We start from the raw sequence: 72,089 nt of genomic DNA on the forward strand, positions 1-72,089 counted from the left end.
GGACGAGGTGACGATGCATGTGGGAAACGATTCCAAAGTCGATGTGTTCGCGGTCGGCACGCTACCTCTACATCTACCTTCGGGATTAATATTAGACCTAAATAATTGTTATTTGGTGCCAGCGTTGAGCATAAACATTATATCTGGATCTTGTTTAATGCGAGACGGTTATTCATTTAAATCAGAGAATAATGGTTGTTCCATTTATATGAGTAATATCTTTTATGGTCATGCACCCATGATGAGTGGTCTATTTTTACTAAATCTTGATAGTAGTGATACACATGTTCATAGTACTGAAGCCAAAAGATGCAAAGTTGATAATGATAGTGCAACTTATTTGTGGCACTGCCATTTAGGTCATATCAGTGTAAAGCGCATGAAGAAACTCCATACTGATGGACTTTTGGAACCACTTGATTATGAATCACTTGGTACTTGCGAACCGTGCCTCATGGGCAAGATGACCAAAACGCCGTTCTCTGGTTACTATGGAGAGAGCAACAGATTTGTTGGAAATCATACATACAGATGTATGTGGTCCGATGAATATTGAGGCTCGTGGCGGATATCGTTATTTTCTCACCTTCACAGATGACTTAAGCAGATATGGGTATATCTACTTAATGAAACATAAGTCTGAAATGTTTGAAAAGTTCAAAGAATTTCAGAGTGAAGTTGAAAATCATCGTAACAAGAAAATAAAGTTTCTACGATCTGATCATGGAGGAGAATATTTGAGTTACGAGTTTGGTGTACATTTGAAACAATGCGGAATAGTTTCGCAACTCACGCCACCCGGAACACCACAGCGTAATGGTGTGTCCGAACGTCGTAATCGTACTTTACTAGATATGGTGCGATCTATGATGTCTCTTACTAATTTACCGCTATCGTTTTGGGGTTATGCTTTGGAGACGGCCGCATTCACGTTAAATAGGGCACCATCAAAATCCGTTGAGATGACACCTTATGAACTATGGTTTGGCAAGAAACCAAAGTTGTCGTTTCTGAAAGTTTGGGGCTGCAATGCTTATGTGAAAAAGCTTCAACCTGATAAGCTCGAACCCAAATCGGAGAAATGTGTCTTCATAGGATATCCAAAGGAGACTATTGGATACACCTTCTATCACAGATCCAAAGGCAAGACTTTTGTTGCTAAGTTCGGAAACTTTCTAGAGGAGTTTCTCTCGAAAGAAGTGAGTGGGAGGAAAGTAGAACTTGACGAGGTAATTGTACCTGCTCCCTTATTGGAAAGTAGTGCATCACAGAAAACTGTTTCTGTGACACCTACACCAATTAGTGAGGAAGCTAATGATAATGATCATGAAACTTCAGGACAAGATACTACTGAACCTCGTAGATCAACCAGAGTGAGATCCGTGCCAGAGTGGTACGGTAATCCTGTTCTGGAAGTCATGCTGCTAGATTGTGATGAACCTACGAACTATGAAGAAGCGATGGTGAGCCCAGATTCCGCAAAATGGCTTGAAGCCATGAAATCTGAGATGGGATCCATGTATGAGAACAAAGTGTGGACTTTGGTTGACTTGCCCAATGATCAGCAAGCAATTGAGAATAAATGGATCTTCAATAAGAAGACTGACACCGACGGTAATGTTACTGTCTACAAAGCTTGACTTGTCGCAAAAGGGTTTCGACAAGTTCAAGGGATTGACTACGATGAGACCTTCTCACCCGTAGCGATGCTTAAGTCTGTCCGAATCATGTTAGCAATTGCCGCATTTTATGATTATGAAATTTGGCAGATGGATGTCAAAACTGCATTCCTGAATGGATTTCTGGAAGAAGAGTTGTATATGATGCAACCAGAAGGTTTTGTCGATCCAAAGGGAGCTAACAAAGTGTGCAAGCTCCAGCGATCCATTTATGGATTGGTGCAAGCCTCTCGGAGTTGGAATAAACGCTTTGATAGTGTGATCAAAGCATTTGGTTTTATACAGACTTTCGGAGAAGCCTGTATTTACAAGAAAGTGAGTGGGAGCTCTGTAGCATTTCTGATATTATATGTGGATGACATATTACTGATTGGAAATGATATAGAATTTCTGGATAGCATAAAGGGATACTTGAATAAGAGTTTTTCAATGAAAGACCTCGGTGCAGCTGCTTACATATTAGGCATTAAGATCTATAGAGATAGATCAAGACGCTTAATTGGACTTTCACAAAGCACATACCTTGACAAAGTTTTGAAGAAGTTCAAAATGGATCAAGCAAAGAAAGGGTTCTTTCCTGTGTTACAAGGTGTGAAGTTGAGTTAGACTCAATGCCCGACCACTGCAGAAGATAGAGAGAAAATGAAAGATGTTCCCTATGCTTCAGCCATAGGCTCTATCATGTATGCAATGCTGTGTACCAGACTTGATGTGTGCCTTGCTATAAGTCTAGCAGGGAGGTACCAAAGTAATCCAGGAGTGGATCACTGGACAGCGGTCAAGAACATCCTGAAGTACCTTAAAAGGACTAAGGATATGTTTCTCGTATATGGAGGTGACAAAGAGCTCATCGTAAACGGTTACGTTGATGCAATCTTTGACACTGATCCGGTCAATTCTAAATCGCAAACCGGATACGTGTTTACATTAAATGGTGGAGTTGTCTGTTGGTGCAGTTCTAAACAAAGCGTCGTGGCGGGATCTACATGTGAAGCGGAGTACATAGCTGCTTCGGAAGCAGCAAACGAAGGAGTCTGGATGAAGGAGTTCATATCCGATCTAGGTGTCATACCTAGTGCATCGGGTCCAATGAAAATCTTTTGTGACAATACTGGTGCAATTGCCTTGGCGAAGGAATCCAGATTTCACAAAAGAACCAAGCACATCAAAAGACGCTTCAATTCCATCCGGGATCTAGTCCAGGTGGGAGACATAGAGATTTGCAAGATACATACGGATCTGAATGTAGCAGACCCGTTGACTAAGCCTCTTCCACGAGCAAAACATAATCAGCACCAAGGCTCCATGGGTGTTAGAATCATTACAGTATAATCTAGATTATTGACTCTAGTGCAAGTGGGAGACTGAAGGAAATATGCCCTAGAGGCAATAATAAAGTTATTATTTATTTCCTTATATCATGATAAAAGTTTATTATTCATGCTAGAATTGTATTAACCGGAAACATAATACATGTGTGAATACATAGACAAACAGAGTGTCACTAGTATGCCTCTACTTGACTAGCTCGTTAATCAAAGATGGTTATGTTTCCTAACCATGGACAAAGAGTTGTCATTTGATTAACGGGATCACATCATTAGTTGAATGATTTGATTGACATGACCCATTCCATTAGCTTAGCACCCGATCATTTAGTATGTTGCTATTGCTTTCTTCATGACTTATACATGTTCCTATGACTATGAGATTATGCAACTCCCGTTTGCCGGAGGAGCACTTTGTGTGCTACCAAATGTCACAACGTAACTGGGTGATTATAAAGGTGCTCTACAGGTGTCTCCAAAGGTACATGTTGGGTTGGCGTATTTCGAGATTAGGATTTGTCACTCCGATTGTCGGAGAGGTATCTCTAGGCCCTCTCGGTAATGCACATCACTGAAGCCTTGCAAGCATTGCAACTAATGAGTTAGTTGCGGGATGATGTATTACGGAATGAGTAAAGAGACTTGCCGGTAACGAGATTGAACTAGGTATGGGATACCGACGATCGAATCTCGGGCAAGTAACATACCGGTGACGAAGGGAACAACGTATGTTGTTATGCAGTCTGACCGATAAAAGATCTTCGTAGAATATGTAGGAGCCAATATTAGCATCCAGGTTCCGCTATTGGTTATTGACCGGAGACGTGTCTCGGTCATGTCTACATTGTTCTCGAACCCGTAGGGTCCGCACGCTTAAGGTTACGATGACAGTTATATTATGAGTTTATACATTTTGATGTACCGAAGTTTGTTCGGAGTCCCGGATGTGATCACGGACATGATGAGGAGTCTCAAAATGGTCGAGACATAAAGATTGATATATTGGAAGCCTATGTTTGGATATCGGAAGTGTTCCGGGTGAAATTGGGATTTTACCGGAGTACCGGGAGGTTACCGGAACCCCCCGGGAGGTATATGGGCCTTAGTGGAAGAGAGGAGAGGTGGCCATAGATGGGCCGCGCGCCCCTCCCCCCTTGGTCCAAATAGGACAAGGAGAGGGGGCCGGCCCCCCTTCCTCCTCTCTCTCCTCTTTTCCCCCCTCCGCGAATCCTATTCCAACTAGGAAAGGGGGGAGTCCTACTCCCGGAGGGAGTAGGACTCCTCCTGGCGCACCTCCTCTTGGCCGGCTAGCCCCCCCCCTTGAGACTTTATATACGGAGGCAAGGGGCACCCCTAGAGACACAAGTTGATCCACGTGATCATATTCTTAGCCGTGTGCGGTGCCCCCTTCCACCATAGTCCTCGATAATATTGTAGCGGTGCTTAGGCGAAGCCCTGCGACGGTAGAGCATCAAGATCGTCACCACGCCATCGTGCTGACGGAACTCTTCCCCGACACTTTGCTGGATCGGAGTCCGGGGATCATCATCGAGTTGAACGTGTGCTAGAACTCGGAGGTGCCATAGTTTCGGTGCTTGATCGGTCGGGCCGTGGAGACGTACGACTACATCAACCAAGTTAACGTTTCCGTTGTCGATCTACAAGGGTACATAGATCACACTCTCCCCCTCTCGTTGCTATGCATCACCATGATCTTGCGTGTGTGTAGGAATTTTTTTTGAAATTACTACGAAACCCAACAGTTTGCTTATTTCCGGTGTTGTTTCTTCGGGTTGGTTCCGATAACGTCGCGTTTGTGAGGACCCGTTCGACTATGTCCGTGTGTCTTCTTCATGGACTCGTTCTTCCTTGCGGGATCTCAGGCAAGATGACCATATCCTCGAAATCATTTCTATCTTTGCTTGCTAGTTGCTCGCTCTTTTGCTATGCCTATGTTGTGATACCTACCACTTGCTTATCATGCCTCCCATATTATTGAACCAAGCCTAGAAAACCGTTGATTGGCTATGTTACCGCTTTGCTCAGCCCCTCTTATAGCATTGTTAGTTGCAGGTGAAGATTGAAGTTTGTTCCTTGTTGGAACATGGAGATGTTGTTCCTTGTTGGAACATGTTTTACTTGTTGGGATATCACAATATATCTTATTTAATTAATGCATCTATATACTTGGTAAAGGGTGGAAGGCTCGGCCTTATGCCTGGTGTTTTGTTCCACTCTTGCCGCCCTAGTTTCCGTCATATCGGTGTTATGTTCCCGGATTTTGCGTTCCTTACGCGGTTGGGTAATAATGGGAACCCCTTAACAGTTCGCCTTGAATAAAACTCTTCCAACAATGCCCAACATTAGTTTTACCATTCGCCACCTAGCCTTTTCTTTTCCCTTGGGGGTCGTGCGCCCAAGGGTCATCATTATTTTAACCCCCCCCGGGCCAGTGCTCCTCTGAGTGTTGGTCCAAACTAGAGCCCCTTGCAGCGCCACCTCAGGGAAACTCGAGGGTTAGTTTTAGTTGTATGGACTGCTCATCTGAGTTTGCCCTGAGAACGAGATATGTGCAGCTCCTATCGGGATTTGTCGGCACATTCGGGCGGTGTTGCTGGATTTGTTTTACCCTGTCGAAATGTCTTGTAACCGGGATTCCGAGTCTGATTGGGTCTTGCCGCTAGAAGGAATATCCTTCATTGACCTTGAGAGCTTGTGATGGGCTAAGTTGGGACACCCCTGCAGGGATTTGAACTTTCGAAAGCCGTGTCCGCGGTTATGGGTAGATGGGAATTTGTTAACGTCCGGTTGTAGAAAACCTGAAGTTGACCTTAATTAAAATGCATCAACCGCGTGTGTAACCGTGATGGTCTCTTTCCGGCGGAGTCCGGGAAGTGAACACGGTGTTGGAGTTATGCTTGACGTAGGTTGTTTAGGATCACTTCTTGATCATACTTTCTCGAACGTGCTTTGCCTTCTCTTCTCGCTCTCATTTGCGTATGTTAGCCACCATATATGCTAGTCGCTTGCTGCAGCTCCACCTCATACCTTTGCCTTACCTATAAGCTTAAATAGTCTTGATCGCGAGGGTGTGAGATTGCTGAGTCCCTGTGACTCACAGATACTTCCAAAACCAGCTTGCAGGTGCCGATGAGTCCGCGTAGATGACGCATCCAAGCTCAGGAGGAGCTCGATGAAGATCTTGTCCTTTGTGTTGTTTCGTTCTAGTTGTCAGTAGTGGAGCCCAGTTGGGGTCGATCGGGGACCTTGTCACATTTGGGGTTCTTCTTTTATTTTGGCTCCGTAGTCGGACCTTGATTGTATTTGGATGTTGTAATGCTTTATTCTTGTATTGTGTGAAGTGGCGATTGTAAGCCATCTATGTTTCTCTTTCCCTTATGTATTACATGGGTTGTGTGAAGATTACCTCACTTGCGACATTGCTTTCAATGCGGTTATGCCTCTAAGTCGTGCTTCGACACGTGGGAGATATAGCCGCATCGAGGGCGTTACACCTAGAGGGCTGGCCGGGGTGGCGATGGCGAGTTGTTTCGGGGCGGCGAGGCGTCTCTGGGGCAGGCGGTTCGGCCGATGGTGGCTGGCGGCTCAGGGGGGGTGCAGGTTGAAGATGAACTGCAGGCCCTCCCTAAACTACATGTCAAGTGCCTCTCTGCTACCATTGCGTTCAATTTCGACAGTAGCATTCAGATTCCATAGCAAATTTCAGTTTCGACAGTTAAGTTCAGAGTCAATAGTTTTTACCTCATCTGTTGTAGTCAGGTGGTTTTTGGTGATGTTAATTTTACATCCATTTTACAACATCTATTGGAGATGCTATTAGAATCCCACTTGAGATTGACGATGTCTGTCTTGTGCTGCTTCATCCTTGACGTCTTACGGCTCACCGGAGCTGCTCCAATGACAGAACGATCCATCACAACAGAGCAGTGCGCTGGACGCCGTCTACAGATTCCTCAGATCTTCCTCCACACCTCCGACAGCCACCTCTGCCTCAACTGCTTCAGCGACCAAACCAATGATGCTGAGGTCGACACGGCTACGGCAAAGAGGTTGTACACTAGTTGCATCACTTATTACTATACATTCACGTCGATCCATTAGGGCTATTTTGGTTCAACGGAAAAACGTCGATCCACTGGTTGTTACCATCACTCTAAATTTCTGCATGCTCTCCTTACATAATCTCACCATATTTTTTCATATGCATGTCAGATATTGTACACAGTCATGCTGAACATGTAGAGAAAAAGAGAAGAGTTTTGCATGGCAATACAATATCATGCAGACATCGCTCCATGGTGGGTTCAATGGCAAACCCTCCCCACCCCTCTCCAGATTGTAACCCAGAGGAAGATATCTGTTCTAAGGTGGATTCAGACGCAGCTGACCACTCCTATTTACCCCCAAGGTGTTTGCTCTACCTTGGCATGATGATGTTAGTCATATCATGCATATGTTGCCTTGCACGCCTTTTTTAACTATGATTGCTTTGCTCTTGTATCACTGTATTTACTCATACAAACTTATTTTTAAATTGAAGTATCCAATCAAAACTCCAATGGCACAGCAGGTATGTTCACCCATGTTTCTTTAACAGGTTTGCTCTTATCAATAGCTCTGTTGATTTCAATTTCAGTTGTGTATATAGTTGACTTTCATATCATGCACATTACTAGCATCACAACAGAGCCAATAGTGTTGTTGTACATGTAGACCTGTGGTACCCATCTGAAATCTTGTTGTGCCGTGTAGTTTCCCACGCTTTGTATTCTTTCACTGCTGCTTTGTCTTGAATTGATATGATTTGAACCGTGTCTCTATTTTGATTTGGCAAGACAATGCAGTGACCATAGGACATAGATATATGTTTGTTTGATGCTTTTATTATGTACTAGTACTTGGCAATAGAAGACTTGGTAGTTTAATGCTGTCCACCTTACTAATGAACTGGTTCACCGAAATGAGTTTCATATACTAGTACATGCTAAACTTGTTATGTGTATGCTTGTTTCTTCTTTTAGAATGCTGACAGAATATTGGGGAAGAGTGCCTTATTAAGCAATGGTAAAGGAAGTAATGCAGATGAGGTTCAGGATAGTGACACATCCTTGTTGGTCTCCAACAAAGCTGATAAAATAGCTAAGGAAGACTATCTTGAAGACAGCGAGACAACCCCAAAGTCCTGTCTTGGTTTAGTGTTCGAGTTACTGGCCACTACCGCTTGCACAAGCTATTCAAACTCACTGTCTGAATCAGTTCGGTTTCTTGAGTCTCAACTACAAGCTGAAAGACATCGATCAGTTGTGCTGCGACAAGAAGCGGAAGGACTGCGGAAGTCCCTGGAGCATTCAGATGCATACTTTCTGGTGCAACAGCAAGCGTTGGAGGATTTTAGCACCAAACAGGACAAAGCTAATCAGCTTGCTAAGCTTATTGCCAGCATGGTGGATACCCAGGATAACATTTCTTGAGATCTTATGAAGTTGTTTCAGTTATGCTCTTGTTTTGCTGCCGCGTTTATTTGCACCGGTGGCCAATTTTGACGGCCAGTGTATGTAATGTGCTGCTTTGTTCCCTATATTTGCACCGGTGGCGAACTTTGATGCCTAGTGGATGTAATATGTGTAATAGCGGTAATAGGCTAGCGTTAATTGCTTGCTTATTTATTTCCTTATTGTCTTGTTTAGTTGTTTGCTTGTAGTCACTGCTGTTCTTTTTCTGTTTTTTTTCTAGTGGCCACAATAGCCTATTTTTGGTAACTAGGCCAAAATAATCATGGCAACACACGGACTGTTGTAACCATGGGCCTCCTACAGGCTGTATGATCCATGGGCCTTCGTCCGGCCGTAGGATCCATCGGCCTTCTATACGGGCCTTAGGGTCCATGGGCCTTCTATGGGCCGTAGGGTCCATGGGCCTTCTATGGGCCGTATGATCCATGGGCCTTCTACGGGCCATACTATCCATGGGCCTCATATGGGCCGTAGGATCCATGGGCCTTCTACGGGGCGTATCATCATTTCGCCAATCATGGACCATATTATTCGTGGACCATAACGAGCCGTTAATAGGCCGTATTTTGATAACTCTATGAAAACAGCCCAACAGGTTTTTTGACATGAAAACGGCCCAACGTATTAACGGTCCGCAAACGGGCCGACTGTAACGACGGGCTGAATTTGTCCCAGAAGCAGAAAATGACAGTAACGGGCCGTATGTAACCGAATGCTGCAAATGAGCCCAAGAATCAATGGGCCCTGAGAAGGCCGAAAGATAACTTGGGCTGGAAACAGCCCAATGGAATAACGGGCCTTTAATGGGTATCAAGTGATACACTATTCATTACGGGCCAGTTTCACCATGGGCCGTTAATGGGCCAAGAGTTACAAAGGTCCTCATATGGGCCGAAAGAAGTCATGGGCCACACATGGGCCGGAAGTTAAAACGGGTTGAATCATATTAGACGGCCCAGATGACGCTACTGGGCCTAATTCGGATAGGGCGTAATGGGCCCTGGGTTAGCGGGCTGTAAATAGGCTATATGCGAATAGACCGTTAACAGGCTTTCCGTGGGCCGGCCCACCACCTTTTGACCAAGTCAAATGGGCCAGCCTTTTCACAGGAATGGGCCTCTGTTGGGCCGTGCCACATGTCACCGTATCATAGGCGCCTTCGGTCTAATGAGCGGATGACATCTGTCCCAACGGTGAGCCGAAACGTGTTTCCTCCAGCCAATGATGATTTTACACATGGAAAATCCACATTGGTCGGGGTTGTTAACGGGTTATCAGATCCAAAACCCGACCCGATAGCTTAACAGCGTTCCGTTATGGTGGATGCCACGTGTCGGTCACCCTTGACGAAAGCACTTCTGTGACGTGTGATTTATTGTCATGGAAGTGGACACTTCCGTGATGATAATTTTGGCAATGTCATGGAACACTTCTATGACAACACATGTATGACTATCTTGATTCTGTCATAAATTTGTCATGGATGTACATGCATGACAGAAAACGCAACCTACTGTGACAAACACGTATCATCACAGAGGTGTATTTTTTTGTAGTGATTCATCTTAAGGGGGGGGGTAGGTTTGTAACATTCCAATTTTCAATTTGGATGTTATTTAGATCATTCATATGCATTCATCCTTTGCGCATTTTGGTATTTGTTTTATTTGAATTTTTGATCCTAGAAACCTTAAGCAACTCAAGGACCACTTGAGAGAGTTGGAGGTTTTCTCAAAAATCTGTTTTTGAATTTGGCAAATTGGATCAAAGTGGTTTATTCAAAATAATTTTCCAACAATTTCAAATACATAAAATAGTGAGAGATGATAATATGACTTCTTCAAAAACAGCAAAGAAATGTTGGAAATTCAAATTTGAATAAAAATATATTTGATTTTGTTTGCGTGTTTAATTATTTTGTTAGTGCTAAAATGTTTATTTTTATTTTAGGCATTTAGGTCCAGAAAAATGTTCACCTAAGCCCATTTATTAGGAGGGGGCGGTGCTGGAATTTTTAGGATTTTATTTTATTTTGATTTTTTTTCGCTACGCTGTTTGAAAAAGAAAGTCAACCACAGCCGAACTAGGTCGGCCTAGCCGTGCCGCTGCCGCTTTCCCCGAGTCCGGACAGGACACGGGAGGAGCTGCCGCCGCCCGGGACTCCGCCTCCCAAGGCCGGGCACCCCCTTTATAAGCCGCGCCCGGGGCCCCCTGGACCCTGTTCGCCGCCGCCTCCCGCCGCAACCCCGCCGCCCAAGCCAGCCGCCACCGCCGTCTTCTGCTTTGCGCCGCGCCACCGCCTCCACAACTTCCGCCACCACCGTTGTCCGCCGGAGTTCGTCGCCGGTTCTCGTCAGAAAAACCGGTAAACCCTAGATCGTTTTTTCGGTTTTCCTGATTTTCGTTTTTGTTCGTTTCGTTTTTTTTGATTCTATCTATCTATCTAGCGAACGTCCGTTTGTTTAGATCTGTTAACGAAAAGTTTCGTTCGTTAGTCTCCCGTAGCAGATGTTCGTCCCATAGATTTTTCTTTCAGTTTTCGGCCAGGGACCCATCCGTTAATATTTTCTTTGCAGATTAGTCCCTATTCTTCAAACGGTCACAACTTTTTGCTCGTTTATCCAAATCCAATGAAACCAACACCAAATTCTTCGTTATGATCCCCTCTATCCAGATAACCAACTTAATAGTATTTTTGAAAGTTTAAAATTTATTTTCAAACAGATTTGAATTTGAACTTCTTTTGATCGTAACTTGAGTTTTGTAATTCCGATTTAGTTGATTCTTTTTGCAAATCAAAGTTCTTGACCTAAGATTTTCATTAAGATCTTTTTCTTTGGTTTTCTTTATATATTCATGCTTCAGTGCTTATGTATGCTATTGTTTGTCTATGATAGATTTTTTGGACTGCGAAGCTTGCTACTACGAATCTCTAGGGTTTACCGATCATCAGCAATGCAAGTTACACTTTGATCATACCCTTTATTACCAAGTTTTTATGCATTATATACATCCTCAAAGATTGCATGAGTAGGATTGGGAACATGTGGTTATTTCTATGTAGTTGATGAGGTAGGAACCTAATACCTTTGATCACCGCGGGAATATACGTTATGCTCATATTGCTTAGCCATGCTCGTAGACGGGATTGGTATGTGAGAATCATGCAAGTTATGAGAGATAATAATAAGGGAAACTTAAGGTGGCTACTTTAATACACATCTGGGTGGATTGGTTGTGGGCACCTGGGGAATCCAGTGTTGTCATAGGAGATCCCGGGGTACCCGTGTGATCATCCTATGGAATGCCACCCAGGCTCAAAGGGATCATAAGATTATTCATGCTGGAAACTTCCGTGTGCAGCCACAAGCCATTATGGGCTCTGGCATAGTTCAGTAAGTTGCGGGAAACCTTTCCATGATGGGCTAGCAGATGTAGGGCAATTGTTGGTGTACCGGCCTATCTATCGGTTAAGGGGACCTCTTCAGAAAGGCTATGTCTCGATCTTCCGATCATGGATGCGGTCGAGTCTTGTGGGGAAAAGTGCGCGAACCTCTGCAGAGTGTATAAAAAATCATGATTTGCCGTGTCCCTGGTTATGGACATTTTGAGTATCTGGTATTTGAATTATTGGTTGATATCATCACTTTACTTAATAAATTTGTTGGGTTATTATTATTGTTATTATTAATACTTGATAATTTTTGGGATTAAGTTGGGAAAACCATCTAAATAATGGTATAAACTTGGTAGTAAATAAAATCTATTTCTTTGTTGTAGGAAAAAAATTAGCTTTATGCAAATGTTAACCTTAGAGCCTCCACCAGCCAAATATGCATGTAGTGATAGCTATTATTCATCATTGCTCTACAGTGTGATCTTGCCAACATATTCCATGTGCTGACCTACACGGCTGCAACGTCTCATGTTGCAGAATTCTCAGACGAGGAGTAAGGTGTGATAGGTCGCTGTCTTGCACTCAGTTTTGCCGTGGAGTTGGATGGACTCATTTATCCTTGAAGCTTCCGCAATTATTTTATTTTAGATGGTCTTTAGCCATATTTGTGTAATAAGTACTCCTTATGAGACCCTCGATGTAATAAGTGTGTGATTGAACTCTGTTATAATTCCTCGAGTACTGTGTGTGTGTGTCAGCATACCGGTCCAGGGATGACACTTAAGCATAGAGGCTTCGATCCATTGGGATCGGGTCGCTACATTTTGTTGCATGATATAGCCTCTAGTCACTTGTAGGAGTAGTTGTTATCGATTTTGTTGTGTTTTGTTCACTTTTATTTTGAGTCACTAAAAAATTCAGAAATTTTCGAAGAAAAAGAGAACTGTCGGCGTTCTGGGAACGGGGGTCCCCAGGCTTGCCTGCCTGCGGCCTGCGGCGTGGCTCAAAGGGGGGACCAGCGCGGCCCATCTTCACCAACACAAACCCAAGACCCTCGCGAGGGGCCAAGCCTCGCGGGGCGGACGACGTGGAGCTTCCTCAAGCGCGGCCTCGTCAGGCTGGCTCACGAGCAGGCGGAGAGATCAAGGCGGGGTACCTCACGAGGTGCCCGTGACGCAAGCCATGACGACCGAGGGCGCCAGGCGGGTGCCAGCCCGCGCAGCGTCCTCCCTTCCTCTTTGGTGCAAAGGGGGCAAGCGCAGCCGCGGAGTACCGAGGCATCAGGCAAAGGTTGCCATTTCGGTGCAACGAGACCAAGACCAGGAGGACTACGAGACGGAGGTCATCGTGGAGCCCAAGACGGTGTCATCACCAGAGCTTTGCGCAGGCGAAGACTACTTTTGTCAGGATAGCTGATACTAGCTGCCCCCCTTCAAATTAGCCCGCCATTGTTGGCTCCCTTCCCGCTCGATATTTGGGAAGAGGACCAGGGCCTCTATAAATACGATCAGCCACCCGCAAGAGTGACGGGGAGAGACACGGACAGAGAGCTGAGGGGTTTGGAGAAGGAGGCTCTTGAGAGAGGGGTTTAGATCAGATAGAGAGAGAGAGAGAAGGGTGACTGAGCTCCTCCCAGCAGTTCATCGCCCCAGCCAAGAATAGACCCTCGCGAGGCTGTTCTTCCTTGTATTGTTCATCATCATCAGCCCAAGAGGCAATCCACCACACCACACACTGGAGTAGGGTATTACACCACAACGGTGCCCCGAACCAGTATAACCCCTGTGTCTCTTGTGTTGTTCTTTCCTTAGTTTAGATCCTAGTAAGGCGGAGGGGTGCAGGTAGGTAGGAGACGAAATCTCCACGCGCACCCTAGTGTTCGAACCTCAAGGGTTTGCCGGAACCCGAAATCCAACAACGTGCACTCTTATTATTATTATTCACATCATTCGGTCGTGCAAGTGAAAGGCAATAATGACGATATTTGATGAAATGATTGATATGAGGAAAAGCTGGTACGAGCTCGACCTATTTTTTTTGTAAATATGATTAGCTCAACGTTCCATATTCAGCCCATTATGTATGAAACATGTTTGCAATTACAATTAGAGATTACAATTACTCATGCCATGCTTGATTAGCTAGGAGTGGATAATGGTTTATCTTGCGTGCCAACATGTATTTAAAATGGTTATGATGTAGTATGATAGGATGGTATCCTCCTTTGAATGATTCAAGTGGCTTAACTTGTCGCATGTTCACGCATGTAGTTGAAGCAAAACCAACATAGCCTCCACGATATTTATGTTCATGGTGATTTATATCCTACTCATGCTTGCATTCAATGTTGATTAATCTCAATGCATGTTTATGACCGTTGTTGCTCTCTTGTTGGTCGCTCCTCAATCTTTTTGCTAGGCTTCACCTGTACTAAACGGGAATATTGCTTGTGCATCCACTTTCTTAAACCCAAAGTTATTCCATCTGAGTCCACCATATCTACCTATATGCGGTATTTACCTACCATTCCAAGTAAATTTGCATGTGATAGAACTCTAAACCTTCAAATGATAATTTGTTTTGTATGCCCGAATCGCTCATGTAGCGACTGGGGGTTGTCTGTATCTTCCATGCTATGGGGGTTATTCTCACGGTGAGTGTTTATTCACTTGTCATTCACGAGAAAGTGGTTGGTAATTGGGATGCCTAGTTCCATTTTCAAAATCAAATAAATATAATAATGAAACAAAACTCCCCCAGGACTGCTGCTGGTATGGACGGTACCCGTGGATTTGGGTAGCCGTGGAGTGTGCTTGTTGGTGGAGGGGGAGTAAAACTTTACCATTCTGCTTGGGAACCGCCTATAATGTGTCTAGCATGGAAGATAGTGAGATCTCTTGGTTGTTATGTTGACAATGAAAGCATACTGCTCAAAATTATATTCATCTCTGTTTTAAAAGCTCCGAGCTCTCGCACCTCTGCAAATCCCTGCTTGTGACACCCTCGTTTTTGCCATCATGACTTTCATTTGCCTTTTGCTTTTAAAATGGGTTTTGAGTTAATTCATTTGGACTTAGCTCTTGGGAATTGTTTTGATTCTCACCCAAGTGACTCCTCTGACCTCCCACAACCTCTCTTGACCTCTCATTCATCATCATATTGATTTGGAATATTTCTATTTTAAAGGAAATATTCATTTTCACCCTAAAAATGGAATATTTTCACTTTCACTCCAAAGCAACCCCTCTGTTTCTTGCCTCCAAAAATCTGAGAAAATCCCCACTTCCCTTTGGACAATGCCTCATTACCCTATGCAAAAATATCATGTGACCCAATTTTGCTAGGGAAAATCATTTGCATTCTGCCCTGATAATGCACGTTACAAAGGAAGTGTATTTTTCCTTGATCCAATGGAGCTGATTTTTCTTGAGCTTCATTACCCTCCTAAGTAAACCTTAACCCCAAGAGATCAACCCTAAACTCCTAGAACCTCTCCAAACATAGTGCACAAGATTCTGTCCAGAAACTTGCAGTCACTGCCTTGAGCAATCTACTCATCCTGGTAGTGTGTTCTCAACTTTCCTAGACTAAACACCGCACGGTCGACAACCCAAACACAGTTTGGCATCGCCTGAGCACCACGTTGGAACAGTGCACGTGGTGACCGCATGAGGACATGGGCTCTGGCATGCCATCGACGCGCTTTGCGCTGCCCCGAGCCTGTGTTCCGCGCGTTCCCATCTCAGCACCGTGCCCAGCCTGCCGCACCACGCCCAGCCTACCGCATCGTGCCACCAGCTTCGCCTCATCACCCGAGACCCCTCGTTGCTGCTCGCCGCCGCCGGAGCCGCCGCAGCGATCACAAGCACCCCGCGCCAGAGAGCACAGTGCACCCATGCTCGAGTCAGGCCCCTTCCCGCATGCCCTGTGCTCATCCTCGAGCTCGCACAGTGGCTGCGTGAGTCCTGGCACCTTCTCCCTCTCTCATTGACGCCCCTCGTCGCCGTGCGCTGCTTCTAGAGCTCTCCGACAGAGCCCGAGACCCCCATCCCCTCTGCCTATATATAGAGCCCCTCCCTCGCCCTTTCGAGCATCCCACCACACTCGCTCAACCTCCACAAACACCGTAGATAGCCGCAGCCCGACAGGGCAGGCCTCTGGCCGCCGTTCCCTTCCTGAGCTCGCCGGCGATCCCCTCCTGTTGCCCCCACCTCTCTAGTGCCCCTCGAGCTCGACTCTCTTCTCCGACGATTTCCTGGTGACTCACTGGTGCTACTCGACCCCTCTGGATCCCCTGGAGTCGCTAGCTCTCACCGTCTTCTTCATCTCCGGCGAACCTCACCCGCAGCCGCCACTTGAGATGTTGTTTCCGAGCGACCCCGTCCACCTCCTGCCTTGCTACGGGTACGAGCAGGTGTGCCTCTGTCTCCTCCTTCCATCCCTCCCTCTCAGATCGGCCGCTGAGCCCTCCTCACCGGCGCCCACCGGCGACCGTCGCTCCTCCTCTGTTTCTCTTCCCCCTCTCTAAAAACCTAACAGGCGGGGCCTACTGTCAATCTCTCCACTCGCGCCTGAAGCGGTATGAGTGGAGGCATATTCGCTGATTACGCTTTCGACGTCACCCCCTGGTTTTTCTATTTATTCAATTTTCATTTAATTTGACCAACAACTTTGACCAGCTCTAACTCCTAATCTACAAGTCCAATTGAGTTGATTCTTTTTGCATTGGTTTTGTATTGAGATATTCTAGTAGCACACCAAATTTGCGATTTTTCCTTGTTGTCTAGAATTTCTCGTGAATTTCAGAATGGTTCTTGATATTTTCTTTTGCTGCTTTTATTTATTTTTAGAGGAAGGAACTTGCCTTGAGGAGAACCAGGAGTGTGGCCCTCCTCTGTGCTAAGGCAAGCCACCACAAATATTTGCATAGTATCATTTCAATAACTATGATTTGCCAACTTGAATATGGCTTATTTCATGCATAAAATCATTTAAATAATATTGCTTATGCCATTTGTTATGCTTGAATTGCTTAGCTTGCTGTAGTACTTGAGTGCATGGACTAGTTTGATGAAGTAGTGTTATTTTGATAGCATGACTATGGTCTGGTAATGATCGGTATTATTATTATCATAAAATGGTTTATTATTTTCACCATGCTAATGTCATAACTAAAAATGATTGAGTTAAAACCAATGTCTCTAAATGATTAGTAGTGCATGCATAATGACTCTATGATGTTGGTCCATTTCATTTCAGGGATATGTGGATATAGTTGCATGTCATATAGATGCATGTTCATGGCATACTATGGCTCGTTCTTTTATTCAAGTTAAACCTGATGATAATTCAACTTAAACATAATGTTGATCGAGTCATGGTGCCACCGAATCGAGCTTCCAGTGCAACCACATTTGCCTTTATGAGAAGGCCCTTATTCGATCCGTTGTCATGCCTCTGGGCGGTGCCTCCAACGAGGGAAGGTTATGGGCGTGCGGTACCCTGGCCCGGTAAGCAGACATAACCTTGTGTGCTCGTTGTTGTTATGGTACCATGTCCCCGTTTGGGACCGTTTATGTTTTGCCACAACGGTGGCCGTTGGATGTCACGAGTTGACATCGGGGCCACCCAGGACTTAGCCCAAAGGGGAGTTGGTCGGAGTGGCCGGGAGAGTGTCATGGCAATGTGTTGGTTCTGTCGGAATGCCGTTGATCCACCCGAATGGGAGTTCGAGGCCATGGATTCCGTGGTGTGGGTACAATGTGCTAACCTCTGTAGAGTGTGTGTTAAATCTATCGTTAGCCACGTCCTTGGTTAAGGACACAGTTTGTAGTAGGTCACACAACGGATCAACACAAATAAGTTAATCTTGCACACTAAAGTTGTCGGGGAATGCAGTAATTTCAAAAAAATTCCTACGCACACGCAAGATCATGGTGATACATAGCAACGAGAGGGGAGAGTGTCGTCCACGTACCCTCGTAGACCGTAAGAGGAAGCGTTATGAGAAAGCAGTTGATGTAGTCGTACGTCTTCACGATCCGACCGATCCAAGTACTGAACGTACGACACCTCCGAGTTCAGCACACTTCAGTTCGGTGATGTCCCACGAACTCCGATCCAGCAGAGCTTCGAGGGAGAGTTCCGTCAGCATGACGGCATGATGACGGTGATGATGATGCTACCGACGCAGGGCTTCACCTAAGCACCGCTACGATATGACCGAGGTGGATTATGGTGGAGGGGGGCACCGCACACGGCTAAAAGATCAACTGATCAACTTGTGTGTCTTTGGGTGCCCCCAGCCCCCGTATATAAAGGAGCAAGGGGGGAGGCCGGCCGGCCTTGGTGCTCCCCAAGGAGAGGAGGAATCCTCCTCCTAGTAGGAGTAGGATTCATCCTTTCCTAGTCCTACTAGGAAGGGGGAAGGGGGGAGGAAAGAGAGGGAGAGGGAGAGGGAAAGAGGGGCCGTGCCCCCTCCCCTAGTCCAATTCGGACTCCTCATGGGAGGGGGTGCGGCACCTCCTAGGCTGCTTCCCTCTCTCTCACCTCAGGCCCACTAAGGCCCAATACTTCCCCGGGGGGTTCCGGTAACCCCTCCGGCACTCCGGTTTTCTCCGAAACCATCCGGAACACTTCCGATGTCTGAATGTAACCGTCCAATATACCAATCTTTACATCTCGACCATTTCGAGACTCCTCGTCATGTCCGTCATCACATCCGGGACTCCGAACTACCTTAGGTACATCAAAACACATAAACTCATAATACCAATCGTCACCGAACTTTAAGCATGCGGACCCTACGGGTTCGAGAACTATGTAGACATGATCGAGACTCGTCTCCGATCAATAACCAATAGCGGAACCTGGATGCTCATATTGGTTCATACATATTCTACGAAGATCTTTATCGGTCAAACCGCATAACAACATACGTTGTTCCCTTTGTCATCGGTATGTTACTTGCCCGAGATTCGATCGTCGGTATCCTCATACCTAGTTCAATCTAGTTACTAGAAAGTCTCTTTACTCATTCTGTAATACATCATCCCGCAACTAAATTATTAGTTACAATGCTTGCAAGGCTTATAGTGATATGCATTACCGAGATGGCCCAGAGATACCTCTCCGACAATCGGAGTGACAAATCCTAATCTCGATCTATGCCAACTCAAAAAGTACCATCGGAGACACCTGTAGAGCACCTTTATAATCACCCAGTTACGTTATGACGTTTGGTAGCACACAAAGTGTTCCTCCGGTACTCGGGAGTTGCATAATCTCATGGTTATAGGAACATGTATAAGTCATGAAGAAAGCAATAGCAACAAACTAAATGATCATCGTGCTAAGCTAACGGATGGGTCAAGTCAATCACATCATTCTCTAATGATGTGATCCCGTTAATCAAATGACAACTCATGTCTATGGTTAGGAAACATGACCATCATTGATTCAACAAGCTACTCAAGTAGAGGTAAACTAGTGAAACTCTGTTTGTCTATGTATTCACACATCTACTAAGTTTCTGGTTAATACAATTCTAGCATGAATAATAAACATTTATCATGATATAAGGAAATATAAATAATAACTTTATTATTGCCTCTAGGGCATATTTCCTTCAGTCTCCCACTTGCACTAGAGTCAATAATCTAGTTCACATCGTCATGTGATTTAACACCAATAGTTCACATCTTTTTGTGATTAGTTCACATCTCCATGTGACTAACACCCAAAGGGTTTACAAGAGTCAATAATCTAGTTCACATCGCTATGTGATTAACACCCAAAGAGTGATCATGTTTTGCTTGTGAGAGAAATTTAGTCAACGGGTCTGCCACATTCAAAGTCGTATGTATTTTGCAAATTTTCTATGTCTACAATGCTTTGCACGGAGCTACTCTAGCTAATTGCTCCCACTTTCGATATGTATCTAGATCGGGACTTAGAGTCGTCCAGATCGGTGTCAAAGCTTGCATCGACGTAACTATTTACGATGAACTCTTTGTCACCTCCATAATCGAGAAACATCTCAATTTTCCACTAAGGATATTTTTGACCGCTGTCCAGTGATCCACTCCTAGATCACTATTGTACCCTCTTGCCAAACTTATGGTGAGCTACACAATATGTCTGGTACACATCATAGCATACTTTATAGAACTTATGACTGAGGCATAGGGAATGACTTTCATTCTCTTTCTGCCGTGGTCGGGTTTTGAGTCTTTACTTAACTTCACACCTTGCAACACAGGCAAGAACTCATTCTTTGACTTTTCCATTTTGAACTACTTCAAAATCTTGTCAAGGTATGTACTCATTAAAAATATATCAAGCGTCTTGATCTATCTCTATAGATCTTGATGCTCAATATGTAAGTAGCTTCACCGAGGTCTTTCTTTGAAAAACTCCTTTATGCTTTCCAGAAAATTCTATATTATATCCGATCAACAATATGCCATTCACATATACTTATCAGAAATGTTGTAGTGCTCCCACTCACTTTCTTGTAAATACAGGCTTCACCGCACGTCTGTATAAAACCATATGCTTTGATCACTTTATCAAAGCATATATTCCAACTCCGAGATGCTTGCACCAGTCCATAGATGGATTGCTGGAGCTTGCTCACTTTGTTAGCACCTTTAGGATTCACAAAACCTTCTGGTTGCATCATATACAACTCTTCTTTAAAATATCCATTAAGGAATGCAGTTTTGACATCCATTTGCCAGATTTCATAAAATGCGGCAACTGCTAACATGATTCGGACATACTTTTAAGCATTGATACGAGTGAGAAAATCTCATCGTGCTCAACACCTTGAACTTGTCGAAAACATTTTGCGACAATTCAAGCTTTGTAGATATTAACACTACTATCAGCGTCCGTCTTCCTCTTGAAGATCCATTTATTCTCAATGACTTACCGATCATCAGGCAAGTCAATCAAAGTCCATACTTTGTTCTTATACATGTATCCCATCTCAGATTTCATGGCCTCAAGCCATTTCGCGGAATCTGGGCTCATCATCACTTCCTCATAATTCGTAGGTTCGTCATGGTCTAGTAACATGAATCCTAGAAAGGATTACTGTACCACACTGGTGCGAACCATGCTCTAGTTGACCTACGAGGTTCGGCAGTAACTTGATCTGAAGTTTCATGATCATCATCATTAGCTTCCTCATTAATTGGCATAGGAATCACTAGAACTGATTTTTGTGATGAACTACTTTCCAATTCGGGAGAAAGTACAATTACCTCATCAAGTTCTACATTCCTCCCACTCACTTCTTTCGAGAGAAACTCCTTCTCTAGAAAGGATCCACTTTTAGCAACAAAGATCTTGCCTTTGGATCTATGATAGAAGGTGTACCCAACAGTTTCCTTTGGGTATTCTATGAAGACACATTTCTTGATTTGGGTTCGAGCTCATCAGGTTGAAACTTTTTCACATAAGCATCGCAGCCCCAGATTCTAAGAAACAACAACTTAAGTTTCTATCCAAACCACAGTTCATATGGTGTTGTCTCAACCGATTTAGATGGTGCCCTATTTAACGTGAATGCAGATGTCTCTAATGCATAACCCCAACATGATAGTGATAAATCGGTAAGAGACATCATAGATCGCACCATATCTAATAAAGTACGGTTATGACATTCGGACACACCATTACGCTGTGGTGTTCCAGGTGGCGTGAGTTGTGAAACTATTCCGCATTGTTTCAAATGAAGACCAAACTCGTAACTCAAATATTCTCCTCCACGATCAGATCGCAGAAACTTTATTTTATTGTTACGATGATTTTCCACTTCACTCTGAAATTCTTTGAACTTTTCAAATGTTTCAGACTTATGTTTCATCAAGTAGATATACCCATATCTTCTCAAATCATCTGTGAAGGTCGGAAAATAACGATACCCGCCGCGAGCCTCAACACTCATCGGATTGCATACATCAGTATGTATTATTTCTAATAAGTCAGTTGCTTGCTCTGTTATTCCAGAGAACGGAGTTTTAGTCATCTTTCCCACGAGTCATGGTTCGTAAGCATCAAATGATTCATAATCAAGTGATTCCAAAAGCCCATCAGCATGGAGTTTCTTCATGCGCTTTACACCAATATGACCTAAATGGCAGTGCCACAAATAAGTTGCACTATCATTTTTAAGTTTGCATCTTTTGGCTTCAATATTATGAATATGTGTATTACTATGATCGAGATCCAACAAACCATTTTCATTGGGTGTATAACCATAGAAGGTTTTATTCATGTAAACAGAATAACAATTATTCTTTAACTTAAATGAATAACCGTATTGCAATAAACATGATCAAATCATATTCTTGCTCAACGCAAACACCAAATAACATTTATTTAGGTCCAACACTAATTCCGAAAGTATAGGGAGTGTGCGATGATGATCATATCATTCTTGGAACTACTTCCAACACACATCGTCACTTCACCCTTAACTAGTCTCTATTCATTCTACAACTCCCATTTCAAGTTACTACTCTTAGCAAATGAACTAGTATCAAATACCCAGGGGTTGCTATAAACACTAGTAAAGTACACATCAATATCATGTATATCAAATATACCTTTGTTCTCTTTGCCATCCTTATTATCCGCCAAATACTTGGGGTAGTTCTGCTTCGAGTGACCAGTCCTTTTGCAGTAGAAGCACTTAGTCTCAGGCTTAGGTCCAGACTTGGGCTTCTTCACTTGAGCAACAACTTGCTTGATGTTCTTCTTGAAGTTCCCCTTCTTCCCTTTACCCTTTTCTTGAAACTAGCGGTCTTGTCAACCATCAACACCTGATGCTTTTCTTGATTTCTACCTTCGTCGATTTCAGCATCACGAAGAGCTGGGGAATCATTTCCATTATCCCTTGCATAGTATAGTTCATCACGAAGTTCTAGTAACTTGGTGATAGTGACTAGAGAACTCTGTCAATCACTATCTTATCTGGAAGATTAACTCCCACTTGATTCAAGTGATTGTAGTACTCAGACATTCTGAGCACATGCTCACTGGTTGAGCTATTCTCCTCCATCTTGTAGGCAAAACACTTTGTCAGAGGTCTCATACCTCTCGACTCGGGCATGATTCTGAAATACAAATTTTAGCTCTTAGAACATCTTATATGCTCTGTGGTGTTCAAATTTTTTTGATGTCCTAGTTCTAAGCCGTAAAGCATGGTGCACTAAACTATCAAGTAGTCATCATACCGAGCTTTACTAAACGTTCATAACGTCTGTATCTACTCCTGCAATAGGTCCGTCACCTAGCGGTGCATCAAGGACATAATTCTTCTGTGCAGCATTGAGGATAATCCTCAGATCATGGAGCTAGTCCGCATCATTGCTACTAACATCTTTCAACTTATTTTTTTCTCTAGGAACTTATCAAAAAATAAACAGGGATCTACATCGCAAGCTATTGATCTACAACATAGATATGCAAATACTATAAGGACTAAGTTCATGATAAATTAAAGTTCAATTAATCAAATTACTTAAGAACTCCCACTTAGATAGAAATCTCTCTAATCATCTAAGTGATCACGTGATCCATATCAACGGAACCATGTCCGATCATCATGTGAGATGGAGTAGTTTTCAATGGTGAACATCACTATGTTGATCATATCTACTATATGATTCATGCTCGACCTTTCGGTCTCCAGTGTTCCGAGGCCATACCTGCATATGCTAGGCTCGTCAAGTTTAATCCGAGTATTCCTCTTGTGCAAAACTGGCTTCCACCTGTTGTATGTGAACGTAGAGCTTATCACACCCGATCATCACATGGTGTCTCGGCACGACGAACTATCACAACGGTGCATACTCAGGGAGAACACTTATACCTTGAAATTTAGTGAGAGATCATCTTATAATGCTACCGTCGAACTAAGCAAAATAAGATGTATAAAGGATAAACATCATATGCAATCAAAATATGTGACATGATATGGCCATGATCATCTTGCGCCTTTGATCTCCATCTCCAAAGTACCGTCATGATCTCCATCGTCACCGGCATGACACCATGATCTCCATCATCTTGATCTCTATCAACGTGTCGTCATATGGTCGTCTCGCAAACTATTGCTTTTGCAACTATTGCTATCGCATAGCGATAAAGTAAAGCAATTGTATACGCTTGCATCTTACGCAATAAAGAGACAACCATAAGGCTTCAGCTAGTTGCCGATAACTTTAACAAAACATGATCATCTCATACAACAATTTATATCTCATCATGTCTTGACCATATCACATCACAACATGCCCTGCAAAAGCAAGTTAGACGTCCTCTACTTTGTTGTTGCAAGTTTTACGTGGCTGCTACGGGCTGAGCAAGAATAGTTCTTACCTACGCATCAAAAAACCACAATGCGGTATAGTGATTGCTTTTTGATCATCAAAAAGAACCCTGTTCATTGAATCTGATTCAACTAAAGTTGGAGAAGCAGACACCCACTAGCCACCTGTGTGCAAAGCACGTCGGTAGAACCAGACTTGCGTAAGCGTACGCGTAATATCGGTCTGAGCCGCTTCATCCAACAATGCCGCTGAATCAAGAATGAACTAGCGACGACAAGCAATATGTATATACCCATGCCCACAACTCCTTTGTGTTCTACTCGTGCATATAACATATACGCATAAACCTGGCTCTGATGCCACTGTTAGGGAACGCAGTAATTTCAAAAAAATTCCTACGCACACGCAAGATCACGGTGATGCATAGAAACAAGAGGGGAGAGTGCCGTCCACGTACACTCGTAGACCATAAGAGGAAGCATTATGAGAACGCGGTTGATGTAGTCATACGTCTTCATGATTCGACCGATCCAGGTACCAAACGTACAGCACCTCCGAGTTCAGCACACGTTCAGCTCGGTGACGTCCCACGAACTCCGATCCAGCAGAGCTTCGAGGGAGAGTTCCGTCTGCACGACGGCATGATGACGGTGATGATGATGCTACCGACGCAAGGCTTCGCCTAAGCACCGCTACGATATGACCGAGGTGGATTATGGTGGAGGGGGGCACCGCACAGGGCTAAAAGATCAACTGATCAACTTGTGTGTATTTGGGTGTCCCCCCGCCCCCATATATAAAGGAGCAAGGGGGAGGCCGGCGGCCTTGGTGCGCCCCAAGGAGAGGAGGAATCCTCCTCCTAGTAGGAGTAGGATTCATCCAGTCCTACTAGGAAGGGGGAAGGGGGGGAGGAAAGAGAGGCAGAGGGAGAGGGAAAGAATGGCCGCGCCCCCCTCCCCTAGTCCAATTCGGACTCCTCATGGGAGGGGGCGTGCCACCTCCTGGGCTGCTGCCCTCTCTCTCCCCTCAGGCCCACTAAGGCCCAATACTTCCCCGAGGGGTTCCGGTAACCCCTCCGGCACTCCAGTTTTCTCCGAAACCATCCAGAACACTTCCGGTGTCCGAATATAGCCGTACACTATATCAATCTTTACGTCTCGACCATTTTGAGACTCCTCGTCATGTCCGTGATCACATCCGGGAATCCGAACTACCTTTTGTACATCAAAACACATAAACTCATAATACCGATCGTCATCGAACTTTAAGCGTGCGGACCCTACGAGTTCGAGAACTATGTAGACATGACCGAGACTCGTCTCCGATCAATAACCAATAGCAGAACCTGGATGCTCATATTGGTTCCTACATATTCTACGAAGATCTTTATCGGTCGAACCGCATAACAACATACGTTGTTCCCTTTGTCATCGGTATGTTACTTGCCCGAGATTCGATCGTCGGTATCTTCATACCTAGTTCAATCTCGTTACCGGCAAGTCTCTTTACTTGTTTTGTAATACATCATCCCACAATTAACTCATTAGTTACAATGCTTGCAAGGCTTATAGTGATGTGCATTACCGAGAGGGCCCAAAGATACCTCTCCGACAATTGGAGTGACAAATCCTAATCTCGATCTATGCCAACTCAACAAGTACCACCGGAGACACCTATAGAGCACCTTTATAATCACCCAGTTACGTTGTGATGTTTGGTAGCACACAAAGTGTTCCTCCGGTACTCGGGAGTTGCATAATCTCACAGTCATAGGAACATGTATAAGTCATGAATAAAGCAATAGCAACAAACTAAATGATCATCGTGCTAAGCTAACAGATGGGTTAAGTCAATCACATCATTCTCTAATGATGTGATCCCGTTAATCAAATGAAAACTCATGCCTATGGTTAGGAAACATAACCATCATTGATTCAATGAGCTAGTCAAGTAGAGGGAAACTAGTGACACTCTGTTTGTCTATGTATTCACACTTGTACTAAGTTTCCGGTTAATACAATTCTAGCATGAATAATAAACATTTATCATGATATAAGGAAATATAAATAACAACTTTATTATTGCCTCTATGGCATATTTCCTTCAAAAGTTATATAGTTGGCACTGATTATGTGATGAGATTGTTGAAACCATGAAGATGGCTATTGTTGGAACCAAAGAGTTGGTTTCCTTTGTGATTCGCGAGCGATCACCGTATTGATGACACTACAAAAAAAGGCACATCCATGACATTTTGGGCTGAACGAATTTTTTTCTGTCATGCTTATGACACTTCTATGACGATAATTGTGACAAAACCCGGTATCATCATAGATGTGGTGGGCTCCTGCTTCTATGACAAAAAATCATGACAGAAAATGGGATTTTCGTCCTGCGCGGGCCGGAGACGCAGCTGCATGACATTATTTGGGCCGTCCGTGATGGAAAAAGCCATGGTAGAAGCGAGGGCAAGGAAAATATCGGGGGAGTTCCCGGTTACGATGGGTGGTCAGGGGCCGAGTGATGCACGTTTTTCTCGTACATACGCGCGTGTGTGCGAGGCGTTGCACTCTAACTGAACCCGAGCAAGGCATTGGGCTCTAACTGATCCCGAGCGATTGCACTGTAGGCTACGCGTTACAAAACCCGAGTGATCGATCGATCCCTTGCTATTAAGTAAACCCGAGTGATTCCTTCGCTACTGCTGACCATATGAAGCCGATCGAACCCTGCTGCCTCCTTCCCTGGATGAACAGTGAGCGTTGTTGGGTGGGTTTGGATGAAAAGTTCCCGGTGGGGGGTTGGATGAACATGACCCTGTGGTAGTAGAGGCTGTTTCCACTTGATGAATAGTACCCCGATCAATCGAGCCAGTTGGGGGCTGGATGAACAGGACCCCGTGGAGGGCTGGTTGAATAGTAGCCGGTGGAGGGTGTTGGGGAACGTAGCAGAAATTCAAAATTTTCCTACGTGTCACCAAGATCTATCTATGGAGAAACCTACAACGAGGGAAGGAGAGTGCATCTACATACCCTTGTAGATCGCTACGCGGAAGCGTTCAAGAGGACGGGGTTGATGGAGTCGTACTTGTCGTGATCCAAATCATCGATGATCCTAGTGCCGAACGGACGGCACCTCCGCGTTCAACACACGTACAGCCCGGTGACGTCTCCTACGCCTTGATCCAGCAAGGGGAGAAGGAGAGGTTGGGGAAGACTCCATCCAGCAGCAGCACGATGGCGTGGTGGTGGTGGAGGAGCGTGGTACTCCAGCAGGGCTTCGCCAAGCACCGCAAGAGACAAGGAGGGAGAGGGGTAGGGCTGCGCCAAGAAGGAGAGGAACTCGTGTGTCTTGGGCAGCCCAAACCTTAAGTATATATAGGGGAAGGGGAGGGGCTGCGCCCCCACCTAGGGTTCCCTCCCTAGGGGTGGCGGCAGCCCCCAGATCCCATCTGGGTGGCGGCCAGGTGGAGGGGAGAGGGAGGCGCACCAGGCATGGGCCCTAAGGCCCATCTGCCCTTAGGGTTTACCCCCCTCCTCCCCTTAGGCGCCTTGGGCCCTTGTGGGGGGGCGCACCAGCCCACCTGGGGCTGGTCCCCTCCCACACTTGGCCCATGCAGCCCTCCAGGGCTTGTGGCCCCACTTGGTGGACCCCCGGGACCCTCCCGGTGGTCCCGGTACGTTACCGATAGACCCCGAAACTTTTCCGGCGACCAAAACAGGACTTCCCATATATAAATCTTTACCTCCGGACCATTCCGGAACTCCTCGTGACATCCGGGATCTCATCCGGGACTCCGAACAACATTCGGTAACCACGTATATCTATTCCCTATAACCCTAGCGTCATCGAACCTTAAGTGTGTAGACCCTACGGGTTCGGGAACCATGCAGACATGACCGAGATAACTCTCCGGTCAATAACCAACAGAGGGATCTGGATACCCATGTTGGTTCCCACATGTTCCACGATTGATCTCATCGGATGAACCACGATGTCGAGGATTCGATCAATCCCGTATACAATTCCCTTTGTCTAGCAGTATGATACTTGCCCGAGATTCGATCGTCGGTATCCCGATACTTGTTCAATCTCGTTACCGGCAAGTCTCTTTACTCGTTCCGTAACACATCATCCCGTGATCAACTCCTTGATCACATTGTGCACATTATGATGATGTCCTACCGAATGGGCCCAGAGATACCTCTCCGTTTACACGGAGTGACAAATCCCAGTCTTGATTTGTGCCAACCCAACAGACACTTTCGGAGATACCTGTAGTGTACCTTTATAGCCACCCAGTTACGTTGTGACGTTTGGCACACCCAAAGTATTCCTACGGTATCCGGGAGTTGCACAATCTCATGGTCTAAGGAAATGATACTTGACATTAGAAAAGCTTTAGCATGCGAACTACACGATCTTGTGCTATGCTTAGGATTGGGTCTTGTCCATCACATCATTCTTCTAATGATGTGATCCCGTTATCAATGACATCCAATGTCCATGGTCAGGAAACCGTAACCATCTATTGATCAACGAGCTAGTCAACTAGAGGCTTACTAGGGACATGGTGTTGTCTATGTATCCACACATGTATCTGAGTTTCCTATCAATACAATTCTAGCATGGATAATAAATGATTATCATGAATAAGGAAATATAATAATAACTAATTTATTATTGCCTCTAGGGCATATTTCCAACAGAGGGATGGATGAACAGTAGCCCGTGGAGGGGTGGTTCAACAGGACCCCGTTGAGAGGGCTGGTTGTACAGTAGCTGGTGGAGGAACGGTGGAGGCTGGATGAATAGGAGCCCGTGGATGAATAGTGGCTGGTGGAGGCAGGAGGGGAGACGCCGTGGATGAACAGTCGCAGGTGGAGGCTGGAGGAAGTCGACGGTGGATGAACAGTAGCTCATGGAGGCTGGAGGAGGTCGACGGTGGAGATGAAAAGTATCCCGTGGAGTCATGTTTTGCGGTACGCCACACCCCTCCCAATGAACAGGACCCCTGTTTCGACCGTAGCGCTCCAACACAAGTCCATTTTCTCTGTTTTGTGGTACGCCACACCCCTCCCGATCAACAGGACACCGTTTTGACCAAGAGAAGTCCGTTTCCTCTGTTTTGCGGTACGCTAGACCCCTCCTGATGAACAGGATCCCGTTTCGACCGTGGCCGGTCGAACACAAGGCCGTTTCCTCCGTTCTGCGGTACGCCAAGCCTCGTTTCCATCGGCTGTTCCGTCCAAGCCGGTTGGCTCCCGATGAATAGCACGCATTTCGTTGCCTCCCGATGAACACGACGCATCCCGTTGCCTCCCCATGAACACGACGACGATGCAATTTATCCATTCTGACCCAGCCATGTACATGAGGCCTGGCCGTACGTATGCGCGAGTAGGCGTTCGAGACCCCACCCGTATGTACGTACGTGGCTGTATTTGTTGGCGTGTGGCTGTATGTACGTGTACACGGTTTAGCCGGGACAACCTGAACTACTACGTGGGGGGCTATACTATGACATGCGCCGCTACTTACTCGGCCACGGTTCATCATTGCAGAGCGACCGATCGACCAGTATGTACGTACATGTTGTAGGATCGAAAGTATGTCTAGAGGGGGGGTGATTAGACTACTTGACCAAATAAAAATCTAGCCTTTTCCCAATTTTAGTTCTTGGTAGATTTTAGCAATTTAGCACAAACAAGTAATCAACCTACACATGCAATTCTAAGAGTATAGCAGCGGCATGTAAAACAAATGCATATGAAGGTAAAGGGAGGAGTTTAGAGGGAGCAAACGCAATGTAGACACGGAGATTTTTGGCGTGGTTTCGATAGGTGGTGCTATCGTACATCCACGTTGACGGAGACTTCAACCCACGAAGGGTAACGGTTGCTCGAGTCCACGGAGGGCTCCACCCATGAAGAAGCAACCTTTTCTATCCCACCATGGCCGTCGCCCATGAAGGACTTGCCTCACTAGGGTAGATCTTCACAAAGTAGGTGATCTCCTTGCCCTTACAAACTCCTTGGTTCAACTCCACAATCTTGTCGGAGGCTCCCAAGTGACACCTAGCTAATCTAGGAGACACCACTCTCCAAGAAGTAACAAATGGTGTGTTGATGATGAACTCCTTGCTCTTGTGCTTCAAATGATAGTCTCCCCAACACTTAACTCTCTCTCTCATAGGATTGGATTTGGTAGAAAGAAGATTTGAGTGGAAAGAAACTTGGCGAAGGCTAGAGATCAAGATTTATGTGGTTGGAATGGAATATCTTGACCTCAACACAAGTGTAGGTGGTTCTCTCTTAGAAAATATGTATTGGAAGTGTAGGCATGTTCTGATGCCTCTCTCCATGAATGAAGAGTGGGTGGAGGGGTATTTATAGCCTCCACACAAAAAATAACTGTTACACACAAATCACCAAACTCGGTGGGATCGAATCATGAAACTCGGTCAGACCGATTTAGTTCAAAATGTGAACGTTAGGATTCTCGGTGGGACCGACATGTCAACTCGGTGGGACCAATTTCGTCAGGGTTAGGGCATAACGTAATCTCGGTGAGACCGATTACACAAACTGGGTGAGACCGATTTTGGTAATGGACTAACAGAGAGTTGGTCAAGCAAACTCAGTGGGACCGATTCGCTCATCTTGGTTGGATCGAAGTGTTACGGAAGGGAAACAATGAGTTTACATTGCAATCTCGGTGGGACCGATCGCTGATCTCGGTTTAACCGAAACGAAGGGACACAGAGAGATTACAATCCCATCTCGGTGAGACCGAGATCCCTATCGATGAGACCAAAAAGACTAGGGTTTCTGGCAGTGGTTATGTCAACTGAACTCGGTGGCGCCAGATAGAAAGAATCGGTGGGGCCGAGTTGGATATTTGGTGTGGAACATACGTGGATATGAGAAAGTAGTGGAGGGTTTTGGAGCATATCACTAAGCATTTTGAGCAAGCACCTCATTAAGTAACACCTCATCCCTTCTTAATAGTATTGGCTTTTCCTATAGACTCAATGTGATCTTGGATCACTAAAATAGAAAATGTAGAGTCTTGTGCTTTGAGCTTGAGCCAATCTTTTATCCTTAGCATTTTTAACGGTCCACTTTCTAATCCATGCCATGCCAACCATTGAGCTTTCCTGAAATATTAATCTTGGAATAGCATTAGCTCAATGAGCTATATGTTGTTAGGAATTACCAAAACCTCCCAGGGATAGTTGCACTTTCACATGTTCCAACAAGACATACAACGCTACGTACGCTTCGACCGGGTGGGTCCCAGTTGTCAGGGAAGATAAGGACACACTTCCTTGCGTGCGAAGGTATAGCTGCTGGGTCCCAACTGTCAGGGGGGTATTTTTTTGCCCGTAATAAGGACGCACTTCCTTGCGTGCGAAGATGTAGCTGGTGGGTCCCAGCAGTCAGGGAGAGAAAACATTATTTTCAGGGTAAAAAGGATGCAGTTGCATGCACGCGTCCATGGGCGTGGTGCGTCCCCACTGTCAGCCTCTCACGTACAGTCATCTTCCGATGACTCTCGTTTGTTGACCATGTTGACCACACCATGCCGAGCCGAGCACACCAAGGCCGGTGGACGACGGCGAGGCCCCAGACTGGAACGACCCGGAGATGGGGAAGACGCGGCAGTGGAGTCACAGATGGAGAGGAGTGGGAAACTTGACTGGTTCGGGTGTGCGGCAGCACTGTCGCCCACGGGAGACAGGAGCAAGAACAGAGGTTGAAGAAGGAGCATGGTTGTTGGATTAACATCCAATGGCCCAGTTGCTAGAATCATTTGTTGATTAAGTTGACAAAGCCATGCGTACACGTCCGCTCAGTAGGCTCACAAGTCAGCCACCAAATCTGACGGGTCCCAGCTGTCAATGGGAGGAATATTTTTTTCGCATAACAAGGAGGCACTTCCTTCCGTGTGAAGATACAGCCGGTGGGTCCCAGCTGCCAGGGGGAGGAAACATTTTTTCAGCTTAATAAGGAGGAACTTTCCTTGCGTGCGACCATGGACCTCATGGGTCCAAACCATCAGGCTCTCCACGTACAGTCCTCTTCCGATGACTTCCGTTTGTTGACCATGCCGCGCCGAGCGCAGTGAGGCGGTGGACGACAGCGAGGCCCCGGACGGGAACGACCTAGAGATGGGAAGACGCGGTAGTGGAGTCACAGATTGAGAGGAGCACAAGGGTTATAACTAGTTCTAGTGCGGCGTGGGGCTGCAGTCGGTGGAGCATAACAGGAGGTGTGGAGGTGTGGAGGGATAGCCTGGCCGACGGTGGGGTAGCGCTTCGCAGCGATGCGTGCTAAGCAGAGCCGCTAGCCGCCGGAGGCTGGACCAGGAGGTACCGGCAACGCTAGAGGAAGAAGACGAGAGATTGAAGATGCATGCCGGCCGTTGGATATAAATGCAATGTCTATGGATGTCATAATCAGTTGTTGACCAAGTTGACAACGCCCTGCGTAGGCTTCGACCTATTGTCCTACATGCCAGCCTACAAAAATGTGGCATATATTTAACCCATGTTTTCTAGAATGTACAGTCCATTTGCTGGGCTGGGTGAACAAATAATTTCGCGTTAATGCGTCCCATTTAATATTTTCTAAGAAATCCCAGCCCATTTGCACTTTATTGAAATACACAAATTAGCTGGGCTCGTTCTATATATAATGTTAGGTTAGAAGGAGCAATTAATATCAAAAAATAAACCAAAGTGACACATTTTTTATATATAAAATTAAAAAATTAGCAAGTTATTGCTCAGAATAAAAATGAGCGCGTTATTATTACATTGGTCCTTAAAATCTTCGCAAGCTTTTGTACGCAATCACCAGGATTTTCCTACGTGTGAGTCAAAAACAACCCGGATTTTCCTTGCCAACTTCTGTTAAACATTTACTTTTATAAGTTAATAACACGTGGGATGTTTTTATAATGTATGTATAAGTCTCTATAAAATATATGATAATAGTAATAATATAAATATATATAATGTGGTTAGAAGGGAAAACATAAATTGGACACAACATTATTATTCTTATATATAGATAAATAGAACAGAGATCTACGTTTTATTAAAAAAATACATTGGGATGTCGATCTTTAATAAAAAGTAAAACCTATGCTAGGAGGCCCATAGGCCGGTATGGACCTCAAAAAATAAGTTGAAACCACTATCTTCGTATGTCGTGGGCTATGCATACCTAGGCCTAGCTGATACTTGTTCGCCCTCTGGAAAAAATGATACCAGCTAGATCCCCGAGCAAACTGGATTAAAGAGGGGGCCAACGGCGCGACTGAAGAAGCACATCAGACGCGATTTTTTTCTTCAGTGGATGGCTCTCGATGGTGTTTTTTTACTTGCCTCTGCACCATACAACTTGTATTTTTAGCCTCCCGGTCCACGGTGGACCAGCTGCCCATTTGCTGGGCGGGCCAACCTACAGAAACCAGCACTCGATTTTTCATCAAGCCCCCCAAACAACGGAGTACTATGCTTGTTTTGAGGCCAAAAAAATTATGGCAGGGGTTGAGCGGGGGAGGGGGAAGACAAAGCAAAAATATTAAAAAGAGCTGATGCACCATTGCTACCCTAACAAAGCAGGTGCAATTCTTCTCGGGAAGAAGGTGTGCCGTTGACACCCACATGTCACAAATCCCACGGTAGACATACTAACAAGTTCACACATAAGTACAACAGAACAGGTAAACATTCGTATCAAACTCAGGTTCACAGGACACGTTCATATTAATAGGCAACATTCATAATCAACAACTCAAAATATTCATATATACACAAGTTCAGCATGTCTATGCATCCAAATGATTGATAGATCACGTGACAATATTCATAGATAATTCACAAAAAGATTCAGATATACACATGTTCAGTATGTTTATGCAACCAAATGATTGAGATCACAACCAATCTCATCCATGGACGAACTTTAATTACCTAGGGTACAGACTGGTAAATGGTGTTCAGTCGAAGGTACTTCTTGCTAAAATTAATGCTTGTACGAGTAAACTTTCGAGTACATAAGAGGCAACACAGACAATCTGAACTTTGCTTATAGGTTTATCCTCAAATAGTGGCCTCATGCCGAGGGAAGTTTGAGAAACTTGTCCACTACTTTCATCCAACTAGTTTAATGGCTCATCTTGGTCCTGTAGCTCGCCAAAATTCTACATTGCAGACAAAAAGGAGGTGGTTGAGAAAATGAACCACCCAAATTTTTTGTGCAGTTCAACTGAAATGGAGCATCCCTGGCATGTAGACTGATTAAGTGCTAGATGAATATACGCGTCAACCAACTTGTCTGGAATCTTTAGACTCCATGCCATATAATTCGCTACCATATGTGCCGATAACCAAAAGACACAAGTTGGGACCAAAGACTAGACTGCATTTTTCTGGGCTATGCGCCAAGCAATATTTTTGGCGTCTCCTAATACTTGGAGTTTTACAACTGGTTGAGGCCGGTTGATACTCGAATGAATATAGGCACTTCTTCTTGTCAACATCGATGCTTGTCTGAGTGAACTTTGGAGTACATAGAAGCAACATAAGTATCTGTCCATCTGATCTTTTTGTGCAGTTCTACTGAAATCACCCAATGTAATGATTTGCCTACGAGTTCAGGCTCCAAGTTACTCCTTTATGAAATCGGCAAACTGTAGCACAATACCAAATTACCAATACATATGACAAGCACAATAATCAGGATAAAGACCAGTACCAACCTGTGTGAGGTAGGATATCAATTACTATTTCCTTTGACTGGAAGCCGAGATAAGTGAAGCGACTGACAGCAAAGGAAGGAAGGAAGCCCAGATTAGCGACTGACAGGAAAGGAAGGAAGCTATCAAGGCAATGAAGCACCCAAATCGAGCATCCCTGTTGGCACATATATTGAGAGAGTGAGATTACTGTAATAGTGGGACTTGTTGATGAAACATACACTAACAAATAGGAGCACCCTCATTATCTTAATGGGTAAAGTTAGCAACAAAGTAGTCTTGCTTAAAGAGAGGTATTAGTTTATTTAATAAGTGCCAATTAGCTCAACACTCAAAGCATTGCCATGTATCATAGGTTGCAAAACTTTAACGTGCAAAGATAAATGAGTTTCTCATGATAGTAGCACGATACAAATAGAGATGACAACAAACTAATATGGATGAAGGCCTTAGGCCGGTACCAACCTGAGCAAAAAAGCTTATTCATGTAGTCCCATAAGAGATGATAAAGCACTCATTGGAATCACTCAATAGTATGTATTTTTGTGCACTTCAAATGTATGGTTGAAATCACTCTTGTTTACCAATGCTGATATTATATCAAAAGATTATCAAGAAATTCCAGCAGAGTTAGAGCACTGGTTGGGATACAGTTCATTGTATCGTCTTGTGTAGTTCCACTAAAATGTATGATTGGCACAACATGATCCCCGTTTGCACAAGTAGGAACAAGGTAAAACCTTCATTAGCTTAGTGAGAAAGGATAGAAAGACATTAGCATATTACTCTAACAGTAGGATCAAATTCATGATGGACAATACGCAAAAGTGGAAGGGCTCCCTGGAGGATCGTCTAAAATGTAAGGTAGACGTTGCCGGAGCCCTTGAATGGCCTCGACTAAGACCTCGGCTTCAGCAAGATCACCTTGGCACTGTTTATTCTTCTTCTTCTTCCTCTTCATGCATTGTTTCTCTTTCTCCTCACTAGTTCGTGAAACCAAGTACATGATTGGCCTTCTATTTCAGAATTGGTTTTGTCAGTGAGGGAGTACGAGTGTACTAGTAAACAATAGCATTACTTTCTCATGACAGCCGCAAAATAGAGATGAACACATGCATTAAGTATCGTTCTTACCTAAAGGAAGGTTATGGTGCCAATATGGATGATGAGGATTGGAACACAGATCTTCCTTTGTGTAGTTCCACCGAAATGAACCAACTGTTCCATTCTGACATTCTAGTTAAATAGCACAAAAGTCACTTCTTTTAAGAAGTGTTTTGTGCAGTGCACCAAAAGGTCACAACAGCAACCAGGTGAAATGGATATCCCTGTTTGCACAAAAAGCTACAGAGGAAATAGTTAGAGTCTCAAACAATTACAGGCAAAAACATTTGGCTAAACTTGTCATGGCTTATAACAGTGGCATGGCTTCATTTTACCAGGGGCATTAAATTAAGAACAGTTAAATATTTGGTATAAGGGCATGGGACAATGGGTGCACTAGCAGTCCAGCACCATGTACCTAAACCGGGGCATAGAGTGGTGATTCAGAGTTTGTTGCCCCGAGAAACAAACATCCAAGAAACATATCTGGGTTGGTCCCATTTTTGTTCACTCTAGCCACCCACTCCTATGTGTGGATATCAAATCTAGTCCTGGTCATACCGCTGTGTACATTGTTTCCCCTACATTTCCCTTTTCGACCAAGAGACCGGTTGGATGACCAGTCTATATTACTTTCACCCCCTTTCCTTCCTATTTGTACCAAGTCCGATGTACATACTAAATTATCCCACCCCCACTTTATTTCTTGTTTGAACCAAGTACAAGATTCGACTCCGTGAAGTAGCTTTACTTCTAACAACAGAAGAAAAAATATGTGTTGTTGGACCATCCGATCGAGAGGGCCTGAGAGGTAGAAAATGATGCGCATGCAGCGACGTAGCGAGATGGGGAAGTAGAGCTAGGGCACTTTTGAAGGAAGATATACCTGAAGGTCATCAGGATGTGGATAGGTGGGCGACAGGAGGCCGGATCCGCCCGCACTAGGGCAACGATGAAGGGATCGGAGGACCTGCCGCGCCGGCGCTCGGCCAGAGATAACGGTGCGGCCGACAGTGGGTCTCCTCCCTCGCTGTCGATGATGGCCTAAACACTGCCCCTCCTCCCTTTCACCGATGGAGGGGGATACGTCCGAATCTGTAACCAGCGGTGAGGATAGAAAGACAATGTTTTTTGAAGGGAGAAAGACAGTGTCACCACCGCTATCTTGTTTAGATCTAGAGAGGATGAGAGTGTGTGAATAGAGCAACCCTAGCAAGCAAGCGCAGAGGCTCCGGCCTATATATATGCAGTGGGGTAGTTTTCCTTTTTCACTCCATCAAAACAATCGTTTAAAATTGTGTACGTGCTAGGTCGCCGTTTTTTTTGAGTTGTTGATTGTTTTTTGAGATAGCTACCCGCTTATTCCAAGTGGTGTTACAGTGTGCTAGGTCGCACTTTGTATCGTTCAAGTCTGGTACAAGACCCTCCATTAAATGAATGGCCACCCCCTCGTAAAATTTGTGAACAAGCCCACGGCTAAAATTATCGGAAACGTGGGCTGCCCCAACATGCATTCTGGCCCTACCTGTCATCCTGGTGATTGTAGTTTGCATGCTCATCTGGTCAATATATGAATATATATTTTAATTTGTGGTGGGGTAAATGTTAGAGGTCGCAGCAAATATATTGTACACTACGGGTCTTTCAGCCAAGTTTAGAGGCAACCATGTGGGGCTAGTGCTATGATGTGTCGCGTCAACTCTTACAACAAGGAGAATCTTGATTTTACTACTACATTCCTTCTCCATCGCCCATGCGCGCGGTGGCTCACAAACAAGGACATGCTTTTGCTTAGGCTGGTCGTAATGGAATACTAGTATCATGCATATGATACTAGTGTATGATATACTACACATCTGTAGTGCATAGTATCATATGTTAGTATCATCGATGACTTCATGTATTAGCATGCATGAGCGTATATATTCCTCTATAGCACAACATTTAGTATGATACTGTATCATGATATGATACTCAACCCTCTCTTTCTTCATTTACTTCTATGCCACCTCATCAAATTTGCCTAGTTGGCATGCATGATACTCCCTCCATTCCTAAATATTTGCCTTTTTAGATATTGCAAATGTAATACCACATACAGATGTATATATACATATTTTAGAGTGTAGATTCACTCATTTTGCTCCGTATGTAGTCACTTGTTGAAATCTCTAGAAAGGCAAATATTCAGGAACGGAGGGAGTACTACCTATGATACTCCCATTACAACTAGCCTTATAGAGTACTACAACAAGCTATCCCTCCCGCACGCGGTGGATGGACATGCAGCAGTGGGTTCGATACTGTAGAAGTAGTAGTAACATCATTGTTCGTCTTCTCGAAGAGGCGAAGATCCAAGCGCAACCCGAATGTGGCAGTTGCGAACGCTCGCCACATGTGTTTGGCTGCATTCTCATCTCAGCATAGTTGTTCCCTCTTCATGCATGCTCATCCCATCACCCCTCTTCATGCATGCTCTTCTCATGCGTGCTCCTAGTGTATTTGTGTTAAGCTAGTGTGGACTCATGCACCCTTCATACACCCTACCAAACACCCAAAAGTGGGTCAAGAAGGGCTTGGAGCACGCATATAGCCAGACTCTTGCATGAGACAAAATTGCTATTTGAGCCCACTATTGTAGTACTACTTGCTAGTATAGCCCTATAAACCAGAAAGGAGTCTTTGCCTTTCTAGAGATTTCAACAAGTGACTAGACTACACCCTAAATGAGTAGTACTAGAGCAAAATGAATGAATCTACACCGTAAATAAATGCGTAGTTCTCTCGTTTTCCTCTCTGCCTTGGTCGTGGTGCACAATATTGAGTACTCCCATATGACTAGCCGCTCTATCTACATGTGGGACATCAAAGCATCCGGGCCCGCGTGCCATCCACCAAATCACAGCAAGGTGCTATAGTCGAGACTCACCGGTCACCCCAGTGTGGCCGTCATGGCCCGTCATATTAGAAAACCCACGCCTTTACCAGCAGTGGTAAAGTGGCCTCGAAGTGGCCTCCAAGTTGGACTGGACGAAGCAACCATCATTTCACTGGAACGCTCGTTGAAGCCCTTTCTCCCCTTTCTTGAAGAAAACCTCACTCCAGGCTACTCACTCTGCCATTTTTCTTCTGTACTGATGAAGGAAAGGTGAGTGAATCAGTTATGCTACTATGTTTTCATTCCAAGAATATTCTTTTTGCGAAGCACCGACTGATTCTCACAGCCTATTCTTTTATTGTTTTCATTGCGATTATGGTTTCCTTTTTATTGCTTTTTGTTTGTCAGTTCATTGATGGATCCTGGAGCACTAGGCAAAGAGTTGCTCACGGACAACCCACTGGAGATAGCGCTCTCCAGGAAGTGAGCACTGACCAACGAGTTGACCATGTTGGCAGGCCAACCCATGGAGACGAAGAACTCCAAGAAACAAGCACTAGCCAAAGAGTTGAGGATGTTGGCGGACGAACTCCTCAAATAAAGTTGGAAGAACAGCAAGGGCCCCACCGTGCCTACCATAGAAGCAATGGACACCTATGCAAGGCTCAAGGCTGAGTTTGAGGATATAGTCACCGTTGAGAAGCAGTATTCCCCTGGCCAGGTGATGGCCCCCATCGAGGATGAGGAGATGGCCCCCAGAGGGATGGGATCCCCCGATGAGCTGCACAAGGTAAAAAATAATGGCTTACCATAGTTGTGGGTTTTGATTATTTGCAATGTGCTTGCTAATATGTGAGGGTTGTGCAATTGCCGGTGGACGTCCTTGATGATTCCGATGTCGCGGCCCGTCCTATGGACAACGCCCCGGAGATCGTTTTCGATGTCGCGGTCCGTCCTGTTGACATCGCCACGGAGATCGATTTCGATGCCGCTGCCCATCCTGTGGACATCGCCCCAAAGATCGATTCAGATGTCGCGGTCCGTCCTATGGACATCGCCCCAGAGATCGATTCCCATGCCTATGTCTGTGATGTGATCATTGCCCGAGAGATCGATGAAAAGAAATAGTTGGTCGCGCTAATTACCAGAACGAAGCGTGTTATCAAACCATCTTAGGGCTAGTGCACTGTCTTGTGTGGGTGGTACTTGCTACTTTTGTTTGATACTAAATCATGCGAACCCTCTCCAAGTTATGGAAACAGATGTATCCTCACCAGCTTTTGATGTAATATATGGCATGCTTATATGTAAGTTTGAACTATTTATCATATCAGCAGGGCTTGTTTGATGATTCTTGGTGTTAGTAGGCTAGCTACCGTGCGAGCTATAGTACTTGCAAAACACTCACCAAAGAGAAACGTTGGGGCTGATGAGATCGTGGTACACTTATATTGATCCCTCGTCGATCAACCAATAGCCCAGGCTCCTAAAATTGTAGGCTTAGCGATCGATCGGACAATAGTCAACACGTATAAGCAAATGTACAAAGACGCACAACACAAAATGATAGGAGTACAGAGACGTACTCCCTCCATTGCAAAATAGATGACTCAACTTTGTACTACTAACTTTGAAATGGAGGGAGTACAATTCCTAGTCGGGCTAGTTTGGCCTAGTGGGTTTCAGTGATATGACGTGGTACAGTGCAAAGCTGGGGTCCTAAAGCTCTAGCCGCAAACTGTTCTCATTGTAATTTAATTAGTACGTCAAGGTGCATTGATACAGGTAGTGCGATAAGCCACATGCTATTTGACATGCCGAAACCAAGGGAGAGCTACATGTGGGTCCTGAAAAACAAGTAGAGTTATCGTTAACGGAATCACCTAAAAAGTCCCCATATGTCTGCGTTTCTTGCCTTCTTGGTGTGTTTATCCTTCAAGAGGGCCGATGACCAGTCCACCAGATGGGGCTTGTGGGATTGAGACCTGCAAAGGAAACAAGTAAAAGTGAAACTATGTGTGTATCCGATGTCGGTTAAGCCGTACTATGGACCACAAGCTAGCTATGCCTCCGTCGATGCCCATGGGATTTTGAGTGCGTAGTTATGTACGCGCGGCAGGAATGCCGCCACCTTATTGGGACTGAGACGGAGGACGGATTGCTAGTCGAGCTCTTGACGAGCCGAGCTCTCCTGCTGTAGAGTAGTTCAGACCGTCTTAACGGTGTCCGTGGGCTCGGCAGCCGAATTAAGGTTCTGCTTGAGAAGGCCGCTCTGTACTTCTGCTGCTAAGGCAGCTATGTGCTCTTCTGTATGGAGGGAGCGTTCCGTATTTCCGTTGACCGTTATGATGCCGCGTGGATCGGGTATCTTGAGCTTGAGGTAAGCATAGTGTGGTACTACGTTGAATCGAGCGAACACAGTTCGACCGAGCAGTGCGTGATAGCCGCTGCGGAAGGGGACAATATCGAATATTAACTCCTCGCTTCGGAAGTTGTCTGGAGATCCGAAGACAACCTCTAGTGTGATTGAGCCCGTACAGCAGGCTTCTACACCTGGTATGACTCCTTTGAAGGTAGTCCTGGTGGGCTTGATCCGTGATGGGTTAATGCCCATTTTTCGCGCTGTATCCTGATAGAGTAGATTGAGCCTGCTGCCTCCATCCATAAGGACGTGATTCAGGTGGAACCCATCAATTATTTGGTCTAGGACCAGTGCGACTGAACCACCGTGACGGATACTGGTCGGATGATCCCGGCGATCAAAAGTGATCGGGCATGACGACCATGGATTAAATTTTGGGGCGACTGGCTCTATCGCGTAGACATCCCTGAGCACGCGCTTGCACTCCCTCTTGGGCATGTGGGTAGCGTATATCATGTTCACCATTTTGACCTGAGGGGGAAACTTCTTTTGTCCCCCTATGTTCGGTTGCCTGGGCTCTTCGTCATTGTCCTCGCTTTGCGATCCTTTTTCCCTGTTCTCGGCGTTTAATTTGCCGGCCTGTTTAAAAACCCATCAATCTCTATTTGTGTGGTTGGGTGGTTTGTCCGGGGTGCCATGAATCTGGCACGGACGATCAAGTATGCGGTCCAAGCTGGATGGGCCCGAATTGTTCTTTTGGAACAGCTTCTTCCGCTCACCGTACTTAGAGCCACTAAATCCGGCATTGACCGCCGTATCCTCGGTGTTATCACTGTTGTTTCGGCGCTTGTATCTGTTGCATCGAGACTTGTCTTTGTTATTTTTAAGTTCAAGGGTGCCGGCGTCGCTTGCATTGTTTTTGCTACGGGCCAACCAACTGTCCTCGCCCGGACAAAAGTGGGTCATGAGTGCCATGAAGGCCGCCATGGATTTTGGCTTTGCTTGGTCGAGGTGGCGAGCAAGCCATTCGTCGTGGATGCTGTGTTTGAAGGCTGCTAGGGCTTCGGCGTCCGGACAATCGACGATCTGGTTCTTTTTAGTTAAGAACCTAGTCCAGAATTTCCTGGTGGACTCTCCAGGTTGTTGAACTATGTGGCTCAAGTCATCGGCGTCTGGTGGCCGGACATATGTACCTTGGAAGTTGTCGAGGAAGGCTTCTTCCAAGTCCTCCCAGCTGCCGATAGAATTTTCAGGCAGGCTATTTAACTAGTCCTGAGCTGGCCCCTTGAGCTTTAAAGGGAGGTATTTGATGGCGTGGAGGTCATCGCCACGGGCCATATGAATGTGGAGAATGAAGTCTTCAATCCACACCGCGGGGTCCGTGGTTCCATTGTATGATTCTATATTCACGCGTTTGAACCCTTCTGGGAATTCATGATCCATGACCTCATCAGTGAAGCAATGAGGGTGTGCGGCACCTCTATATCGGGTCGTATCGCGACATAGCTCTAATGGAGTTCGTTTGTGGTTTTTAGCCCGTGCATGACTAAGTTTGTCACGTCCGAATAGGTGGTCGTCGTCGCGTGTCGAGGTACGTCATCGAGATCCGTAGATTGATCTGGTATGTCCTGCTTTATTGTTCAGCTTTTGCCGGAGGTCATATGTATGACCGTGGGCTAATTTACCACTACATGTGCGATGAGGCGGGGCGAGCTTGTGTTTAGCGTGAGTTGCCATTTTGTCCCGACCACGTGGTGGTCGGTTAGCCGCATTATACGATGGTGGTATGTATTTCGGCGCCTCCTTGTCAAACTGAGGTAGCAATTTGCACTTTGGGTAACTTTTGGTTGGGCGCTTGAGGCCGTATTCTTCGGCTGCTAGGACATCGGTCCATTTATCATTGAGCAGATCTTGTTCAGCTTCAAGTTGCTGCTTCTTCTATTTCAGGCTCCTTGCCATGGCTATGAGCTAGCATTTGAAGCGCTCCTGCTCAAGAGGTTCCTCGGGCATGATGAAATCGTCGGTGCCGAGGCTCACCTCATCCTCGGAGAGCGGAAGATAACTTCCATCCTTTGAGTCTTCGTGCGTGGCCTGTTTACCAAGGCTAACCTGCCCATCTTCCCGTTCATCTTGTTCATTAGTTGTTTCAACAGGGTCTTCGTTGTCTTCGGCACCTTCTGGAGTGTTATATTCTCCTGTGCCAGTGTTGCTGTCTTTACCGCGGCATGACTTAGAGCGGCGCCGCTGACGCCGGCGCTTGGATTGTATTTCGGAAGGTTTATCCTCAGTTGGATCTTCCTTGTCATCGCTGTTGTTCTCCTTTGGTGCATCCACCATGTATACATCATACGAGGAAGTGGCCGTCCAGCGTCCGGTGAACGGTGGCTTCTGGGCCTCTTCTTCTCCGGCATCGTCGTCCATACCGTCGATGTCCTCGAAGTCGTAATCAAGTGTGTCGGTTAAATCTTCGACCGTGGCTATAAAGTGGGTGGTGGGTGGGGGAGAAAAATTCTCCATCATCAGCCCCTAGTTCGAACTGGATATAGTTTGGCTCCGAGTCCTCCGCCAAGGACAGATTTTTTAATGATTTTAGGATGTTGCCCAAAGGCGAGTGCTGGAAGATGTCTGTGGCGCTGAATTCGAAGATCAATAAATGATCAAGTTCAGTGTCCGCGAGCTCACATGATTCAGAACTTACGGCCGGAAATGAGTCCAGAGTTCCGGTGGCACAGGTATCGTGTGAGATCAAGTCTGCGTGCGGCTCCAACATCGGGGAATCTGTGGCCTCCGTGGCGGGGTTGAGCTTCCCATCCTTGCATAGCGCAGCCTGCTCCGGATCTAAGGCCAGAGCGGTTATGGGAGCTGTCTCCTTGATGCAGTTTGATGATAGATTTAGGTCATGTCCCTCGGGGTGGCCAGGAGTGGTAGCCGCGGTCTCGAATCCGGCAAAGATCAAGACCCCACGGATGTCCGCGATATAGTTCAAGCTCCCAAATCTGACCTGATGGCCAGGGGCATAGCTTTCGATCTGCTCCAGGTGGCCAAGCGAGTTGGCCCGCAGGGCGAAACCGCCGAACATGAAGATCAGTCCGGGGAGAAAAACTCCCCCTTGGACAGCATCGTTGTAGATGGTTGAAGGAGCCATCAAACCTCTTGATGACGACATAGTGGAACTCTCAATGAAAGCACCAATGTCGGTGTCAAAACCGGCGGATCTCAGGTAGGGGGTCCCGAACTGTGCGTCAAAGGTCGATGGTAACAGGAGACAGGGGACACAATGTTTTACCCAGGTACGGGCCCTCTCTATGGAGGTAATAACCTACGTCCTACTTGATTGATCTTGATGAATATGAGTATTACAAGAGTTGATCTACCACGAGATCGTAATGGCTAAACCCTAGAGGTCTAACTTGTATGGCTATGATAATGTATCTCCTCCGGAATAAGTCCTCTGGTTTATATAGGCGTCGGGGGGATCTAGGGTTACACAAGGTCGGTTACAAAGAAAGGAAACTACATATTTAGTCGCCAAGCTTGCCTTCCACACCAAGGAGAGTCCCATCCGAACACGGGTGTAGTCTTCGCTCTTCGTATCTTCATAGCTCATCAGTCCGGCCTATGGCTAACAGGCCGGACGCCCGAGGACCCCTTAGTCCAGGACTCCCTCACACTCCACACCAGAGCTATCACGAAGCATCATTCATGCCACCGCGCCGCACACTAACCGGTAAGGGAGCGATGGCATCCCGCCGCGCCGAGTTCCTCACCGCCCACGACCGCACACAAAATGGTAGGGAAGCGATGGCATCCCGTCGTGCCGAGTTCATCGCCGCTCGCGACCTCACACCTACGTGGGCAGAATTTGAAGCTGCCAAAGCTGAATGGGCGGTAGAGCAAGAGGTGGCCAAAGTCGCATAGAGGGAGCAGAAAAGTCAGAAAGCACTCAAGAAAAGAGAGGCCCGCCGCCACAAGAAAGAAGAAGATGCACGCGCTGCTGCGGAAAGGTCGGCGGAGATCCAAGCATGGTCAGGTGTCGCTGACAAAGCCAGGAAGGAGAACGACGGCGTCTGGCCATCATGTGAGAAGTAGTAGTTAGTGTGTGTGTCTGTGTCGCCCGTACGTTTGTTTAATTAATTATGAGCATGTACCAGTACTAGTTACAATACTACTATAGTTTTTAGAGCAAATTACTAGTACATTGGTGTCGGTGTCAAAACCAGCGGATCTCGGGTAGGGGGTCCCGAACTGTGCGTCTAGGCCGGATGGTAACAGGAGGCAAGGGACACGAAGTTTTACCCAGGTTCGGGCCCTCTCATTGGAGGTAAAACCCTACGTCCTGCTTGATTAATATTGATGATATGGGTAGTACAAGAGTAGATCTACCACGAGATCGGAAAGGCTAAACCCTAGAAGCTAGCCTATGGTATGATTGTTGTTGTGTATGTTGTCCTACGGACTAAAACCCTCCGGTTTATATAGACATCGGAGAGGGCTAGGGTTACACAAAGTCGGTTACAATGGTAGGAGATCTACATATCCATATCGCCAAGCTTGCCTTCCACGCCAAGGAAAGTCCCTTCCGGACACGGGACGGAGTCTTCAATCTTGTATCTTCATAGTCCAGGAGTCCGGCCAAAGGTATAGTCCGGCCATCCGGACACCCCCTAATCCAGGACTCCCTCAGTAGCCCCCAACCAGGCTTCAATGACGATGAGTCCGGCGCGCAGATTGTCTTCGGCATTGCAAGGCGGGTTCTCCTCCAAATTCCGTGTACCTGTTGAATAAAGTCCGGTTTCTTGTAGATGTTGTGCTCCTTGGCTTCTATGCCCAATAATGGCCGCTTCCCACGTGTCAAACAAATATGAAAAGTCTGAGTGTTTTTACATTCACACCCCTAGCCGCGTAAACGAGCTGACCTATTTAAGGGGACGAGGATTTAGATCCAAACCACATATTCCCCCCTTCGCGAGTGTTCATCAGAGCGCACCCGACAAAGGTCCATTCCACCATGGCCAGCCGTCGCGACTCCTCCGCTCGCCCTTCCAGCCCTCAGCCTGGATATTGGGAGAGATGCTCCATCCCGCATAGCGAGCTAGTGACGCTCCAGACCAAGGGATTTCTTCCCCCGGCCTATATGGTCCCGGTTCGAGCCGGCCTTGCCATCTATAATGGCGGAGAGCAAGCGGAGAGTGCCCCTAATCCATCCAAAGGAGAGCAGGTGTGCCTCGTCCCTTATTTAATAAGGGGGCTCGGATTTCCAATCCATCCATTTCTTCGGGGTCTCCTGGAGTTCTATGGCCTCCAGCTATACAATCTCACGCCTGCCTCCGTATTGCATATCGCGGGCTTCGTAGCCCTTTGCGAGCTGTTTTTGGGTATCGAGGCTCATTTCGGGCTATGGAAAAGGTTATTCTGCCTTGTGCCCCGCTCTAAGGAGGGGTCAATGTATCAAGTGGGCAGAGCCGAAGTGTGGCGCATCGCCGGGACCGGATATCTGTCCGGAACCCCAAAGAAGGCATCCGAAGACTGGCCCTCGGAATGGTTTTATGTAGAAGACGTCCCGCTGCTGGATCCTGTCCGGATCGGCCTCCCGGAATTCGACAGTGCTCCCTTAAAGAAGCGCCTAAGCTGGCGTCCATGGAGCCCTCAGAGGGAAAGTGACAGGGACATCATTTACCTAATGGGACGAATAAGATTGTTAGCCCATTCCGGACTAACCATGATCGGGGTTATGGCCGAATGCATTATGCGGGGGGTGCAACCGCTTTAGTATAGAAGCCACCCCATGTGGGACTTCAACGGGGAGGACGACGCCACCCACTACGGCCGTAAGGGGCCGGATTCAGCTGCCGCTCTACTAAAGATCTTGTCCACTTTGTATAAGGGAGAAGAGGAGGAATTTCTCCGCTTCAACCCACAGGGTAGATTCTCTATGCAAAATCCCCCAAGCTGGGTAAGAGGTCGTATTTACTTGCCCATCCATTTTGTGTTCCCATTGTTAAATATTCAGTCTGACGACTTCAACGCAGGAACTGCGTCGGGCTGTTAAGGAAATAAGCAGCCCTCCTCCACAACCTGAGGACCCAGGACGGTCCCTCGACCCGGCCTCTCAAGAGGATCTGGACATATCTGTGGAGCTGATTGATGGAGTGTTCATCAATTGAGCAAGGACAACGCCTTGGTGGCCATTACGGCCGATTACCCAGGGCTAATCCCGGCCTCCCAGGTAACTAAGATCGAAGTCCCAGTACCCCAAATAGGTGTCCGCCCTCTCGTGTTTTCAGTTTCCTGATTACAACCGAACTTTGCAGGGGAGGTTTTTAAGGCGGAAGGCCGAACCTGCGGCGACAAGCCAACGAGGGGCCGCAGGGCCCCGTGGGTAGAAAAGAAGTGCAGTCCGGACCGAGGCGTCAGCGCAAAGGTATGGCGCGCCCCCTTATCCCAGGTGTTATACCTTCGAGGCACATTGACATTCATGCTCTCTTTAGGACAAAGAGACCTCGCCGGACTATATTTGGAGAGGCTGCCAATCGCGACTCCACCAGCCAGGCTCCAAAGCCTGGTCCGGAGGCGGAGGCGAACGCAAGGCGCGCGCCAGACGCTCCTCCGACGGAGGATGTGGACGGGTTGTCTGCCACCAACTCTGAGGTGGAGAGTGCCATGAACCACAGGCGTCACCGGACAATTCTTCGCGATGCTTGTTTCTCCCAAGGGGTGTTAGATGCCTTCAACTCGGGAGATGCGTACCTCCGTGCCGCTCAAAATGGTCTAGCCAGAGCCACGGAGCAATATGTAAAAGACATACGGGTAAGAAAATTTTGGTAATTATATATATATATATATATATACCAGTAGCCCCCGAGACTTGAAATAGTTAGAATAACTGATCTAAGGATCATTTGTTATGCAGGTTCTTATAGAAAAGAATTCCCTACTGTCCAAGGAGCTGGAAGAGTGCAAAGCCCAACTTGAGGCCGCACTAGCCGCGGCAGGGGAGCTCAAGGAGACCCCCTCTGGTAATATACACTTCGAAAGATATGTATTTTGCGAAGCATGGCATGGGTGTGAATCTGATAAATGAAATTGCAGATGGCGCCAGATTGAATCCGGAAAGGCAACACCTCCTACGCCAGCTAAAGGCTGGTGAGAAGGTGCTGACAAAGGTGAGGCGGGAGAAGAACGAACTCCAAGATGCCAACACCAAGCTGGGCGTCGAGCTGAAAGATGTTCGTGCCCAGCTATCCGACTCCGTGAAGGAGAATCAGCGGCTTCGGCGCGACATATTTAGTAAGTGCTTGAACGAACCTTTGAATGAAAGTTTGGCGGGGAAGTCGACTAACAGAGCAATGTCTGTAGGTGTGCTAACAGGTCATCCTGCAGAGGAGATGCCCGGTTCTATAGGTGACCTTCTTCCCGAGCTCTCGCAACTGCTCGATCGAGTTCGGCAGGCGATACAAGGCGTCGCCCAGGCCCTATGGCCATCCGTCTCCATGCCCGAAGGTCTTGGAGAGCTTGCGGAGAAGCTAAAGGGAGCACGGTGGCGCTTCCGATTGTGGAAGATATCGGCCTGCCGTCAAGGCGCTAGGGAGGCCTGGGCCATGGTGAAGATGCGGTACGCAAAGGCTGACCCAACCACATGGCCGAGGTCGGTCCTGTAGGGCCCGATGGGAAGGAGATCCCTGTAAGCTTAGTATACGGCCAAGTAGAGTTGGCCGCAAAGTATTCCCAGCAGGACTGTAAATTAGACAGCATGTTAGATGGTATTGAAGAGGAATACAATCAGTCAAAATGACTATGTAATTTAATTGACATTTATAATGCCTTCTAGCCGGATTGTAGATCATTTGTCATGGCCGACCTTTTCGCTTCAGCCTCGAGACCTGACGGTCCGGAGTGTGTCCGAATTCCCATGCGGTTATATAGGAACCGGGGAATGCATGGAGACAAGGCGTAGGGGTCATTAGTGCGTGAACAGACAAGTGCCCGACTAGTTATGTTAAATTACATGGTTAGTAAGAAACATCTTCCAGGGAGAATAGTTCCGTTAGGGGTTCCTTTCCCTGGGAGGCATGCCCTAAGGTGCATGTCCATGCTGCGAAAAGAAATGCAGGAAAAACATCTGGGGCGTATAGATAAAAAAAAAGATCATCTTTAGTTCACCGACCGAATATTCCCTTAAGAACGCTAGCTTTCGGCTTTACCCAGTCTGAGGTACACGTCCGGCTGACCCGGCAGTAACAATCGCAGAGGTGCTCCCTTTACCACCTAGCCAAACAATCGGGAACGTAGGGGTAAGCACAGGAGCCAAGCAACCCAGCTTGGCCAAAACTTAAGTCATATCGATGCATATAATGGTGAATAAAAGGTACATGCGGAAGTGTGACACATGTGTTGGGCATGAAGCCCGTATGAATAAGCTTCTGTTTAAACAAGCCCCCAGGTTTAATGAGCGCGGATAGCGTGTCACTTTATGAGCCTTTAAAGGCTATAAGAGAGAGAGAAGAAGAGAAATGTAAGACAGAAAATATATAAAAAATGGACAGAGGAAGGATACGAACACAGAGTCCGGCGCTAGGCATAGAATCTTCGGAGACGGGCTGCGTTCCATGGGTTCGGCTCGAGTCGGTTATCCGATGCATCCCGCGGGCGGTACGCTCCACGAGTCAGGACTTGGTCAATTATGAAGGGATCTTCCCACTTGGGCTTGAGTTTGTCCTTTTTCTTGTCCAGTAGTCGTAGAACTAATTCGCCAATGTTGTAATTTTTGGCCCGTACTTCTCTGCTTTGGTATCTTCGAGCCTGCTGTTGATAGAATATGGAACGGGCTTTTTCCACGTCACGCTCCTCCTCCAATGCGTCCAAGCTGTCCTGCCGATCGAGCTCGCTTCTCTTTCTTCGTACATGCGCACTCGAGGTGAGTCATGAATTATGTCGCAAGGCAAAACTGCCTCTGCGTCGTACACCATAAAGAATGGTGTGTATCCAGTGGTGCGATTCAGCATGGTCCGCAGCCCCCAGAGTACGGAGTCGAGCTCCTCTACCCAGTGCGTGTTAGATTCCTTGAGGGACCGCACTAATCTGGGTTTGATGCCGCTCATGATAAGACCATTTGCACGTACGACCTGGCCGTTAGTTTGTGGGTGATAGACGGAAGCATAATCGAGCTTGATGCCCATGTTTTTGCACCAGAGTTTTACCTCGTCGGCCGTGAAGTTCATGCCGTTATCAGTGATGATGCTGTGGGGGATGCCGTAACGGTGTATGTCGGTGTCAAAACCGGTGGATCTCGGGTAGGGGGTCCCGAACTGTGTGTCTAGGCCGGATGGTAACAGGAGGCAAGGAACACGATGTTTTACCCAGGTTCGGGCCCTCTTAATGGAGGTAAAACCCTACGTCCTGCTTGATTAATATTGATGATATGGGTAGTACAAGAGTAGATCTACCACGAGATCAAGGAGGCTAAACCCTAGAAGCTAGCCTATGGTATGATAGTTGTATGATGAAGTTGTCCTACGGACTAAAACCCTCCGGTTTATATAGACACCGGAGAGGGTTAGGGTTACACAAAGTCGGTTACAATGGTAGGAGATCTTGAATATCCGCATCGCCAAGCTTGCCTTCCACGCCAAGGAAAGTCCCATCCGGACACAGGACGAAGTCTTCAATCTTGTATCTTCATAGTCCTGGAGTCCGGCTGAAGGTATAGTCTGGCTACCCGAACACCCCCTAATCCAGGACTCCCTCAGTAGCCCCTGAACCAGGCTTCAATGACGACGAGTCCGGCGCGTAGATTGTCTTCGGCATTGCAAGGCGGGTTCCTCCTCCAAATTCTTCATAAAAGTTTGTGAACACCAAGAGTAGTGTCCGGCTCTGCAAAATAAGTTTCCACGTATTGCCACAGAGAGAATAATATTAACACAAATCTAATCTGCTGACGTATTTCGCAGCGTGACATCACACTACGGCTAAGCCTTTATTCGAATCATTTTCATTTTTCCACCTCAACGTGTTTTGCGAGGCGGTTTCCTTGGCACGTCTTGTCAAAGAAGAGATCATGTCCCCCATTTACGGGATTCTCATCAATACGGGCAACCGCACCATTTATCATGGCGCTTGGGAGGCAAGCGAGTTTTACTAGGCCGGTGGGGACGCATAGTCGCATCCGCCCATATAAGGGGATAAGGATCCACCTTTTTACCTACGCCTTCTTCCTCCTTTGCCTATCCATCTTCTGCGCACCCGAGCTCCAGCGCCCAAGCCCGCACTTCCTACCTCAACCTTCTCCAACAATGTCCGGAGCGGGAGGCAAGTGGATGGTCTCCTCCGTCACGGAGGGGAATGTCAAAAGCTAAGGAAGGACGGATACTTGTCCAAAGACATCGCGCACCGGCTTCCTGAGGAGGGGCAGCTTCTCCCCACCCCAAGGCCCCATGAGAGGGTAGTATTTCTTCCCCACTTCCTCCGTGGACTGGGTTTTCCTCTCCACCCATTTGTCCGCGGGCTCATGTTCTACTATGGCCTAGATTTCCACGATCTAGCCCCGAACTTCATCCTCAATATCTTGGCGTTTATCGTCGTGTGCGAGGCTTTCCTCTGCATCCGTCCCCATTTCGGCCTCTGGCTCAGGACCTTCAACGTCAAGCCAAAGGTGGTGCGCGGCAACCAGGCGGAGTGCGGGTGTGCCATGGCGGGCAAAATAGCCAACGTCCTATGGCTTGAGGGATCCTTTGTGGAGACCTTGAAGGGGTGGCAGTCAGGGTGGTTTTACATCACCGAGCCACGCGATCCGAAGTGGATCGCAGCCCCTGAATTCCGATCCGGACCCCCTATGAGGCTCACGTCCTGGAAGGAGACGGGCTTGTCATGGGGCGACGAAGAAGAGGTGACGGACTGCAAAAATGCATCCAGTCCCTGGTGAACAAGCAGCTCAAGCTTGTCAACGTAGTCCAGGTCATGCTCGTCCGCCGGATCCTTCCGTGTCAAGAACGAGACTTCAATTTGTGGGAGTTCAACCCGACGCAGCACCGAACTCTGAGCAGGCTCTTCGACATGACGTACGAAGATGTCTGGAGGGGGCTAACTAAAGGCGCTGAGGCTCCCACACCTGCCTCCGAAGACCACGGATTCAGTTCGCAGCGTCCTGCTGGCGAGGTAAAATATTTTCATCTTTTACAGGATGTTAAGTTTTCTTCATAGTTTGACTCTATGCGGGATCTAAACTCCCTCACCTTTGACAGGATTGGCGGGCGAAGTCCGGACTGATTAACTGTCCGGCTCCCTTACTCGAAGACCCAGCCCCTGCTCTCCTAGTGAAGCTGCTGGTTCTGGCACCTTATGTGGTGCTGGAGAAGAAGGCCAAGAAGAGGAAGGCCACTGGGACTCGAAAGAGTTCCCGGCATATGGTAGTGTCGGACTCGTCGTCCGACGAGTCCGAGACGCACTCCTCTCGTGAAGACGAGGAGGAGGAAGAAGAGACCTCTCCCCCTCCAACGGGGGGAGGAAAGACAAGGAAGGCCGCCCCCGTAGGGGAGGCCGAAGGGTCCAAGAAGAGGAAAACGCCTCTGTCGGACTACGCCCCCGACGCCGACAAGGGCGAGGAGGAGTGGCCGGACAGGGCCAAGCATCCGGCGAAATCGTAAGTGTTCGGATACCAGAGTAACTCATGATATTCCTTTTGTTGCACAGCTTTCCCTCATGTCGAATATAATCATGCAGCCCGCCCAAGGACGGGCTCGACGAGTCGTCGAGCGGCTCCCTGGATTCATTGGACGTGAATTCAGTTCCGCCCGCTGCCTCCCCCTGTGCTGCGGATGACGCCGAAGTGGCGTCGCGACAAGCTCTAGGGCAAGAGGAGGTGGTCCAGGAGGAGCCGCGAGGCGACCTCCTAGACTCCAGGAGTAAAGGGGACAAGACCCCCTAGGGCTCCAAGTCTGGCTTTAAGCCGGACACCGCGCCGGAATCATCAACGGTTCCGGACCGCGGCAGGCGAACTCCTGCCAAGAGGAGCAAACCTATTGAGCCGGCATCCTCCGTCCAACCGGAGGCGCCGGACAATCTGCTGGAGGTGCTTAAGGGCGCCTCCATCGACGAGGAGCACCGTACCATCATGAGTACGATGGTCCAGAAGGTTCGGTCCGCCAAAAGTGGACTGACTGAAGCTTGTGCTAGCCTTCTAACAGGCTTCGAGGTAAGTAAAAAATATGTAAAAATATTACCGCATAGACAGTAGCCCCTGATGCTCTGTTTGGCGTTCGGAAAGAAAAGCCGAATAGAGGATCTATTAAATATCGCAGGAGTCTAACTAAAAAGGAGTCAATATACGTATGCAGGCTTCGCTGCTGGCCACCGCCACACTGACTGCGGAGGTGGGTGCCCTGAAGCAGGGCCTCGAGCGGACCGAGCAAGAGCTCGGCCTTGCCAAACGGCAGCTCGAGGAGAAAGAAGGTAAGAGATACCTTATAGAAAAAATGCCTATAAGAAGACGCAATTGCAAAAAATGACAGGAGTATACTACTTATTGTAGGGGCCACAACTGAGGTGGCGACCCTCAAGCAGGCGCTGTCCGAGGCCGAGAAGAAAGCGGCCACGGAGCGCACCGAGCAGGAGAAGTTTGAGGCGCAGATCGCCGAGGTGCAGCGAGAGCTTCAGGCTCTCATGGAAAAACATGAGAGTTTGGAGCTCGACTCGAAGACGCGAGCGTCCGAGCTTGCTGCGGCCCTTAAAACTGCCAAATCTGCCAAGGCCGAAGCCCAGAAGGCCCTCCAGGAATTGGATGCAGTGAAAAAGATAGCGGTGGGTAAGGCATTCTCTATGCAAAGCAGACATATAAAAGTAAACTACTTGTTACTTACCCGAATCCGGAGCTCTCCAGGGGCATTCGCAGATCTTCCCCGCAGTGTATCCGATGCCGCCGCATTCTACCGAGCCGAGGAAGGCAGCTCGACAGAGAAGGTGTTCTGGTCTCAGTACGCTGAGGCCGGACAACCTGTGCCCTTGAGCGACCAGCTGAAGCAGCTGGTCGAGCTCCACAAGGCGGCCGAGCATTAATGCGACATTGACGTTCTGAGGCGACGCGGACCGTTTCACGCGGGAAGCGTGCGCTAGCAAGGGAGGGGGGTTGGGTCAGCCATGGCAGTCAGACGCGGGCGTGGTGGTGGTATTGGTTTTGAACCATTTCAGGTGTAGTACTGGTAGTTTGCAAAACTACTCAATTATTGAACTCAGTTTCCTAAGAAAATGTGGTAAAAACGTTACTCCACAACCCGCTTCCCTTCTCCTTCCTCTTCCACCGCTCGCACACGTCCGCGGGAAGCGACCGGTCAACCCTTATATAGGAGTGCTAGCACAAAAAGATGCATGCATGACCACTAAATCTCCAGATTAAAGCGCCGCTCTGGCAGGAGTATGGCATTTGTCGTTACCTTCAGCCGAGCCATGGCTACCAGGCTACGGTGACCTGAGAAGAGGCGGCGGGAGGGGAATGAATGTAGCTACTGTTTGGGTTCGCCGTTCGGCTTAAACAAACGCGCACCATCACGTGTACCCGCGGGTGCACAAATTGTAACATACGTGTCTGCTTAAGTGGGCGTCAAGTAACTGGTGTGTGTGAGAGATTCTGAGAGACAGAGTGCGTGTGTGCGACTCTACTCTTCGGACATGTACTCAACATTTTTCATCGGGATATAAGTATAATGGTATTACACTTTAGCTAGTGATTTACGTGGCCATGTTAACGTGGTTGTGTAAAAAATGTCACTTCCTGCTCGTGATTTGCGTTATATAATCACTAGCAAGATGCTCGTGCATTGTACAAAACATCAATATGCATTTTTTTACAAAACACCTATTGTGATTGACCCATGCAGGAGTAATCCCATGCGTAAAAACTAATGGTATCTCGAGAATTTTATCGGAAAACTGGTATCTCGACAATTTCATCAAAAAATGAAAGATGAGAGATGAGGTAAGGATGAGTGGAGCGTGGTGGTCGGACTAGGCGGAGGCATGGGGATGGACGGCGCCTGCAGGCGGAAGCGACGACCATGCTAGATTGTTCCAGAGACTTCCTTTTTAATTGCTCAGCAATGAGGTTGTGGGAGATAAGGATGAACGAGGCAAGGCCTTGTCTGTAAGAGCATAATTGGTTTGGTGCCAAAAATAGGCATGACAATGTTTGGCATTGTGCCAAATATTCGCTACTACTTGGTTGGTTACCAAGTTATCTTGCCTATCTCACATAAAGTTGCCAATATTCGGCAAGTCTTGGTATTGCCAATATTTGCCAATTCCAACATTTGGCTAGCCAAATATTGGCAGCAAACCAATCATGCTCTAAATGTGTAGAGAGGTGCGAGTATCTTTTGTAAAATTGTCATACTTTGCTTTCTACCGTCAGATATAGATCGGACGGTCTATATTACAAGATGGCAGGCACACCATCATCACCAACTAGTTTTTTTATAAGAGTAGAGATGATAAGTTTGCTAACTACTAAAGTAAAGTGGAATTTGTCCATGTTATACAAGTAAATTAAGGTGATTGCTTATCATACGGGTAAGGTTGGACGAAGGGTGGTAGGAACAAATGCTCCACCTAGAGCATGTGTGTGTGAGATGGAGTATTAGTGTGTGTGGGGGGGTTGGGTGGGTGGGTGGGTGTGTGTGTGATGCGGGATCCTCGGTGGCGGATGTAATTTAACTGTGCGTGGCTTCATCATAGAGAGGTGATGTGTATGGTAGAGGCCACCAACGAGGGGGTGTGAGAGAGAAAAGGCCTGTAGAGAGGAAAGAGAAGGCGTGTGCGTGTGAGAGGAGTCGACATCGAGAGAACGTGTTTGTTCAAGAGACACCAAGGAAGACTACTATATATCGATGGTGCATGTAGGCGGGAATTAAACGAAGGGATGGTCTTATTGGTTTCAGGGATATAGGGGAAGAGTGAGTTAAGTGTGAGTGTGTGGTTTACCCATCCAGGCGGAAGTTATGTGCACACAAGAAGAGAACGATTCGATGTGGCATTAGGGTTGAGGGTAATTAACTATGTATGGAGACATAGGAGACCTTGAACGTGCATGTGTGAGAGGTATACATGTATACGTGGGATGTGTGTGTGTGTGCGCATGTGAGCATGATCGAGATAAAATAAAGAATACATAAGTCATAAGATCAACGACATGGGAGAGACGGATCGGTATGACAATATGCATGCATGTGAGAGTGCAGGGAAGAACTCTCGATAATTGCGTTTTTGTCTTTAAGATATAGTGGTGTGGGCTAGAGCATGCATCTATGGCAAGCATAGGGAGCGAGACACAACGATTCTGCAAAAGATATCAACCTATAAATGCATGTATGGAGAGACATATATAGTGTGGGTGACAGGAAGCAAGAGTGCGTGCGAGAAAGAAATGTTGACGGAGAAACTACATATAGATACAGAGATAGAGATGCTAGCTAGAGGGACATTGTAACATCCCAAAATTCTAAATTTTGGAATGTTATAATAAATAGATAGATTGATTGATTGTTTGATTGTTGTGTGATTGATTGAGTGAAATTCGAAGCTTTTGAAAGTTAAATGAGAGGGAATCAAAGGACTTTCCCAAAAACTTTCACCTTTTTCTTTTGATCCCCGTGAATTCAAATGCTTTTCATCACAAAACCCTGGAGAGAAGATGACATGACTTCTTCCATTTATTTAAATGACAAGGGGTGTTGAAAATATTGAATTTCATTTGAAAATATTTCCGATTCATAAACTTCATGCAGCTCAATGATTTTCATGAGAGAAGATAAAATGACTTCTTCAAAACATATGAAATATGAGTTGGGAGTTTCAAAGAATTAAATTCAAAGTTCTTTTGAATTTATTTTCAATTTGGATTTATTTGAGTTTTATTCAAATTATTTTTCTCCAAAAATAAAATATATAGAAATTAGGGTAACATGATTCCCTACAAAAGAAAATTGGAGAGAAATAAATTTGAAATCATTTTGATATTTTTAAAATGATTTTGATTGGATTTTATTAGACCAGTAGCACTCTTTGAATTATCTTAATTTGTGTGGATTTTATTTGGCATTATAAAAATGTTCAACTTCTAGAAAATCTTTTTCTGAAAATTTTGATATATTATATGCCTATATAATATTTTATTTTGCTTTTATTATTTTGTCTGTCTGAGAAAATGTTTTAAAAAAATCTCTCTCCGTCGACGACTTGGCCGGCCCAGCTCCCAGGCCAGGCCACGGCCCAGAGCCCAGCCGCGCCCGAAGCCGCTCCGCTCCGCTCGCCCGCTCGCGCCCGCGATCGGCCACCGCCTCGCTCAGCCACCCACAGGTGGGGCCCAGCTGTCGGGTTCGTCCCCGACCTCTCGCCGGAGTCCCGCACGCGCACGCTCCGCCGGCCGACGCCGTGCTCAACCCGGACGCCTCCCTCGCCATGCTCCTCACCCAAGGCTACCCGCCTATACAAACCTCTACCCCGGCCCCGTTTTTGCCTCGAACCGCGGCCCCCCTCGCCTCCGCATGCGCCACGCCCTATCCGGAGTTAGCCGTCACCGCCGGAGATCCACGTCGTCGCCCCGCTCCACCCCGCCACTCCCGACCGACGCCGCACACTCCATCCTCATCGCCGCGCCGCGCCGAGTGCCTTGACGCCCTCGCCGCTGTCGGAGACCCACCGGAGATGCTGCCCCGTTGACGTCCGAGCCGCCGCCGCCGTCTTCCCCGTTGCCGGCGACCTCCACGCCGCGGTAACCACCGCCTCTCCCCCTCGATCGTCCGATCCGAGATCTAGGGTTAGGAATAGACCTGTTCGTTTATTTTTCTTTTCCAACCATTTTCTTTAAGTAGTGAACGTCCGTTGTTTTAGTGTTTGCAGCAAACGTTCGTTAGATAGATTATTTTTTTCCTTTTTCTGTTAAATTCGGCCAGGGACCTATATGTGAGGATTTTCTTCACAGATTAGTCCCTGTACTTCAATTGATCATTACTTTTTACTCGTTAGTCCAAATCAAACGAAACCAACGCCCACTTCTTCATTATGATCTCCTCTATCCAGTAATCCAACTCAAACATGTTTTTGAAAAGTTTAAAATTTAAATTAGATCATATTTGAATTCAAACTTCGTTTGATCATAACTTGAGTTTCGTAGCTCCGTTTGAGTTGATTCTTTTTGCAAATCGAAGCTCTTGACCTAAACCTTCTGATAAGGCCAAATTCACATAATTTTGGTATTGTTGGAAATAGTTTTATGTTGCAAGAGCTATTTGCTTGGTTTTGTTGTTTTCCGAATCGTCTCCTTCGATCTTTCTGATCTTTTGAGTGATTGCTTATGTGTGGTTACTATTGCTTGATTATGATAGATTGACCGGAGTGTGAAGAGTAGAACTATCAAGAGTTTTGAGTGCGAATCATCTTATCCAACATTGTAGGCAAGTTCACACTTTGATCATACTCTTTATCATCCAATTTTTATGCATTAGTTCCAATCCTCAAACATTGCATGGGTAGGATGTCATTAACTTGTGGGTTGGGAAGTAGTTGAGGAGGTAGGAACCTATTACCTGTTTATTATCAAACCCTTGGGAGTTACTATTACGTTATGCTTATATTGCCATGCTATGCTCGTAGATGTGGATTGGGTTTGAGAGTATTTCATGACAGATGTGAGAGATTATTGTTAACTAAAGTTTAACTTAAGGTGGCTACTTTAATACACATCTGGGTGGATTGGTTGGGGCACCCTGCGGATATACCAGTGGACTTGCCCGGACACCTGGGGATATACCAGTGTTGTCCTAGGAGATCCCGGGGTTACCGTGTGATCCTCCTATGGTTCGCCACCTAGGCTCAAAGGGATCATAAGATTATTCATGCTAGAAACTTCCCTGTACTTCATTATCAATGTTTAACAACTACCATGATAGTTAAAAATAAAATTTATTGGGATTGAGAATGTTGTCAACCATTCTCAATGTTTAACAACTACCATGATAGTTAAAAATAAAATTTATTCCTTTGTAGTAGGGAAAAATTGGCTTTTCGCAAAAACCTTATAACCATAGAGCTTTTCCACCAGCCATATATGCATGTAGTGATAGCCTTTATTCTTCATTATCCTCTGGTGTGAATTTGCCAGTACATTCAATGTACTGACCCTCTGTGGCTGCAACGTCTTATGTTGCAGGATTTCTTATGACGAGTAAGTGATACGTTAGGGTTACGATTTCTACACTCAACTTTGCCGTTGGTGTTGATGGGAATCCACAACCTTGTTACTTCTGCTATTTTGGATTGAGGTAATAGTATTTACGTTACTTTTACATGTGATTTACCTCTGTTATAAATCCTCGAGTACTATGTGTGTCAGCATACCGATCCAGGGATGACACTTAAGCACAGAGACTTGATCCATTCGGGTCAGGTCGCTACAAGATGGTATCAGAGCACATGTTGATTGTAGGACGTGACCCTAGAAAATGGCAAGCCCATAGGAAAGATTTTCTCTACAACTTTCTTTTCAAAAAGATCTTTTACCTCTCTTCACTTCTGAGCTTATTCAAATATTCCCTTTTAGTGAGACCATACCCCTTTCCCCTTTTGACCACACGAAGATTCGACTGATGAGACCACTCCAAGAAGTACAAGATACCGGACAACTAAGACCACTTCGGAATGAAGAGTATTTTCCGTGCATCTGAATAATGGAAACTACAACGGTTGAAGACTCCAAAGACTAGGAGAATCTGAAGGCTCTGAAGAATCCCTAGATTTGTATGACATAGGAAGGCTACCCTTATGGAACTTCACAGATTATGGAAGTTGTCAATACCCGAGATCAGGGTGTATCGGAGAAAGACCGGAGCATGGAGAGTTAAAAACTCAAAGTTCTACCAAGGAAAACCCTAAGGCAGGAGATATCAACTATGGAATGATAGCTCATGGCAATGACAAGGGCAGAAACACGGTTATCCGTGATGTCATCACCACTGATACTATGGTCACCGAGCTGAGCTAAGCATGCATTTCTTCGGAAGGATTGGATGGTAGAAGGCTGATGGAGCACCTAACAGTAAGATGAGGTTTTAACCTTAGCTGGTGTATCGCCAGAATCTGGAGTAGGACATCAAGAATTTTAATATGGAGCTCCAGGAATCCGTATTAGACAAGGAAGCATTTTGTGAAGAACTCAGGAACCAGAAGCTGAAAGTAGCCAAGCTGGAGGAGCTACAACCTCGAGATACCGGAGATTTTTCAGGAACTGAAGGACAGTAGGACCATGGTTCATGCCAAGGATGATGAAACCTAAAAGTTTGGGACGCAACTCCATAATAATAAAGGACGTCATGAGAGACTTCACGTCAACAGAGATGATCTGGCAAAAGAACTTGAGAAGGACAAGCACGATCGAAAGAAGCCATTGGAGGCATGAACAAGACGTGAAGAGTTAGACGACGTTGAAGATTTATTGATCTTTAGAAGACCAAACCCCTATTATATACCTATGTTAGATGCGATGTTTGTGAGTTGTCATTTGTTTGATGTTTTTCCCGACAGCCACAAATAAAATCTGTCTTTTCAAAAACTTTTGTTTGTATTGTGTGTATCTCTCTCTATCTCTCTTATCTCACCCCAAACCCATGGACCCAATAGAGGATGAATGAATATGAGCTTATATTTTCTGGACCGATGAGTCAATTGGAGCCGGACCAATGGATTCAGAACATGGAGGATCACATGAAGAATAACCCTATAGTCGCAAAGAATATGATCTAGCATGCTCTTCAGTGCTTTGAAAGAGGTGCTGCTACTTGGTGGAGGATGTACCAAACCATCAATGGATGGCAAGGAGTAACCACCTGGAGAGAATTAAAGTTGACTCTACAAAGATCTCACCTTGTGTCCCAGAAGTTGAAGCCTTATGGAAAGGATATGAAGAAACCTTGTGCATACAAGATTTGTGGAGAAATAGGACACACCCATAAAGAACACAAGGATGAATGCCCTAATTGTGAAGGAAGTCACCCAGTTGAAGAATGCACAACTAGGCAGATTACTTGTTTCTTGTGTGAAGAGACTACCCACTATCCTGCTCAGTGTCACATTTACCCCATGGTACAACGAACCATCCAGCAGGGGAAAGAAGTAATGGAAGGATCCCTCATGGAAATTTTAGAAGAAATTGTGATGAAGGAAGTGGTGGAGGACACGCCCAAAGAAGAACCAATTAAAGCCGGCACCAAGTCATGCTATTCATGTGGAGAAGAAGGACACATCTCCCAGAATTGTATGAATGGGGATCTAGTAGAATTCCCGACAGAGGAAGTAGAATATGACCCACAAGAAATAGAAGCCATGATTGGCATGGAAAGGTCCAGGAAGAGAAGTAGATTGGATACCAGAAAGGACCTGAGTCATATCATCTGTTACGGGTGCAAGGAGTCAGGGCACTACCTCAACAGTTGCCCAAACAGGAAACCTCGAAACTTGTCAGAAGTAATATGTTTTCGTTGTAATAGAGCAGGGCACTTTGCCAGAGGATGCCCCAAGGAGAAGGAGACTTGTGCTAGATAGTGAGTTTGCAACAAAAAAAATGGAGTAGTAGAAGTGAGAACATTTTCTTTTATATTGAGGTGTTGATTTGAGACATTTAATGGAAAAGCGAGAGATTGTAATCACTTGAGAATGAATAAAGTTAGCATCGTTGGTACTGATATGGATTTTATGAGTTGTTACTCTATGAAGAAGAATTTTGGCCATTTTGAGGATGTGAGAAATATGGTCTATGGAAGATTTGTGCATTTTAAGGGTGGTAGTACCCTATAAGAACCCTTGACCCCTGGAAAAGATAAGGATACTCCACTGAGTGGATTTCGGACAAAATGAATACGAGTTTTGTCTCGATATGTGTGATGCCCCAAGAGTATGTGGGATGAAGTGGAGACCGTTAGTTGTTTGGACCAAATGTGATCAAGGAGTCAGAAGAGAATGTTAAGTTGATTCAAGATAGACTGAAGGTAGATATGTCCAGACAGAAGAGTTATGTAGACTCAAAAAACTCAAGGTGGTAGTCTATGAAATTGGAAACAGAGCATGTCTTCGTATGTCCCCTCTGCGAGGAGTTAAACGATTTGGAGTTAAGGGAAAGATAGCCCTGAGATTTGTAGGACCAAACCGAGTTTTGGAGCGTATGGGAGAAGTGGCCAACAAGTTGGAGTCACCCGAAGGACTGTCAGGAGTTCATGATGTGTTTCATGGTTCCCAGTTAAAGAAGTGCCATGCAGAGATGGCTAATATTCCCCTGTAAGAACGCTTGACCCTGGAAAGGATAACGATGTTCCACAATGTGGAATATGGACTTCATAAGTATAAGTTTTTATCTCGGTATGGGAGATATCCCACGAGGATGAAGAGATAAATTACTATTGGATATAAAGGAGGTATGATGTTGGAAATATGGATCAATGGAAACTCCATGATGAGTCTGAGTAATCACGTCTTAGTTTGGTGCCAATAGAAGGAAGTAAGACAGTACAATTGGATGGATTTAAGAATACTAGCAAGTTGGAAGTTGGAATAATGATCAGTTGCCCGATGATAAGTTCAAGGACTACAAGTGATGAGATGGGCCATAACCCACAGGCCCCAGGACCTGCCAAGAAGCAAGCACATTCTTGCTGAAGGAAAAACCCTGAAAGAAGTTACGATTTTATCGACAGACGATCTTATAGGAGTTACACAAAACCTGAGAGTTGTGAAGGAACGATAGATGGTTGTTTGGCTTGCAAAATCTATGGATATATCCGAACTTCATTCATCGACAAGAAAAATTCTGCAATGCTTGTGAGGATGACCGAGTGTTAGTATGCGAGATTCGCTAAACTGTATACATGGTAATGATTTGGGTGCGGGATGGATTGATCACCATACCGACTTACTCTTATTATTCGCCTTGCTATATGGGATGGTAAATCTGAGTGACTTACCTATAGTAGAGAGACGACGATATTAAACCTTGTTTAAACCTTAGAATGGTATAGGTATTTTTCCCTTGTACAAGGCAGTTTTTGCCAACCGTGGGTTATACGGTGAGGATCAGCCCAGACCCATTTCCTGCAGGAGAAACCATAAATTGTTGACCACCATGAGATATCGATTAGTTGTTTAGTACTGGCGCCAGACCCGTCAGCTAAGAAGACCCAATCTCGGAATAACCTTACCAAGATGAAAAGACAGAAGAATTGTGGCAAAGGTTATGCCACTACCGGAAGAGCCCGGATAAGGAATTATCCTGAAGATCTGAGAAGACCGGACCTGTCAAAGAATAAGGATGGAGTATATGAGTACTGATGGGACCGTAACGACGTTTCTAAGGGTCGTAGCACCCCAGACCCCGGTGATGATTGATGGATTTTGAGGAGACCCCAAACCCTAACCTTTTTCTTTCTAGCCTATCCGAATCTCGAGGACGAGATTCATTTTAAGGGTGGTAGGTTTGTAACATCCCAAAATTCTAAATTTTGGAATGTTATAATAAATAGATAGATTGATAGATTGTTTGATTGTTGTGTGATTGATTGAGTGAAATTCGTAGCTTTTGAAAGTTAAATGAGAGGGATTAAAAGGACTTTCCCAAAAACTTTCACCTTTTTCTTTTGATCCCCGTGAATTCAAATGCTTTTCATCACAAAACCCTGGAGAGAAGATGACATGACTTCTTCCATTTATTTAAATGACAAGGGGTGTTGAAAATATTGAATTTCATTTGAAAATATTTCCAATTCATAAACTTCATGCAGCTCAATGATTTTCATGAGAGAAGATAAAATGACTTCTTCAAAACATATGAAATATGAGTTGGGAGTTTCAAAGAATTAAATTCAAAGTTCTTTTGAATTTATTTTCAATTTGGAGTTATTTGAGTTTTATTCAAATTATTTTTCTCCAAAAATAAAATATATGGAAATTAGTGTAACATGATTCCCTACAACAGAAAATTGGAGAGAAATAAATTTGAAATCATTTTGATATTTTTAAAATGATTTTTATTGGATTTTATTAGACCAGTAGCACTCTTTGAATTATCTTAATTTGTGTGGATTCTATTTGGCATTATAAAAATGTTCAACTTCTAGAAAATCTTTTTCTGAAAATTTTGATATATTATATGCCTATATAATATTTTATTTTGCTTTTATTATTTTGTCTGTCTGAGAAAATGTTTAAAAAAATCTCTCTCCGTCGACGACTTGGCCGGCCCAGCTCCCAGGCCAGGCCACGGCCCAGAGCCCAGCCGCGCCCGAAGCCGCTCCACTCCGCTCGCCCGCTCGCGCCTGCGATCGGCCGCCGCCTCGCTCAGCCACCCACAGGTGGGGCCCAGCTATCGGGTTCGTCCCCGACCTCTCGCCGGAGTCCCGCACGCGCACGCTCCGACGGCCGACGCCGTGCTCAACCCGGACGCCTCCCTCGCCTTGCTCCTCGCCCAAGGCTACCCGCCTATATAAACCTCTACCCCGGCCCCGTTTTCGCCTCGAACCGCGGCCACCCTCGCCTCCGCACGCGCCATGCCCTCGCCGGAGTTAGCCGTCACCGCCGGAGATCCACGCCGTCGCCCCGCTCCACCCCGCCACTCCCGACCAACGCCGCACACTCCATCCTCATCGCCGCGCCGCGCCGAGCGCCTTGACGCCCTCGCCGCTGTCGGAGACCCACCGGAGCCGCCGCCCCATCAACGTCCGAGCCGCCGCCGCCGTCTTCCCCGTCGCCGGCGACCTCCACGCCGCGGTAACCACCGCCTCTCCCCGTCGATCGTCCGATCCGAGATCTACGGTTAGGAATAGATCTGTTCGTTTTTTTCTTTTCCAACCGTTTTCTTTAAGTAGTGAACGTCCGTTGTTTTAGTGTTTGCAGCAAACGTCCGTTAGATAGATTATTTTTTTCCTTTTTCTGTTAAATTCGGCCAGGGACCTATATGTGAGGATTTTCTTCACAGATTAGTCCCTGTACTTCAATTGATCATTACTTTTTACTCATTAGTCCAAATCCAACGAAACCAACGCCCACTTCTTCGTTATGATCTCCTATATCCAGTAATCCAACTCAAACATATTTTTGAAAAGTTTAAAATTTAAATTAGATCAGATTTGAATTCAAACTTCGTTTGATCATAACTTGAGTTTCGTAGCTCCGTTTGAGTTGATTCTTTTTGCAAATCGAAGCTCTTGACATAAACCTTCTGATAAGGCCAAATTCACATAATTTTGGTACTATTGGAAATAGTTTTATGTTGCAAGAGCTATTTGCTTGGTTTTGTTGTTTTCTGAATCGTCTCCTTCGATCTTTCTGATCTTTTGAGTGATTGCTTATGTGCGGTTACTATGCTTGATTACGATAGATTGGCCGGAGTTTCACGAGTAGAACTATCAAGAGTTTTGAGTGTGAATCATCTTCTCCAACATTGCAGGGAAGTTCACACTTTGATCATACTCTTTATCACCCAATTTTTATGCATTAGTTCCAATCCTCAAACATTGCATGGTTAGGATGTCATTAACTTGTGGGTTGGGAAGTAGTTGAGGAGGTAGGAACCTATTACCTGTTTATTATCAAACCCTTGGGAGTTACTATTACATTATGCTTATATTGCCATGCTATGCTCGTAGATGTGGATTGGGTTTGAGAGTATTTCATGACAGATGTGAGAGATTATTGTTAACTAAGGTTTAACTTAAGGTGGCTACTTTAATACACATCTGGGTGGATTGATTGGGGCACCCTGCGGATATACCAGTGGACTTTCCCGGACACCTGGGGATATACCAGTGTTGTCCTAGGAGATCCCGGGGTTACCGTGTGATCCTCCTATGGTTCGCCACCCAGGCTCAAAGGGATCATAAGATTATTCATGCTAGAAACTTCCATGTGCAGCCACAAGCTATTATGGGCTCTAGCATAGTTGATTAAGTCGTGTGAACTCTTACAGTGGTAGACTAGCAGATGTAGGGGTTGTAGGTGGTACGGTCTACCCGATCGTAAGGTGCTAGCGCTTCTGAAAGACTATGTCTCGGTCATCCGTTTCTCAAACACCATGTAGTGCGAGAAATCCAACGGAGGAGATCGAGTCTTGTGGGGAAAAGTGCGCAAACCTCTGCAGAGTGTATAAACTAATCATGATTAGCCGTGTCCCCGTTTATGGACATCTTGAGTATCTAGTTCTTGGATTATCCTGTTGATCTCATCACGTTACTTTAAACGAATATTGTTGAGTTTAATGATGTTACTTAATTGGGATTGAGAATGCTGTCAACCATTCTCAATGTTTAACAACTACCATGATAGTTAAAAATAAAATTTATTCCTTTGTAGTAGGGAAAATTGGCTTTTCACAAAAACCTTATAACCATAGAGCTTTTCCACCAGCCATATATGCATGTAGTGATAGCCTTTATTCTTCATTATCCTCTGGTGTGAATTTGCCAGTACATTCAATGTACTAACCCTCTGTGGCTGCAACGTCTCATGTTGCAGGATTTCTTACGACGAGTAAGTGATACGTTAGGGTTACGATTTCTACACTCAACTTTGCCGTTGGTGTTGATGGGAATCCACAACCTTGTTACTTCCGCTATTTTGGATTGAGGTAATAGTATTTACGTTACTTTTACATGTGATTTACCTCTGTTATAAATCCTCGAGTACTGTGTGTGTCAGCATACCGATCCAGGGATGACACTTAAGCACAGAGACTTGATCCATTCGGGTCAGGTCGCTACAGAGATCGGCTAGTTTGAGTGTTGGAGATGACCGTCAGGTGGTTCAGAGGGTGAAGTTATGTGTGTGTGAGAGAAAGATAAAAATAGGGCACTTGACTGCATGTAGAGAGAAACATATATAGTGTGCATGATAGGAAGCAAGTGTGAGGGCGAGAAAGAAGGTTGATGGAGAAATAGATAAATAGAAAGATAAAGATGCTATAGCTAGTGTGTGTTAGAGATAGGAGTCGAGTGGATCAGAAGGCTGAGTTATGTGTGTGGGTGTGAGAGAGATAGAGAGAGGGTGCATGTGAGTCACATAGAAAAAAATATCAGAGAGAAATAAGATCCTGGGAGACGGAGTTTTGTGTCTGCGAGAGAGAAAGATATTTCACAATGGGAGTGATAGATAGAGAGACATATGAGGGAAGGCAAGATATCTCTAGGGAGAGAGTGTGTGTGAGCGACATACAAGAGAATGGTGGAGAGATATGAGACCCTGGGAGACGGAGTTTGTGTTTGTGTGTGAGAAAGAGGTATTTAAGAGGAAGAGTCGTAGCTTCTCATACCTAAGGAGCGAAAGACATCTCTGTGTGAGAGGGGGTGTGAGAGTGGCACACAGGGGAATAGTAGAGAGAAATGAGACCCCGGGAGATGAAGTTTGTGTTTGTGTGAGAGAAAGAGATTTCACATGAAGAATCATAGTTAGAGACACATAGCAGGGAGCGAGATATACTTAGAGAGAGATAGAGTGATGAAGGTCGAGGGAGAGAGTATTGTCAATGTGTTGCGAAGATAAAAGATCATTGTCGACATACAGGTAGAACGAGAGATACCCGAGATATGATGAACGCGTATAGGTCTAGAGAGATACTCATATATAAGCATGAGCGATAGCTATATGAGACGAATATCTGGATTAAAGGAGATTCAAATATTTAAACGGGAGATCACGACATAGATAATATCATAACGCAAATTGGTGTATCAAACATGCATATTCATTTGAATTTGGGGACATGTGTAATGTTATATAATTTATCAATATTAGTGATCCATATATTCTTTAATTAGAGACAATGCATGATTTATATGCAATTAATGTATAAACAGGATTACACTATATGTTGCGTGTGTGAAACACATTATACATGTTTGACAAGTAAAAAAACCCACATGAAACACACATTAATTAGAGACAGTTAGCGACGAATGCATACATTGGATTTCAACATAAAGTGGTTTCAAATATTTGGAAATCCAAATTAAGATGGATACAGCCTTATGAATCTGAGATCATGCCATTTGTAAACCATATTTATGTTTAATGGGTGTTGTTCTTTTGAAAGTATATATAAAAAATGATGTATATAGAATTTTATTCCAATCGAAAATGGATCCTGCCCGAACAAAAATAGTATACTGGATTCGAATTGAGTTGGCATGGTAAACGTGCACTCTTGCTCTACAAAAATTTGAACGAAGCGGGGAAAGTCGCAGTAACCGCCCAAAACCATAATCTGTGAGATGGAAATTACTGCCTATCCTTGACACACAAAGCCTATCGGCTCGATTTCTATAGATTTCGATAGGGGTAGGTTTGTAATTTCACGCAAATGTGACATAACCGCCTCTCACCCGGGTTCATACACGGTGGGCGCCAAAACATAATGTCTCCTCGGCCGAAATCGACTCACTCCCTGATTCATACACAGTGGGCGCCAAAAACAAACTCTCGTCGGCAAATATTCGGTGTATGCGAGATTACCGTCCTGTCCCCAACCGACTAATATTGTTGTGATGTTGGAAATTTAAAACGGGGGCTAAGTTTGTAAATTTCCTCGCATTTGAGACAAGCACGCCCTGAAGACATGGTTCCCCCATTCCTCTCTCCCTCCATTTCCCCATTCGTACTTCCTGGGTGCCAAAACACCCTCAACACCCCAGCCTCCTCCATCCGCCACGCCGTCCTCCTCCACCATGCCGGAGATGATACCCCGACGCCGTCGTCCATCACAATAGATCGACCTCTCTCATCCACGGCTTAGGACCGGGATCCTTGCATCCCGTCCTCTCGCTTCAGCCCCACCATCGTCCACCTTGCCGACGCTGCTCCTACGACCATCTCGTCCACCGTGCCCCGCCGCCACCGTCTACCCTCCTAGATCTGCTTCCACGCCACCGACAGCCATTGCTACCGCAGCACCGTCAAATTCTCAGTAGATGCATACACGACGCCGCACCAGAGGCAATACTCTTTCGTATCTGCTCAACTTATTTATCGCAGCAAGAAAATAGATCGCCACTGCTTTACTCTGATTTCTTGTCCATCACTTACTTGTTAGTTGAAAGCAAACATTGGTTGCGAAGTTGCCTTTGTCCGGTTTGCAGCTTCAGATCCGCCGTGGCACGCTCAACACTGTACTCGTAATGCTTATGGTTTTCCCCTTTTATATATTACACTAGTTAAATGACAGTAGACTAAATTTAAAAATTGGGTCAGTCGATTTTTGAGAGCTCGCCGGAGTTCGCCGGTGCGAAGGAAGGGGCTCGGGTGGGGACGGTGGTTGTGGGGGCAGTGGTGGAGCCTTGCCGAATGTAGAAAACTCGATACGGGTGCGGGCGGGGGTGGGGGTGGCGGAGGAAACATGTAGTGGGGGCGGTTTAGGGGAGGGCAGGGGGGGAGGGTCGGGGCCGGTGGTTCAACCGGCAGCCCGTGCGGTGTTGTGTATGGAAGAATCAGAGATGAGGAAGAAGAAGGATTAGGAGACGTAGGATCTTCATCCAACCGCTCGAAATGGTTGACTGACCCAAATGACAAAAGTCACGCGACTTACATGCAGACATGAAGAATATGCTTCCTCTTCTGTTCTTTAACATGTTCCTCTTTTGTTCTTCTTTAGTAAGCACAATATGTTCCTTGTTAGGAAGGGGAGCAGGGACATCTGTACTCGACACCTCTATTGGGCCGATTCTGCTAAATGATTTCTCACTTCGAGTTGGTCTGCCATAATACCCCAGAAATGGTGGGAGCCACGCGGTCTTTGATAGACTAAACTGATAGTAACATCTATGCGCCTTCAGATGAATAGAGCTGGCATGTAGGTGATCGATAGGCTGCATATTAGTAGAGGCAAAACCCTATGTTTTCCAGCCAGTTCCGCTTTCCCGATTTATTTATGGTGGTTATGGTGTACCCCTATTATCTACACTACAATCTGCCTACTGGCTCTGCGCTCTCGTTATCATGGTTTGGCAATATACTTTCTATACGGTATGTTATGAACCTATCGTCTGCCAACTATCCTTACATCTGGGGCCCCCAACATGGAGCTTATTTTTTTGTAGTTGTGCCAGATTATATTAATCTACTCACCATATTACAGCACACATGGGCTCTCTCATCAGAATCCAGTGATAGCACACAAGGGTTTATAGGGAGCCTCTATTATATTACAATATCCTCTGCATTACAAAGATAATCTCACTACTATTTGTGTTTTCATGCTTTACATATATTGTACGTAATCACAATGAATATAAGAATGCGCACATCAGAAGAATATTGCGGAACAATTCAATGGGTAACAAACTTGGCATCAAGGGATTGAGGTCCATTGTGGATGCAATGAAACCCACATGCTCCCGGCCTATAGATTCGTATTCAGAATATGATCCTAATGACTATTCCGAGCTCAAGGAGTCAAAGGCAGATGGCCTATAATGTTCACCCAATAAGGTGCCTGTTCTAATTTGGCAAGGTGTTATTGGTTGCACATATCTTGCATAAGGTGTCTTGCATTTCTTTTGCTTCATTTCACCATCATCTTCTTAGTTTACTCATGATATATGTGAAGATGCCATGCCCATCCATTATCAACACCTATTCCATTTGTCTCATACCATGTTTTTCCATTCAAATGTTGTTCTTGTGTTTCAGATATCCAAAAGGAAGATGGTGATTGCAGAGCCTGAAGGAGCACAAGCAAAGTCCTTGAAAAAGGTGGTGCTACCGGAGAAATCACATAGCACCCAACATATACTGGCGATAGAACCAGCACCGCAAAACCTAGGATATTGCAACTATGTCGGTCGCTGCTTTGCTCTTGTGAGTACCTATTGTTCTATCGATGTCCTTACATTCATACCTGGTGGATTATGTGACATCATTGTGCATTATAGCTTGCTTATCCACTGTTCGCTCCAAATTATTAGATCTATATTAATGCTTAAATTAATGTAGAATAAACCCAATGCCTATGAAGAAATTTAGTTTTGCATTGTTCTTGTAAGTATCTGTTGTCCTTCATCACTGTACTTATATTTGTCATCTAGTTCTTCATGTAAACTTTGCAACTTATTTTCCCTTGTCCTCCACTTTTCTACACATCAGATCTACATTTACTCTTGCCAAAATATTGAATAAAACCAATGTTACTGAAGAAGTTTAGCTCCGCATTGCCCTTGTCGGTGCCTTCTACATGTATGCTGTATTTACATTTGTACTCTGCATCTTAAGTTAAATAATCACCATTTGTTCCTATATTTTCACATCTATATTTACTATAAACAAAATGTAGAATAAAGGCAATACTCTTGAAGAAGAGTGTGCGGTAAACTTCTTGAATTGCCCCCCATCAATATGGACAAGGCCTTTATAGAGCCTGCCTTCACTACTAATGTAAGTTTGTCCTCCTCGAGACTTCAAACTTTGTTGTTTATATTTGGATAGCTATGAGTGCAAATGCTGTTTATTTTTTGTTGTCTGCATCAAATTGCTTGTTCAAAGTTTATAAAGTAGAAGTACATAAACATAAGTTTGTCCTTCTCAATTTTAGTCTTTAGTTCTACAATCTAGTTCCTTATTCGTACCATGTAAATTAAACTAAACATAGCAAGTTATCTTCTTTAGCACTATGTGTATGCTTGTGTTCTTGAT

The sequence above is a fragment of the Triticum urartu genome, chromosome 3, assembly GCF_003073215.2.
Source record: "Triticum urartu cultivar G1812 chromosome 3, Tu2.1, whole genome shotgun sequence".
In the NCBI taxonomy this organism is placed as follows: Eukaryota; Viridiplantae; Streptophyta; class Magnoliopsida; order Poales; family Poaceae; genus Triticum; species Triticum urartu.